At 35.7% G+C, this 72,089-nt stretch overlaps 2 protein-coding genes and 2 long non-coding RNA genes across 4 annotated transcripts; 3 read left to right on the top strand and 1 right to left on the bottom strand.

Moving 5' to 3' along the window:
* Positions 1-38,788: 38,788 nt before the first annotated feature.
* On the bottom strand, positions 38,789-39,169 carry LOC148788275 (uncharacterized). Its single transcript, XM_088879659.1, has one exon. It carries the CDS (start codon positions 39,167-39,169, stop codon positions 38,789-38,791), a length of 381 nt encoding a protein of 126 aa, XP_088735785.1.
* An 8,868-nt stretch (positions 39,170-48,037) lies between these two features.
* On the top strand, positions 48,038-50,812 carry LOC148788274 (uncharacterized). Its single transcript, XR_016065118.1, has 2 exons — positions 48,038-48,358; positions 50,605-50,812. It is a non-coding gene; the product is annotated as an uncharacterized LOC148788274 (long non-coding RNA).
* Positions 50,813-52,616: 1,804 nt separating this feature from the next.
* LOC148788273 (uncharacterized) lies at positions 52,617-53,730 on the top strand. The gene is made up of 2 exons (XR_016065334.1): positions 52,617-52,775; positions 53,496-53,730. It is a non-coding gene; the product is annotated as an uncharacterized LOC148788273 (long non-coding RNA).
* Positions 53,731-66,511: 12,781 nt separating this feature from the next.
* On the top strand, positions 66,512-67,285 carry LOC148788272 (uncharacterized). Its single transcript, XM_088879658.1, has one exon. It carries the CDS (start codon positions 66,512-66,514, stop codon positions 67,283-67,285), a length of 774 nt encoding a protein of 257 aa, XP_088735784.1.
* The last annotated feature ends 4,804 nt before the right edge of the window (positions 67,286-72,089 follow it).

Raw genomic sequence — 72,089 nt, 5'->3', positions numbered from 1 at the left:
TAGTTTTGGAATATTCCTTGATGAATCGCCTGTAATAATTCATGAGTCCCAAAAACGAACGCAATTCAGTCATCTTCGATGGAATTAGCCAGTCCATCATAGACTGCACCTTCTTGCTATCCATCTGAAACCTTCCTTGGCTAATCATGTGCCCAAGGAAAGTAATTTGTTCACGATAAAACTCACAATTATCCATTTTAGCATACATCTCATATTCCCACAACTTTTGTATTAGAGCTCTCAAAAACTACAAATGATGAGTCAACGATCCAAAATAAATCACAGTCATCAAGATAGACGACAACAAAGTGGTCCAAGAATTCAAAAAGATGTCGTTCCTCAGGATAAAATATGTAGTCAAAGCATTTGTCAAACCAAACGGCATCACCAAGAATTCAAAAGAACCATACCACATTACACATTTGGTTTTGGTTCATCCCCCACAGCCACACAAACTTGCCAATAGCATAACCTTAAGTAAATTTTCTTGTAGTATTTAGCTCTTGCTAGTTTGTCAAACAAATCTAGTGCATTAGAAATAGGGTACTAATTTTTTTTATAGTCACTTTATTCAATGCCCTGTAATCCACAAACATTCTCATTGACCTATCCTACTTTCTTTGGAATAGAATCGAAAAACCATATTAAGCCTTGGACGGCTAGATTAACCTTGTCTCCAATAAACCATCTAATTGCTTCTGCAATTCAACCAGCTCTATTAGACACACACTGTAAGGGGGCTTGTGCTAACGGCCGTGAACCTGGCTCCATCAATGCCGTGATCAATGGCCATTCATAGGGATAATTTCTTAGGTAGTTCGAGAGGGAACACATCCCCAAACTCCTCCAACACCTGAACTACTTCATTTGGCACCTCTCAAACCACATTTAGCTTAATTTCGATCAATGTAGCAAGTTAATTCTTCAGAGCACACCTTAACCCGTTCTTCAGCTGCATGGCCGATAACAAGCCATCTCTCTTTTCTATTGGCTTAATGGAATCCTACAAATATACAACACTATACAAAAGAAGGGCAACCAACATCAACAATAAACAACCGACTCAAGTAAGGTATTATCGTTGCTTTCAACAATAATAAGAAATCCATCCCAAGTATCACATCAAAGTCGTCTAGGAGACAAACATCATGCTACACTTCCCTTGCCAAGTGCTAACCCTCAATTCCACACTAGCAACACCCTAAATCGACTTTTCTTCAAAATGCACAGCCTTGATACAACTGGAATGTTCTGTTAGAGGCAGTCCCAACTTCTGAATCTCACGATTAGCCACAAAGTTGCTAGTGGCACTCGTGTCAATCATCACCTCACCTCTTTTCTATTTACCTGCACCCGAACGTACACCAAACCTTTTCTCATTTTGGGGGCCTCTGTTGCATTGCACTAAGCAACTGCAAAATGTTGACCCTAGAGGATCCACCCTCCTCATCGTCATTCGCCTCAGCCACCAGAGAGTTTAACTTCCCACGCTTGGGACAATCTCGCATGCAATAGTCACCATTACAAAGATAACATCCTTTACTCGTTGTATAGACAATTGATTGGGAGGTGTCCTTCTTATCCGTGTCTGTCGCATCCTTATTTTTCTTTAATTTGAACTTACCATTCTTACTCGCTTTGCCAACCTTTCCTTTGTCCCTTCCAAACTCTTTCTTCATCTTTTCTGGATTAGCACCGCTAGTGATTTTGATGTCCACTAGTCGCTCTGCTTTAGCAATCACAGAAGCCAGGTCCTTGACACCTTGATGCTTTAATCGAGCCCAAGTCTGCAACCCTATTAGGTATTGAATAGTTTGTCCTCCTCAGACATATCTCGCATATCAAGCATCAATGAACTGAATTCTTTCACATAATCTCTCACCGTACCCAACTGTCTTTTGAAGGGACTCCCTTCCAAGCCAAGATGTATTACAAGGTAGGAATTGATCTTTTAATTCCTTCTTCATGACCTCCCATATCTCAATCTTGTCACGGTTCGCTCTGGTGTCGTTAGATAGATGTGTACACCACCAGAGTTTCGCATGATCCTTCAAATACATATTGGTGATCAAAACTTTCTCAACATCACAAGAAAATTCTCAAAATCTTTGGTACCATGAGCACCACAAAAGGACTTCGAATCTGGAACATTCATCTTGGATAAGTGAGCACGGTCCTCCTCCCTAACCATAACACGCTTCAATAGATTCACCTCAATCTTCATGCCATCAAATTTTAAGTCAATAGCATCAGTGAGGTTGCTCACAGCCTCCACCATAAAAGTTACCTAACCTTCAACAAAGCCTGGCAAATAATCAATTGATTTCTACTGTGTCTCAACCTACAAGCATATGGTCTGAACCCACGGAGAAAGTGCCACTGGTAGGGAATTTGGGTTCAACAACACGATTTCGCAAAGAAGTTTGTTCTGCCATAGCCCAAATTTCACGAACCCCAATGCAACCTAGCTCTAATATCAACAATCATAAGGGTCCTATATCTAGTAAATTTCCCCCCACTATGTGGCCTAGTTTCGCCTAAAGCTAGTCAGCCTTCACTCAATCTCACAAGCACTCGTGTTTGATATAGTTCCAAATTAGATTAGCAAGTTAACAATCACACATGCACAATTAGCAACTAACGTAACCAATGCACAATTGGTTATAAGAATTAACCCAACCTTATATTAATCACAAAGCAAGAATACAAGGAATGCCTTAGGCTTACATACACAACTCACTGCACATCTCTGATGCCAAAATAATACAAAAATGTGCAGGGAACAACCCTCAACTACTCAATTAGAATAAGCCAACTAAGCATCCAGTGGACGGTGGTTGACAAGGCTATGGACAATACCAACTACCTCCCACTATTCCAGCCACGTTCTTCACAATTACCTGGAAGTTCTCAGCAACCACCCACGTCAACTACTAAGCATAACTGTCAATGTCGGTTCGCCTATCCACAGCTGTAGAGCCCTACACGAACTTCTACCTGGCATTGCACACAATTCTCAAGTGTTGTGTGCTACATTTATATCAATCTGCCGCACACAAGGGCATCCTGTCTGCACAGCATCTTATTGTTCGCATGTCCCGTGCTTCCTGCGCTCGTAGCATCAAACCAACTCCTCAACCACCCTGCTTGTGCATGCAGCATCCCATAAAAGTATGCATGGGGCACTACCTGAGTGCATAACACATCGTCCATCCACACAAAGTTCGTCCAACGCTCGTAACCATCTGCACAATGCCCACAGGCTTGTCACGCACGTTGCAACCTAGCAACACTGACTAACCTGCCGACACATGCTGCCTACCTGATTGCCAACCGTGGCGCCCTACCATTTCGACACCATTAGGCACATTGATTGCTTATGGATATCGTACTATCAACTAACGTTGGACAATGGGGTTTACGCTATACAATATGCAACATAAAATCCAATTCCCCAATTCCATTAGCCTTCTCTATGGAAGGTGAAAGCTACGCCTAAGGTAATCTTTATCATTTGGTTGCTTAGCCATTTTTGCCTGTGTACTTCGGTCTTTTTCTATGATAGGAGAGAAATTCCTTCAGCCATCTGTAATTTCGCAAAGTGACACAAGAAGAAATTGAGCATATGGTTGTTGACTACAGTTATTTTCATCTATTTCAAATAATGTAGTACCAAACGTTGCTGAACTTAAAACTACATAGATCATTCTCATTATGCATAAATCGATACACAACCCCTATAGACAAACTTTGTTAGTTAATACATTATGGCAGATTCGGAGTCGTCGAAACTCATTCATATTCAATAATACAACTATTAATACTTATGTAAATCTGAAGGTTGCCTACTGTTATCTAATTAAATAAACCTAGCCCAACAACCTAACAACAAAAAAAAAATATTTGCAATCGTTTGCAAATGGTTACCTCGTCCAACACAATAGTAAAAGTTCAGTATTGATGGATCTTATTCTGGAAACCCTGGTCGTTTAAGTTGTGGGGGAATTATCAGGGATGCATATTGTAAGTTTGTTGTGGCTTTATTTTCTTTCATTGGTTTCACAACTAATAACATGCTTAACTGAATGTTGGGAACTACAAGATGGGTTATATATTGCTTAAAAACATAACATACAAAAACTTATTGCCGAGTCGCATTCTCAAACTTTGCTCCAACTTATTTGCAGGGAGGAACATTCAAAGAAGGATTAATCCTTTTGCTCAAGGATTCCAGACATATTTCAACTGATTTTATTAAGATTTCTATGATTTTTTGCTATCGGGAGGGAAATAGAGCAGCTAATCTTTTGGCACGCACTGCAACCAATTTTGAATCACCGATGCAATTTTTTTTTTATTTGCAAACTTTTGTATCATATATTGTAAAATCAAATTAATATCGGGTCTGCCCTCATTTGGCTCAAATGAAATACTGAGCCCAATTCAATTGTGTAGGAATGTGGGCTTAAGTCAGCTGAAGGAGTAAAGCAGCCCACTAACCCATCTTCAAGCCTGCCCAATCGTGTCACTAAGAAGCCTACCTGCTGTAATGACTTTTACTTATAGAAATAAAAGACAACAAGTCTTTTTAGAGTTACTTAAGATGGCTGGAACACTTGCTATCAAAAACATTAATTTTTTAGCTTGTATTTAGCATGAGAAAAGTAAGACCAATGACATGAGAAATCTTGTCACAAAATTCTTCTGTGTTTTTCCTCCAAACTTCCTAGAGCCTTTTTCTCGTTTTTAAGTGAGATATCTCAACATAACCTTAACATTAGTGCTTTTATTCTATCTACCATGCCACCAAATCCATACAAGCTCTCGAAGAAGCCATCTTGAATCTTACCGAATGACTGTCGAAGCTTTACACCTCCATGGAACAACACCATGAAACTTTAGCAGCATCAGTGGCGGACCTCCAACACAAAATCTCCAATATTCCGTCATCCTCAGTTATGTTCCTATCCTTACCTTTCTTCTGCCTCCCTTGCCACCTCCACCTTCATTGCCTCTATAACATTCCAAGTTCAACTTTCAGCTGCTGCACCCATTAGCCCCCTAAGTTACAAATGTAACCATTCGACGAGAACGACCTACTCTACTAGGTTTTTCAGGCATGGAAGTTCTTTGCTAATTACCAAATCTATTGGAACACGCCTAGTTTTGATCTACTACTACATGACAGGTGATGCCTTGAAACTGGTACAAATGGATGTACACCAACCAAACTATCTTCATAGGATGCCTTCATTTGCTTCATTGAACTTTGCTTTGGCCCATCATCGTACGAAAACCATGAGGAAGCCTTTTTTAAACTCATGGTTTTCAAGTTGAATTCGAGCAACTTTGTAATCGAGTTGTGGGGTTACCTCCGGAGTCTATTCTCAATTTTTTTTCCGGCATTCATCACAATATTCAAAGGGAAATTTCAATGTTGAGTCCCTCTACTACCAATAAGGCTATCGGCTTCGCTAAGCCTGTAACACTTCCTACAACTTTATACCTAATTATCATTAATTATCATACACTTTCCTTATTACAACTCCTCTTGTAAGATTATTTCAGTTGTCAATATAATATATAAACATCTCATGAGATAATAGGCATATTTAAAAGATAATATTTACTCTGCCCAGACGTCCTCGTTTATAAAATCTTAAAGAAAAATAATGCAACAACCAATTGTACAAGATTTAAAATTCAAAGTGGGCTAGATACTAGCATTTTTAATATTCTCATCAAAAGATTGGCTTCAAATGTTACGGTTGACCCATCTATACACAATAACCGCATGGCTCAAACTCCAATGACCACTCAATATGATATATCTCCTAAAAAGTACGTAATGTGAGTTGTCTACTCAATACGTATAGCCAAACAATCTATACATACATATATACATTGCAAGTCAAACATAATACAATCATATCAACCACCGAATATTTGTCAAATAATACAAGCTAATATAAAAAATCACAAATGCTCATAATCACATATCAGTTTCCGACATGATGGTGACATTTTAGTTTATTTTCTAAGGGCCCTACTTAACAAAATTGGAGTGCATCAATCAATGGCTTTATCGGTTATCATCATTATCTCAATTACACAGCACACAGCTCGTATGATACCCCATCCACACTGATACTACACAGCTCGTATGACATCCCCATCATCAATCGTTTCACACAACACACAACTCGTATGATATATCTCTTAGTTTATGACACCGTAAGATTAAATTTTAAAATACCAATTGTTACGTTAAATATTTACACTAGTATATTTATTTAAATGGTCCTTTCGTATAACGTTTTAACTGTTGATATATTATCATATTTATCCTCCACTTTCACTTATATTAATCACTTGATTCATTTTAATCATACATTGATTTTGTTTTTAAAATGTGTGTTGTGCTTAACCGATTATATGTTTGTAAGCATTGTATGAAAAACTCTTATTCAAATCAAGTTTGATTGAATCAAATTAATTATAGAGCAGTGTGATACATTGACCATGTGATTGGTCAGTTTTTTCTAAATTATATACTAATTACAATGTAAATATAATATATTTGTCATATAATCCGATCAAATTTGATGACAGTTAGAATTCTCAGAGTATTGCATGTTGTTAATTAAAATATGTTTCGGATCCAGATAAGCCCAAATCATGCAATGTATATACATTGTAACTTATTCATAATATCCGCATCTTTTTTATCCTTTCCTTCTTCCCTAAATACTCTGTTATCTTTCTTGTTAAAAAAGAAAATCTATTATAAGTATTTAATGTCAAATATTTCCTTCACGAACCAAATTAATTTGTTATATTTATAATCAATGAGTTATAATAATTGATATATTTACTAATTTATAAAAATTAATCAATAATTTGTTAATTTAGAAAATAAATAATGAACACATGTGTTCAACTATTTTTGAATTATTATTATTATTCTTCCATTATTTTCTTATGCTTTGGAACGGGTGCCCTGGCCGTGCCAAATCCCACCTTTTTTGTAGTTTTGGCATCAGTGTGTGTGATGGTGTGTGTGTGCATAATCGGGCAGTGTGGGTTTTAACAAGAAAAAAATTGAGGCGGTGGGTGACCCATATGTTGCCTACCCCTTTTCATACATATATATTTTTTTATTTATTTAATCTTTTTGATAATTACTATTGCATCCTACCTAATTTCTTAGTTAATATAATTTGCTCCAAAATATTATAACTAACTCCAATTTAGTCCGTTCAAGTTTTATTATATTGAAATTGTGATCTATAATTTATTGATAATTAAATTTAAATTTTCTTAACAGTTACGAATTAGTCTCTCGATTATGTGTAAAATGCTATGGACGTCACTCCTCTCCTAATAAAAATTTCGTTCTTGAAAGTTAACTAGCTTACCCTTTCAATGGAATAAATAAGGATACTTCTCTCTCTTATATTCCTCACCCTCCCATGTCACCTCTCTGGGAGAATGATGGCTCGATCGTACTTTTACCATTGATATCTCCTTATTTTACAATTTTCTTATGCTTTTGTCCAAAATCTCTATTGGCTTTTCCACATATGTCAACTTCTAAAAAATCTCTATCTCCGGTTGATGGATAGTGTGGTAACGATCAAATAGGGATCGTCGTAGCATCAAAACATGGAAAACATAATGTATCTGTGACAACTCTACTGTTAACGCTAGTCGATACGCTAGTGCTCCGATTCTTTCAAATAATTTCATATGGCCCAATATATCTCGGACTCAGCTTCCCTTGCTTGCCAAATATCAAGATTCCCCTCCATGGAGATACTTTTAGGAAAATCTTATTACCTACTTTATATTCCATCTCTATATGGTGTTTATCAACAGAACGTTTCTATGGATCTTCGTCTGCTTTCAAACACTTCTTAACTACCTGTATCTTGTCTACTATTTTCTACACTAATTTAGGACCTTCTAGTTGTCATAATCTCTCAATATCCCAATAGATTAGACTGCGACATCTCCTTCCATATAATGCTTCATATGAGGCCATACCGGTACTAGAATGAAAACTATTATTTTATGCAAACTCCATCAAAAGTAGGTGATTATCCCAGTTGCCCTTAAGCTCCACTATACAAGCTCTCATCATATCTTCCAAGGTCTGGTTCGTTCTTTCTGACTGCCCGTCTATTTGAGGATGAAATGTAGTACTCAAATGTAACCTTGTGCCTAATGCCCTTTATAAACTTACCAAAAAATGTGAGGTGAATCGAGGATCTCTATTTGACACAATAGATACAGGCACTCGATGTATTCTCACAAGTTTGGAAATGTACAACTCAGCTAACTTGTCCAGAGAATCGCCCAGTTGTATTGGCAAGAAATGAGCATATTTCGTCAATCTATCCACAATTACCCAAATAATATCATGCTCCCTGAGTGTACATGGCAATCCTTGGTGCCTGATGTTCTACCTTTGCTTGCTGACATGTTATATATTTAGCCACATCCTTCTTCATTCTTTGTCACCAGTAGTGAGGTTTTAAATTCTGATACATCGTTACTATATCAATATGCATCGCATATGGTGCATTATGAGCTTCTCGCAAAATTTCTCTTTGTAACCCATCGATGTCAAACACACAAACTTGTTTCCTATTTACCATCATTTAATCACCTCTTATTAACTCATTTGGTTTCTTACCCTATTTCATTCTTTCCATCATCCATAACAAGAAAGAATCTGGAGCCTGTGCTTCTCTGATTTGATTTACAAAGTCTAAATTAAGTTGCAAGGCTGCCAACAGACCTTCCAATCTCCAATTTCGTATTCATAGATTTCATCTCCAGTAGCAATATCTGACTGTGACTCCCCAAATTGGCTAATGTAATTAAACTCTTTCTACTGAAAGCCTCAATACTGCCATGGTTCAATGTGGAGCCTAGCACGGCCAAGCCAGTAGTTACCTGGAGGATAACAACTAGGAAATGGCATAAGACAAAGGGTCGAGATCTCATCATAGATCCAATGAATATTTTTAGACACCACCATCAGTTTGGAACGATGGTAAGAAGAGGTGACATGTGGTTGGAACGCGTCATTTTGGCAGAAAATATGGTAGACCCATGAGACCGAGCAAGTATCGCAGATTGCTCACTCAGATAGGTCTGAGGGATATGGGCGATTGGCTTTAGCTCAAGTGGGAGATTGTTAGAAATGGTGACCAGAACCAATTGGATTGGCGGTTTTGAGAACCATTTAGCAATTTTTATGAATATTTTTATTATCTTGATGAATGTAGTAAGCATTCATCTTTAGCATCATGTGTTTGTTGTTCTTACTATTGAAATTGAACGGCATTTTAACGTTACAATAAATACCCACAAACCAATTGAATAACCCATGTGGTTGGGTTGTGCATTGGATGGCAGCTATGAAACCAACTTCTGAGGGTTGGTCTGAAAAGCTCCAAGTCGAGGACCTCGAGATTGCGCATCGAAAGTCCTATAGAGACTTGCACTAAGTATTGGATTCATTGAATGAGTGTCGTATTTCATCGGCGAAAAACATGGGATATCTATGCAATTTTAGTGGATTAGATGACAAGGTTGTTAACTGATTGAACTGACTTGCGGTAATCATCATATGGAATTCTTGGAGGCTTGGTCAGTATGACTTGAATTCCCAACTCCGATAGTATAGGATTAGTCCTTGGACTTGAGGAATCATGACAGTCGCATGCATATGATGGTTGTATCTTAGATTTGGCAAGAGATGATTGTGTCTTCAATGTGTTCATTGTAAGCTTTTTCTAGTGTAGTCAAATTGTGTATTGAGGACGATGGTTTTCAACATAGAATCCGTCCCCTATTAGTATATGATGAATATATCTCCTATGCGCTTTGAGATGGTTTAAACTCTCTAAGTCTATGGTCATAGAGATTGGTCGAATAGAAAGTGGTTTCCTTTGTCGATCAATAGAGTAAACGTATCTCAAGTAGGTGAGTCGTTGCCCTGAATCCTTGGTGCAGAAGGGGCACTGTTCTTGCAATACTTGTTTAGTGTGTCGAGGGCCCAAAGTGAGTTATTCAATTTGAGTCTCCACCAAAGTTTGGCTAGAATGCCTCAACAACGTCTCTCAAGTTTCTGACGCCAAGGCTTCCCTTAGCAGTGGGGTACCAAGTATTAATTCATTTGGTCTAGTGAATTTTTTTCTGAGAAGCAGTAGTACCCCAAAAGTATCTAGCGAAGAGTTTGACTCTCAATTTAAAACCTTCAAATAAATTAATTAAACTTAGTTAACACTCAATTTAAAATCTTTAAGTGAACCAATTTAACTTGGTACACTCTTAACTTTAAACCTTCAAGTAAACTAATTTAACTTAGTTAAGTCTCAATTTAAAAGTTTAAGTAAACTACTTTAACTTAGCTAACTTTCAATTTAAAACCTTTAACTAAACTAATTTAACTAAGTCAACTTCCGATTTAAAATTTTTAAATATTGTATCATATTTGTTACTAATTATTTACTTGTTATTTTGTAGGGATTCAGAAGAAGATACTAGCGAATCAGAAGATAGCTTCGATGATAATAATTCGTCATCCCATTCCAATCAGTCACCTTCAGAAGATGAATTTGATCCCCTTTTGTAATTATGAATACTTTAGAATATATCACATTTATTTTGTGGATTGTATTGAATTATCTTTATTTAGTAGATTGTATTGAGTCTTTGTTATATGTATTTTGCTTAAATATTTTGTTATTATAGATTATTAGAGTAAAATTAAATATAATTTTATTATTAAATATTAAATTTAAAAATTTTAAAAAATTTACAATGATTACGTTGCAAATGTCGCTGCAAAGAAAAAAGATTGCCAACAGATTGTCTTTATAAAAATGCATTACGACTTTGTGATAACTTCTGTTGCAAATAAAAATGATTTTGCAACGGATTTCAAAAAAATATTTGTTGCAAAATTTGTACGGAATGTTGCTGCAAAAAATGTATTTCAATATTGCAATGACATTCGTTCTAAATAAAAATTCTTTTGCAATGGCTAATATTAAAATATTAAAATATTACAGTGACTTTTCTGTTGTAAATAAAAATTATTTTGCAACTGCTCATATTAAAATATTTGCAATGGATTATTGATGGGAAAATGCATTGCAATATTACAACGATTTTTCTGTTGCAAATATCATTGCTAATAAAAATTAATTTATGCAACGAAATGGTCATCAACATTACCACTGATATACCATTGCAAAATATGAAAAGTCAAACTTTAAAACAACGTTTTGCAATGGAAATTTACAACGAATAAAAAATCATTGCTAAATTTTCAACTGCTGAAAAATTGGTTTCTATATAGCAGTGTACCTATAGCAACGGATGATATTCCGTTGCAACAGTCCGTGACTAATCTATTTTTCCATGAATTTTTCGTGAAATTCGTTTGCTGTAGGTTTATTTTTTTGTACTGTACATATATATATATTTATTTTCTTATATTGTTAAAATTTATTTATTTTGGTAAGTACTATGAACTCTACTGAAGGCTTTGGTTTAATAATTATCGATTAGTTATTGTAGTTTTTCTGTGTAAATGTGAGCAGGAAACTAATTTATATCAATTTAAAAAACTTTTTGGTAAATCTATTATGTCACACTAGATATAAAAACACAAAGAATGGTGCATATTCTTTTCCTTTTCTACTTTAATAATGCTAAAATTTATAAATAACTATGATATTTTGGCTAATAGCTTATAAATAATTTAGTAATAACTATTTTTGTATACCTGTTATAATCTTATAACAATATGCTAATATATTTAGTGAATGAAATAATAACAATATATGCTAATATTCAAACTATTTTTTTATCATTCCGTATATTTATAATAGTCAAACTAATTAATTCATTTTTTTTTAAAATAAAAAATTAATAGTTCTAAGTATTTTCATTCCAATAAAAACTCTCTCAATTGGTGAGGACGTCTTGAGAAACTAGCAATCTCATATGGAATAAGACTACTTTTTTGTGGAATAAGTACCAAATACCTCTTTGTGATATAAAATAAAGTTCAAAAAATTCCTTCTGTACATAAATTGCGTCACACGCGCTTTGACTGCAAATTTACTATGAAAGTACCTAGTGTTTGATATTTTTGTCCTTCTCTCACATCTAATATATAATATTATATATATATTTATTAATAATAAAATATTATTTTATATAATAAAATATTATTTTCATTAAATTTAATTAAAAATTAATTTATATGTTAAAAAAAAAAGCAGTGGCGTCGGCAACGGCCGTGAGGGGTGGGGAGTGGGGGTGGAGGGGGGTGGGGGCAAAGTGGGCGGGGGTGGGGGTTATAATTAATATTTTGAAATTTTTTTATAAATCGTATTTATATATATTATTAAAATATTTCAATAGTTATAAATTATATATATTATAAATTAAAATAATTATATATTAATAGGCCTAGTTTGATCGGTTGATTAGAAAGAGTATTTTAGTCATTGTTTCTAAAAAATAGGCTCAAGTTGACTAGGGGGCGCTGTGATTATTTATTAAGAATATAGGTGATTTTTTATATTAAAAATTTTATAGAAATTTTCTTTTTAAATTTTGATATATCAAGGGGGTCAAAATGAATTTAACCGAATAAGTAAATAAAATTTCTCCAATCTTGAATGGAAAATTCCATCTCCTTGTATTCATTGTCCTAAAATCTGGCAAATAGAGCTAATATATTTAATTTAAATTCGACTCCCCAAAAAAAAATGAATTAACAAAACTATATTATTTATCATAATTAAAAAGAAAGAACAGAAAAAATATAGTACAAAGTTATCTTAAGAAAGTATCGAACCCGATCCCGATTGAGAGCCTGCGGATCCTCAGACTGACCTTGTAGTAAATGCCCATTTTAAGGGCATTTGTGTCATTTCATTGATAATTTTCTTAATCCCCATCGACATCCACAAGCTTTCAGCTTAGCATGTACTCTCTAACGTGAAATTTAGCTCAAATTTGCGTACTCCTAATGTAACAGCCCAATATATCCAGTAACAAACTAGGCATATATCACCAGTTACATTACCATACAATTAAAATAATAGAAAAAAATTATGTTAACCATGTGCTTGTAACCATGCTTCTAACAATGTGCGTATATGGTATATTATTATAGGCGTACGCCGATTGATTTACTCTTTAAATTTCTTTTTTTTTTTTTTGACTAGTTCAGAGAATAGCAGTAATTTGTTACTGAATACATAGGGCTGTACTTTAGGAATAAGCAAAATTCTCCTATTATAATTTTTAAATCAAAATAAAAATTATGGTGAAGACTAATATCATGGTAACATATAAATATGTGTACAAATAATTAAAAAAAATGCTTAAGAAACAAAATCAGGTCAATTGACATTTAAAATTTACACACCAAACCCTATAAATTGAGATATAGAATAATAACATTCGATCATAAATAATTAAGACTTCCTTATTCTTTTTTCAAAGAAAAAAAAAATTACCATCAGAATTTCCTCCTTAATCCTTAAGATTAATCAAAGAAATTATTCAGAGGTATGAAAAAATACCAAGAAAAATAAAAATAAAATCCAATTTTTTTTTTGAAAAAAATCAAATATTGTCATCATTTATGAAGCACTCAAATTTTGACCATCAAGAAAAATTTAAAATAAAAAAGAGATAAAGTGAATAATATTAGTATAAAATTACAGAGAAAGAGAGAAATATAAGTGAGCAAGTTGATGAAAAAGAGATCAAAGGAGAAATTGCACGAGAAAAGAGTGAGGCAACGTTGGGGGTTTTATAGTAGAAATTTTGTTTGGTAGATGGTATGTAAGAATTAAAAATGATAATTTCTCCAAGATTTCGATTATCTTTGAAGGAAACTACGCAATGAACATAAATAAAAAATATCAACACGTTTCAATTTAGAAAATTCCAACGTAAAATCTAATGATTCGATGCAAAATACAGAAATATCAACACATTTTAATGTAAAAAATCTCAACATAGAATCTAATGATTCAATATAAAGTACAGTGCATAAAATATTAAATGCAAAAGCATATTCACACCGAATACAAGTACTCATGACAATCTCTCTAAAATATTTAAATACATAAAATATAGATATGTTCTAATTAAAATACCATTATACTAGTCAAAGGTTTAACCTTTTCAATTGTACAATAAACATAATAATTTCTCAAGAATTTGGATATATTATTTTTGGTGATGGCTAATTACTATGGTTAAATATGAAAAGATATGGCACTTAAGACAAAAATAATAACTACGATTAAAAATCAAATATTTTTACTACAATTAAAACCATAACAAATGTTTACTTACTATGGACAAATCATATATTTTTTCTATGAATTTCATGGAATTGTGGTGGATATTATTAATTTATAAAAATTCATAAACCATGATTATTTACAATATTGGGATTGTAATTCCTTCATCAGACCCTGCAATATCCAGATCAAGGAAGAACCTTGCTAGTCCTATGTCTTTAATAGTGAAAAGCCTGTGAAGGTATTGTTTAATTTTTGGAAGTAGTTGCTTTGATAGACCTGCAATCAAGACATCATCCACATATACAAGCAAGCGAAAAATCCTGCAGGTGTTAATTTAGTAAATAAACAATGATCATGTTTTGACTGAATGAAGCCAATTTTTTTCCAATTTTCTTGTAAATTCTAAGTTCCATTATCTTGAGGCTTGTTTTAAGCCATAAAGTGATCTTTTTAGTTTGCAAAGATGCCCTTCAGGGACATTATATCCTTCAGTTGGCTTCATATATATTTCTTCATCTAAGGTTCCATGCAAGAATGCATTATTTATATCTAATTAGTGTAAATGCCATTTTAATTTAGCAGCAACAACGATAAGAACTCTCACTATTACAGCCTTGGCCATAGGTGAGAAACTATCAATGTAATCTATACATTCTATTTGGTTATAACCCTTAGCCACTAATCTAGTTTTATATTTTTCTATGGATCCATCTAGTTTGACCTTGATCTTAAAAATCCATTTGCTGCCTATAGTTATTTTGTTGGGAGGAAGTTTAGTTATTTCCCATGTTTGATTTCCTTCAAGTGCCTTAAGTTCTGCAGTCATTGCTTCTCTCCATTCTCTTTTGTTGGTTGCTTGAGCATAAGTTCTAGGCTCTTGTGGAAGCTGGAAAGCTGTGAGTAAGCAAGTATGCATTGAGTGGCTGTGGATGATTGTAGGCAAGTCTGAAGAATTAAGGCTGTTAGAACATATAAAGTCTTGGAATTTTATTGGTCTAACTTTCAATCTGGAAGATCTTCTTAGTATTTCATTAGGTCTATGGTTTACATCTTCATTTCCTTCAAGTAAATTGTCTACAGAATCCCTATTTTCATTGTTCTGATCAGTTTCTGAGGCATGCTCAGAGTTGACAGATTTATTTCTGTTCAGATCGTCAAGCATTTGAGGTATGGGACAAGTGACAGGATGAGGCTGTTGTCCCATATAAGGAAAAACATCCTCTTTAAATGTTACATCTCTAGAGATTAAATTAATCCTTCTATTCAAGTCATATAGCTGGTTTGGAAGCATATCCTAAGAATATATACTTATGTGCTCTAAGATCAAATGGATTTATTGGGTAGTACATTTGTTGCAAAACACAAACACCCAAAAGTGTTGAAATGATTGTAATTCACTGGTTTATTATATAGCACTTCATATGGTGTTTTCCATTCTAAAACATGTCAAGGTATTCTATCAATTATATAGGTTGCTGCAAGAATTGCATCTGTCCAAAACATTTTAGGCCCATTAGATTGAAACATCAATGCTCTAGCTATTTGTAAAAGTTGTTTGTGCTTTCTTTCTACAACACCATTTTATTGGGGAGTATAAATGCAAGATGTTTGATGTATTATTCCTTCTCTTTTAAAGAAATTCTGACACTGTTCACCAAGAAATTCGGATCCATTTACACTTCTTGTGACCTTAATTCTTTTATCAAATTGATTGAGTATCATTTATAAAAGTCAATTAGCAAATTAATAGCTTGAGATTTAAATTGCATTAAAAAGGTCCAGCTAGCTCTGCTGTAATCATCAACTAAGGCCAGTAAGAATATACATTCTAAAATTAATACTCTTTATATGGTCTCCATATATCTATGTGAACTAGATCAAAATAATTCTGGGAAGTAGTTGTACTAGTGGGAAAAGGCTGCCTTTGCTATTAAGATTAAGGACAGACTTCACAAAGTATAGGTTATGTTACATTGCCTTTTATCATTCCTGCAAGAAGCATTACATTGTGTGATGCATGCCCTAGTCTTCTATGCCAAATTTCTGCAGAAATATAAGGTGGACTAAGTCGACATTCTCTGCTGGAAGATATAACAGTCTCTATATGATCTTTGTCAAAGGAGTGTTCTTGAGGATATATAGTTTTCCTATTAAGCATGCTACTGAAACCACATCCTTAGTCTTGTGGTCCTGCATCACACAATAAGATTTGGAAAATTTGAATCTGATAGATGAACCATTGCATAATTTACTAATGGACAACAAGTTAAATTTCAAGTCAGGTATCAATAGAACATTGTCCAAACTGATTTTATCAGATAAACTTACTTTTCTTGTGCATTTTATAGTGTGTTTGGTGCCATCTGCTAAGTGAATATAAGTATTAAGAACACTAGTTTTAACTTCATCAAGGAGTGAAGAATCATTGCATATGTGAGTGGTTGCTCCACCGTCTAAAATCCAGGCATCAACAAAAAAATTATCTAAAACTGTGTTTCTAGAATATTTACCTAAAAATTCTATGTTGTCCTCGTTTGAAGAGGCTGGTATTTGTGATTCCATCCCTCCAAAGTATCTATGAAGCTCAGACCTTATAATCTTTGTCATGGATCTTCCATCAACCACACTATGCACTAATTCCTCAAGTGCAATGGCTGTTGCAACGTTATTTGCTGCAGGCCCTGTTTTCTTTCTTTTCTCAATTAGTGTCTTTTATCAATTCGGATACCCATGAATTTCGAAGCAGAACTCCTTTAGATGTCCAGATTTACCACATTCTTTGCATATTTGATTTCTCTTGTATGTAAAATTCCTCTTCCTCTGAAAATTTCTTTGAATTTTTGGTCTCTTAGAGACTTGTATAACAATGCCCTGAGTTATTTCCTTTTGTGTTTAATTCTCAAAACCATAGAATAGGCCCTGCTAGTGTTAGGAAGTGGATCCATCATAAGTATTTGATTCCTTACATGATCATAGTCATTATGTAAGCCCATTAAAAATTGCATCAATTGATCCCCCATTTCAGTATTTGCTGCTTCCTTAGATTCACCACAAGTACATTGAGTTGTCGATGTAATACATGCCAAATGATCCCAAAACCGTTTTAATTTCAAGTTCAATTCAAAATTCTCTAGCTGTAGATGTATATAGAAAACTTTCTACAATGTTCTTGGATATATATAAAGAATCCAAGAGGTTACCATATAGTCTACTCTAATCCACTGCTCCAGTTCTTTTCCATTCTCTGTTGGTTTAATACCTTCTCCATTGATGAAACTTAGTTTCATCTTGGCACCTAGTGCTATTTTAACTGATCTGCTCTAGGACAGGTAGTTGGAGCTGTCTAGTTGGTTTGTCACAAGGCTCTGACCAGGATTATCACTAGGATGAAGCTTTAGAACTTCTTGATCTTCAACTATTCAAATGCTGTAAAGATTGTTTAACACAGACCAGAGACCATCATTAATGGCTCTGATATCATGTAAAAATGGCGAAAGCATGCACAAAGAAAGTCAAGACTTCCATTGATGAATTCACAATTATAGAGAGAGTGTTTGCAAGAGAGAATTGTTACAAAGTGATTCTTGTTTCATTCACAACGAAGAAGACAATTGTTCTTGTCTATATGTACATATCACTTAGCTGAATTACTACCATAACTAATTCTTTAGAAGTGCGATGTAAAAATAAGTAAAGACGCGTTCGTGTTTCTATTTAAACATTGAAGGTCACTTATAGAGTCGTGTCTGCACTTCTTAGAGTGGGGGGGGGCGGACTGAATTATGTGCATAGCCCAAATAAAGCTCAGCCTAAGAAGTATAAAAAGGATCAAGGATGACCAGTACCTGAACGGCAAAGGCCCAGAAGGCTTAATGGCCCATGAAGGAGGGTAGGAGTTTAAGGTGTCCGTGAATTCAGCCTAGAAGTATGGCCCAATAAGGATGATTGGCCCAAGGTCCACACCCAGCCATCCCCACATGACATACACTTGGCTTTCCAGGTGCGCTTCCCCACAAGCTCGAAAGACATATTTCAGGGGAGGTCTCCCTAGAGCCTTGGACTCCTTGGCAGTTAAGAGTCCTCACTGGAGGTCTCCCCCAACCTGAAGATAAGTAGTGAAAAATGACTCTAACAGAAGATTAAGGCATGATTGGTTTATCTAAACAACACTTATCCTCTTCCTCCGAAAATCAAGGAAGATCTACAGACCGCCATTGTGTGGGGGCATCCCTCTTTAATTACAGGTTTGATCCCCAGGTAGGGACCACCTTCCAGACGTTCAAGCATTCCTATTAACACTCACTTGAGCATTCTTTTGTAGGATAAACATATTTTCTAGCATGATTTGATCTTTATATTTCAATCTCTTATTTTGTTTTATTTTCTCGATTATCTCTTCTTAAATCTAGTACAAACTTGGGCATCAGAGTGTTGACATGTTGTTTTGGAGGTCTCGTTTGTTAAGATTTAGCGTGCATCAGCCCAAGTTCGAAACAACAATCCATGCTCATTGTGTTGGAATAGGTAACCAAAAAAACCAATTAGATTGGCGGTTTTCAGAACCATTCAAGAAATTTTTATTTAAGCAATATTATCCTGAGGGATATGGTAAGTATTCGTTTTCGGCGCATGTATCTGTTGTGCTTATCAAATTACGTCAAGCACTGCTTTGACGTCACAAAAGATGCCCACAGACCACTTAATAACCCATGTAGTTGGGATACGCATTGAATGGCGGCTATGAAACCAACGTCTAAGGGTTGGTTTGAAATGTTCAAAGTCGAGTACCTCAAGACTGGGTATCGAGAGTCTTACTTAGAGTTGCACTGAGTATTCATTCATTCAATGAGTGCTGCGATTAATCAGTGACAGACGTTGGATGAGTGAATTTGTTGACAAAGTGGTCAACTGACTAAACTGACTCGTGGGGATCGTTGTATGGAAGCCTAGAGGCTTGGTCGGTATGACTTGAGTCCCAACTCCGATAGTACGGGAGTAGTCCTCCGATTTAAGGAATCATGACAGTCACATGCATACGATGACTGGCTTAGGTCTATGTGAGAGGTGAATGTGTCACAAACATAATCATCTTAAGCTTTATCTAGTGCAGTCAGAGTATGTAGCGAGGACTATGAGTTACAAAAAGAGGATCCATCCCCTTTCAATACACGACAGAGGTATCTCCTACACACTTAAAGATGCATTAGTGCTCTATAAAACTGTGCCCACAATTGTTGATCAAATAGGAAAAGCAGGTTCCTGTGTCGAGAAATTTGGCGTAACGCGATCTCAAGTATGAATCATAGACGCCTAGTCTAGGATGGGACCCGACAACTAATTCCATGCCCTAGACTAAGACCAGAAGACGATAGAAGGAAGGACCATACCCATATGGACTCGAGGGCCTAAATGTTCACACGGTAATCTTTAATGCCATGAAACGTTGCTAGACGGCCACCCATGGTGACGGGCTTTCTTGATTAAGGGATAATCAATATTTATGAATTAAATAGAATTTAATTAATAATAGTGTTAGATACTAGCCCAAGTCTAGCTGAAAGATGTATCTAAAAAGTCACACATAAATCATCGGAAAGGAACAAGGAATTTATTTAGAATTAATTCCACAAGTAATTGAATTACTGAAAAAGAGAGAGAGAGATCCATTGGATGGAAAATGGCCTAAGAATAAATTAATAAAATTAATTTATATTTGCGCTTGTCCTTATAATTTAATAAGTTTGATCTTATTAAATATTAAGGATAATTTTGGTTTTTGTATTTAATTAGATTAAATACAAATTGAGCTCAATAAAACTGAATTTAGATAAAAATTCATTGGGCTCGTGATTTTTAAAGGTAAAAATCGGCAAAGCCCATGAATTTTGAGCCCATGGAAAAATTCATGGAAGGAAATAAATGGCTACCAAATTATATTTTGGGAAGGTGCAATTCTAGCCATTTTGGGGAACTCTTTATTTGGAATAAAGATAAATATACCTTGTAGATAAGAGAATGTATTTAGAAATATTCTTAATTATCAAACAAGGTATATAATTGTGTAATATAATTATTTATGAAATAATTATAATTACAATTACACAACACAAAAAAAATCCCTCCTCTCTTCCTAGCCATTCGGTCGCCCCTCTCTCTCAATGCACTTGGTGCATTTTTTCTCTCATTCTTTTCTAACAAAGAGAACGTAGAGATTCCGACTCTGGTATAGTATGGACAAATTAGAGGGTTACTAGATTGGAGCCTCAAGTGAAGGATACTTCAAACGACCGTGAAAACCGAAAGGTATCATTTTTTTCACCCTTGTGTTTTTCGATTTTGATGCTTTTTATATCAGCCCATGTATGTTTTTATTTTAGTACATTGAATGCTCGTGTACTCCAAGGGTATACCCCTTGGATTCGTTCAATTCTCGCATATATTTTTTGTTATTGTGCGTTATGTTTTATCAGTTCCGCTAGCGCGTTCCCGAACTGTACCACGCGATCCTTCAGCGTGCACAGCCGGGCGCGCGCAGAGGCAGGGAAGCTAGCGCGTAGCTTGGGTTGCGCAGTAGGCAGGCTGTGCGCGCAGGTATGAAGGAAGCAGGCGTTGCAAGGCCGACGGTCGACGGTTGGGCCGTTTTTCACTGTTTTTCGAAAATTTAATTTTCTCAAATTTTTTTCCATAATAATTGTGCTGATTTTAATTTATTTTGGATAAAATTGAATTTTGTTAAAAATTGATTGCATAATTAATTGGATTTATTATGTGCATTGGATGCACATATTTTTTTATCATCCTTTAATTACAAATTGAGAACTTGTATTTTTTTTGTACAGTTTATTTTGTGATATTGGATATCATGGCTTGTAATACGCTACGTGGGATGTATATTATGAAATATATGGATGGAGGATCACGAAACCCACGACCTCTTGTATGTTTATGTTTATGGTTGGAATGCTATCTTCTCTCTCCCTCTCGTTTTTAGCCTTGGAATAATAAGGTTTTACTATCTCCCTCCTTTTGTACTCACCCCGACTACTAATCAAAGTTTTTTTTCAAATATAATGAGCGAAGTATAGGAATTTTGGTGAGGTTTTTTATTTTAAAGCAAGCCTATGGAGAAGAAGGTCCACGTAGGAGGTGGCCTATAGAGAAGTTACAAAGCTCATCTACATATTAATGGGTACATTACTTTTGTAATAGCATAGGGCCACCTTAGACTGACCACAAACTCATTGTGGGCTCAGTGGGTTGCATAGGTTGGGTTCGTAATCATCCCACAAGACTATGTTTAATTATTTTGCATGCTATGCATTTAATACTTTTTTTTAAATGCATTTAAATATTTCATATTTGTGCATGCAAACAATAAAGTGTTAGGGCCCAAGATATGGGTCAGAATGGTTTGATCTGTCCAAAGTTTTCCATCGACAATAATGTGGTGAGGAAGCTACCACTACCTAAGTGTGGTCTCACGAGTCAAGCACATTTGGACTAAAGGCAAGCTGCACCATTATTATGAACAAAGGAACACGCTCACTATTTCCCTATCTCACGAGTCATGGGGGGCAACATTTCAGGTGAGATTTGGTTAATGGATTGAGCCCAACACTAATTAAATGTTAAGCCCATAGTGGACTTGGATTGAAATGGCATTTCGATCTGTTCAGGCCTTCCATCCATAAAAATATCATGAGGATGCTACCGCTATCCAAATGTGGTCTCTGGAGTCGTGGCACATTTGAAATAGAAGGAAAACTATATTATTGTTATAAACAAAGGAACACACTCATTGTTTTCCTGTTGCACGAGTCATGGGGGGTGACAATTGAGGTGTGATTTGGTTAATGGTTTGGGCTTACAACCAAGTTACATGATTCGGTTGGAGTCCTCGAGATCATACAAAGAAGTGAGGCAAAATATCTTGGTAATCTCATGGAATGAGAATGGCATCAGTTGCCTCCCACGAGGCCTTTTCCATGTGAATCGTAAAAGTAGGGCATGGTAAATTGTTCTTTTGGATTTCAAGCCCACTATAAAAGGATTTCTCAAAAGCCCACTTGAGAGTGGAGGGATTTTGTAGAAATAGGGGAGCGGTTAACGACTAAAAGACCAAATCTTAACTCAAACTCAATATTACTATGATCTACTTATTGTTTCAGCTCTGTGTTTAGAATGTATGTCTTAGATCCGTTTTTCAGTTTTATCTTTGAGATTTATTTGATGGAACACAATTAATTAAATTGGCTGGGAAAATCGAACGATTGCCCTCAATTTTCGAACCTAGCTTATGTCATGAAAAAGCCAATTCCATCAGATTTGCGAAAGGAGTCGTTACTTGAAGAACGTTTGACATTCGGGATTAAGACATAAGGACATCGCAAGGTCCGCAGCGTCATACATGCTTCTATCATCCATGAGCGGTATGACAGGTTGGACGTTATTGGCTCAATAATGCTCCACATAAATCAAATTTATGAGGCACCGAACCAGCATATTGGATATGCCACGACGGAAGCATTTCTTGAAGCCAAGATAACCGAAGGTCATCTGTACACAAATATTGGGTTAAGATGCAATCCCTTATGGAGAAGCTCTAAGTCCTCAATGTTGAACTTAAATGGAGATGTACATTGACGTAATCCTTCAGATCTCTTCATCCCTTCCTTCAATCTATTTATCATGAACTTTAAATGAGATTAAGAAGACTATTCATGAGATGATAAAAATGGTTGGACCAATATGAGGCAACGATTGTAAAATCTGCACTGTTAGTATTGAATTTGGAGGCTTCAACCTCAAGAGCAAAAGGCAAGCATGCCGAACGCCGAATGAGAAAGAAAGATGAAGCAAAGTCAGCCACTGCAAGCGCTTTGAGCGGTCCTGTGGCCACGATGGGTGAGGGTAAAAGGAAAAATGGAATAATGGTTCAACAGTCAAAATTCACGTATGATGCTTGCATGAATTGCAAAGGGAATTAATTTAGAATTAATTCGAAAAAAATAAATTAATTTAATTGGATTAATTTAATTTAAGGAGAATATATAAATGATTGGATCATTTATTTAATAATCTATTTGATGGATGGCTCAAGAATTAATTAATTGGGTTAATTAATTTTGGGCTTAACACCTTTAAAATTAATTGGATTAATTTATTTGGTTTGACTAAATTAATTTATTGGATTAATTAAATAGAGTTCTGCCTTAGTTGGATTAAATGAATCTTTAGACATAGTTGGGCTAAACTTAATTTAATTAATTATTGTCTAATGGATTTTGGTTGGGCTTAATTTAATTTTATCAAATCAAGCCCGATCCTTACTTGAAGTCCAAGCACATTTGAGGGAGGTTGAAGCATGTTAAGAAGGAGTTGAAACTCCACACCATGATGAAGATAATGGAGTGGTTATTTCATCATGGTTTAAGGTTATATGCATGTGTGTGTATAGGTTGCCTTGGAGGACAAACTTGATAGTTATTGAATTTTGAATTCAATTGTATGTAATATACAAAACTACACACATATCATGTATGACCAATGCCTAAGCCACGCAATTTGCTCTCTTTTCTCTCCAAAAATGTTCTTCTGTTTGTTCTACATTGAATTGAATTCAAGCCAGAACATAAAACATTTGGTAAATAATAGTTCTAGTTTGGAGTTGTTTTTCTTCTTGTTTTTTGTTCTATCTAGCAATAGAAAAAGAACTATATATCTTCCTTAATGTGGAGTGGAAAATTAAGTGGTCCTAATTTTGATGCTAAAGTGAACGGAATGGAAGGACATAAAGGGAACTAATGCACGTTGCTGCTCAAGTATAGAACCAAAAAAAGGTAAAGTTTCATTTTTGTTTCTATGCTTTTTGTTTCATCCTCTAGCCACTTGTCTAGCATGTTTATATGTTGATCATTTTGCTTTTGACAAATACCGAATGCCCGGGAATCTCAAAGGGAACACCCCTTTGAACCGTTTTAATTATTTTTTTACTTCACACTTCCGCAACGTTCCAGGGACATACCGATTCTTTCAGTGGTATCAGATCCCAATTCGGTGTTGTGGCTTTAGGATTAACATGTTATTACATGTTGAGCATGAAGAACGTATTTTATTTGCTTTTGGAAAGCATGTTTAATGCCTTTGAAGCATGGTTATGTGTTTAGAAAATATGTATTAATTTTGCTTTTAAATTACGGATATCACTATATTTTTTTAAAATTGGATTTTCTGTAAATGCATGGTTATATTTCTATTTTTAATCGCAGATATTCAATAAAAATAAAAAATAAAAAACGGAGCTGTACGGTCATCGCTGCTTTGCCGGCTGGTAATTGGCCAGCAGGGGGCGCGGCCGGGTACATACAGGCAGTGGGCTGCGCGCTGATTCGCGCGCGCCCACTGGCATGCATGCCGGCAGGGGAGCGTACGGGCGCCCGCTCGCACGCCCAGCACGTGGCCGGCAGCAGCCGACCGTCTGTTGTTCCGAACTGCTAGGCCATTTTGTACCATTTTTTTTAGAAAATTAGATTTTTCTTATTTTTGTAATTTTTCTAAAATTATTAATCTTGGCTAAGTTTAAATTAATTTAAATTGAATTTTTCTAAAATCAAATTGTGCGTTTAGTTAATTTGGAAATGGTTTCCAAACAAACAAAAAAAAATTGTACATTGTATGTATGGTTGATATTCATTTTTAAATTACATTATTAGTATGTTATTTTCTATATTTAATTATGTTTTTGGTACTAGATATTGAATATCTATGTTAAATACATGGATTATATTTATTTGTATAATATATTTATACTTGATATAAATGTGTTAATTATTATTTATTGGATAAATAATGGGGATGATCACAAAGCCCATTGGCCAAATGCATGGTTTAATATTTTGTTGGGTGAGGCATGCATGCCTCTTTGTTTTAATTCCTTGCATTTTTAACCTTGAAATAATAAGGCTTGCTTTCTCCATCCGTACACCCCACAATTTATGATTGGGGTTTTCAATTTCAGCTGTAATGGGTGTTGTAAGTATTGTGACGTTCATTTATTTTTAATAAATGTAAGCTTCGAAGGAGAGGAAGGCCTAGGCCTGTTGGATGGAGCTCACGATGGAAGAAGAACAAAGAGGAAGGCCCATTAGAATGATAATGGGATACTATTTTATAATAGTCAGGGCCACACCCTAGATTGACCATAAACTCACTACGGGCTTAGTGGGTCACTTAGGATTAGGCTTGTGACTATCCAACAGGGGTGTGCAAGGCTTATTTTTGCATGTGGTGTATGTTTTAATATTTGGAATATGATGTGTTTGTAATGCATCTGTTTATACTCAATGATTAAAACTGATGCATGCAAAATCTTCCAATGATGAGGTCTCGATTACAACAAACTTAACTCTCAATTGGATGGTCCAAGTTAAACATAAGCCGATAATAGATTAAAATTCAAATAGTTTGATTAAATCCAAACCTTCCATCCACAATAATATGGTGTGGATGCTGCTTTCACCCGTTCGTGGTCTCACGAGTCGTGGCACGTTTGGAATGGAAGAAAGCTACACTATGTTGGGAACGAATGGAATATACTCCTATTTCCCTGTCTCATGAGTCGTGGGGGGTGGCAATTGAGATATTCGTTTGGTTGATGGACCGGGCCTAAGGCTAAGTAGTGTAATTCGCTTGGAGTCCTCGGGATCACGAGAAGAGGTGAAGCAAAATAACTTGGGGATCTCATTGGATGAAAATAGTATAAGTTACCTCCCATAAAGCCTTTTTCCGTGTGAATCATAAATGCGGGGCATGGACATTTGCGTTTGTGGACTCCAAGCCCACTAGAAAATGATTTTTCGAAAATCCCACTTGAGAGTGGTGGGCTTTTTGAAGAAATAGTGGGACGGGTTAATGACTAAAGACCAAGTCTTAAACTTGATATATAATATTAGAATAATCTACTAAATTTTTGTTTACATTTGATGCAGATGTCTAAGAATCCACTCACTGCAATTCTTGAGACTAATAAATTTAACAAACAAACTACAATGATTGGCTGTGAAATGTTAGGATTGTCCTAGATTTTGAGAAGCAGAGTAGTTACCTGGAGGATTAACTAGGCAATGGCACAAGGAAAAGGGTTGGATCTCATCACAGATTCAAGGAATATTCTTTGACGCCACCATCAGTTTGGAGCAATGGTAGGAAGAGGTGACGTGCGATTGGACCGCACCATATCGGCAAAAAATATGGTGGACCCGTGAGACCAAGCAAGTATCGCAGATTGTTCACTCAGATAGGTTTGAGGGATATGGGCAATTGGCTTTAGGTCAAGTGGGCTATTGTTATAAATGGTGACCATAAAGTCAATTGTTGGTGGTTTTGGGAACCATGAATGTGATTATCTTGATAAATATAGTAAGCATTCATCTGCGGCACCATTTATTTGTTGTGCTTACTATTTACATTAAACGGTATCTTAACGTTACAAAAAGTACCCACAGACCAATTGAATAACCCATGTGGTTAGGTTGCGAATTGGATGACAGTTATGAAACCAACTTCTGAAGGTTGGTTTGAAAAGTTTCAAGTCGAGGACTTCGAGACTGGGCATTGAGAGTCCTATAGAGACTTGCACTAAGTATTGCATTCATTGGATGAGTGTGGTGTTTCATCGGCGACAAACATGGGATGTCAATGCAATTTTAGTAAATTAGTTGACAAGGTTGTTAACAGATTGAACTGACTCGTGGGAATCGTTATATGAAAGTCTTGGAGGCTTAGTCGTTATTACTTGAACTCCCGGTTCCGATAGTACATGATTAGTCCTTGGGCTTGAGGAATCATGGCAGTTGCATGCATATGATGGTTGTATCTTGGATCTGGCGAAAGATGATTGTGTCTTTGATGTGGTCGTTATAAGCCTTTTCCACTGTAGTCGTATTATGTATTGAGGATAGTGGTTTTCAACATAGAATCCGTCCCGTATCAGTATAAGATGGATATATCTCCTATGAGCTTTGAGATGCTTTAGACTCTGTAAGTCTATGGTCATAGCGATTTGTCGAATAGAAAATGGTTTCTTTTATCGATTAATAGAGTAAACGCATTTCAAGTACTTTACAAAGCCTTCTGCAAGTAGGTGAGTCGTCCCTTGAAACCGTGGTGCAGAAGGGGCATTGTTCTTGCAATACTTGTTTAGTGTGTCGATGGCCCAAAGTGAGTTAGTCAATCTAAGCCTCCACCAAAGTTTGGCTAGAATGCTTCAACAACGTTTCTTAGGTTTCTGACGCCAAGGGTTCCCTTAGCAATGGGGTACCAAGTATTGATCCATTTGGTCTAGTGAATTTTTTCTGAGAAGCGGTAGTACCCCAGAAGTATCTAGCGAAGAGTTTGACTCTTAATTTAAAATCTTTAAATAAACTAATTAAACTTAGTTAACGCTCAATTTAAAATCTTTAAGTAAATCAATTTAACTTGGTTAACTCTTAACTTTAAACCTTCAAGTAAACTAATTTAACTTAGTTAAGTTTCAATTTAAAACTTTCAGTAAACTACTTTGACTTAGTTAACTTTCAATTTAAAACCTTTAAGTAAACTAATTTAACTAAGTTAACTTCCAATTTAAATTGTTCAAGTAAAACTTGAAGTTCATGTAGATATGGTATGAGGAGGTAATGGTCAAAGGGTTACATTATCATCCACCCCACAGCTTGTTCCACCTTCACCTGTAGCTTGAGAGACGCCATCCTTATCTCCATTTGTAGCTCCATTGCCATCACCTGGATATACTCTCTACACCACCACCACCACCATATGTATCCGTGCCTGAAGTTGCCTCAAATCATGACCTTTTTGTAACAACTCTATTGAATGTCATTACTTCGGAGGATATCATGTAAGAAAATTTATATTATTGAATTGTTAATAAAATATTTTTAAATATTATATCATACTTGTTACTAGTTATTTACTTGTTAGAAGAAGATACTAGCAAATCAATATGTAGTTTCGGTGATAATAATTCGTCATCCCATTCCAACCAGTCACCTTGAGAAGATTGTCAAAATGAATTTGATCCCCTTTTGTAATTATGAATACTTTAAAATATATCATATTTATTTTGTGGATTGTATTGAATTATCTTTATTTTGTGGATTGTATTGAGTTATCTTTATTATATGTATTTTTGCTTAAATATTTTATTATATTTGAATTTATAGATTATTAGAGTCTAAGAAAATATAATTTTATTATTAAATATTAAATTTTAAAATTTTGAAAAAAATTACAATGATTACCTTGCAAATGCCGCTGCAAAGAAAAAGATTTGCAACAGATTGTCTTTATAAAAATGAATTATGATTTTGTGATAACTTCCGTTGCAAATGAAAATGATTTGGCAACAGATTTTAGAAAAATATTTTGTTGCAAAATTTGTAAGGATTGTCAATGCAAAAAAAATGTATTTCAATATTGCAAAGACTTCCGTTCTAATGTCATTGTAAATAAAAATTATTTTGCAACGGCTCATATTAAAATATTTGCAATGGACTATTGATAGGAAAATGCATTGCAGTATTACAACGACTTTTCTGTTGCAAATAAAAATTAATTTTGCAACGAAATGGTCATCAACATTACCACTGATATACCATTGCGAAATATGAAAAGTCAAACTTTAAAACAACGTTTTGCAACGGAAATTTACAACGAATAAAAAATCGTTGCAAAAATTTTCAATGGCTGAAAAATTCGTTGCTATATAGCAGTGTACCTATAGAATATTCCGTTGCAAAAGTCCATGACAAAAATCTATTTTGCCACGAATTTTTCATGAAATCCGTTTGCTGTAGGTCTATTTTTTTGTATTGTACATACATATATATATATATATATATATTTATTGTTTTTTCTGTTTTCGTATATTGTTAAAATTTATTTATTTTGGTAAGTACTATGAACTCTACTTAAGGCTTTGGTTTAATAATTATCGATTAGTTATTGTAATTTTTCTGTGTAAATGTGTTTGTGAGGAGGAAACTAATTTATATCAGTTTAAAAAACTTTTTGGTAAATTTACTATGTCAGAATAGATATAAAAAAACAAACAATGGTGCATATTCTTTTCTTTTCTACTTTAATAATGTTAAAATTTATAAATAACTATGATATTTTAGCTAATAGCTTATAAATAATTTAGTAATAACTATTTTTGTATACCTGTTATAATCTTATAACAATATGCTAATATATTTAGTGAATGATACAAATATTCAAACTATTTTTTATCATTCCTATGTTTATAATAGTCAAATTAATTAATTCATTTTTTTAGAAAAAAAGAATTAATAGTTCTAAGTATTTACATTCCAATAAAAACTCTCTCAATGGGTGAGGACGTCTTGAGAAACTCACAATCTCATATGGAATAAGACTACTTTTTGGTGGAATAAGTAAGGGGAAGAATTCAGAGACCTCCTTAAATAATAAGAATGCTTAAAATTTTTTTTATGAAAATTAAAGTGTCAAATACCTCTCTGTGATATAAAATAAAGTTAAAAAAACTCCTTCCCTATAAAAATTGGGCCACACGCGCTTTGACTGTAGATTTGTTATGAAAATGCCTATTTTTTAACATTTTTGTCCTTCTCTCCCATCTAATATATAACATTATATATATTTATTAATAATAAAATATTATTTTATATAATAATTATTTATATAATAAAATATTATTTTAATTAAATTTAATTAAAGATTAATTTATATGTTAAAAAGAAAAAGCAGCGGTGTCGGTGATGGTCGTCGCCCATCTCCAGCGAGGGCGATTGCGTCGCCTAAACAGGCGGTGAGGGGTGGGGAGTGGGGTGGAGGGGGTGTGTCAAAGTGGGAGGGGGTGGGGGTTATAATTATTATTATAAAAAAATTTTATAAATTATGATTATATATATTATTAATATATTTTAATAGATACAAATTATATATATTATAAATTAAAATAATTATATATTAATAGGCCTAATTTGGTCGGTTGATTATAAGGAGTATTTTGGTCATTGTTTCTAAAAATTATGCTCAAATTGACGAGGGGGCGGTGTGATTATTTATTAAAAATATAGGGGTGATTTTTTATATTAAAAATTTTATAGGGGATTTTTTTATATATATATCAAGGGGGTCAAAATGATTTAAACTAATAATTAAGTGAAATTTCTCCAATCTTGACATGAAAAACTCCATCTCCTAGTATTCATTGTCCTAAATCTCGCAAATGGTCCTCATATATTTAATTTAAATTCGACTCCCCCCAAAAAAAAGAATTAACAAAACTATATTACTTATCATAACTGAAAAGAAAGAACGGAAAAAATATAGTACAAAGTTATCTTAAGAAAGTATCGGTTACAATGAAGATTCTAACAAAGGCAAGACTACTAATCTTATACTGTCAGTTAAAAAGCAAAAGAAACCCCTTTGAGGTGCGCAATCTCAGGCTTGAATCGCCACGGGTTGTGCCCTCACCCACTCGAATGTGAGTTCTTTGTGATAGCGCAACCCATTTGAGGCGAATGGCAAGTGAAACTTGCAGTTGATGCTCCTCATAATTTTTATAGTTTTGGCATCTGATCCCTGTTGCTCAACTACCTCGCGTTCTCGAAATGGTTTTCAGACCTGAGAAAAGAGCAAATCATTAGGCTTGAGAGGTTTACAATTAAAACCCTCTAATGTTTAAGTTAGTGAAAGGGTTTGAGATAGAATCCCAATGTATTTAATGTAGATTTTAGTGTAATAAATATCTTACCATAAATGAACTGTACATGATGCATTTATAATGCTGGAATAGATCCCCTTGCCTATCTGAAGGTGTTCACTTGCATTGTGCCACGTATTGTGATCTTACTTTGTAGGATATCAGGCAAATCAACGGCCCTCAGTAATGGATCCTTTGAGTCGAATCGCAGATCGGACCCGATCTCGATTGAAAGTGTGTGGATCTTCTGCCTGACCATGTAGTAAATGCCCATTTTAAGGGCATTTGTCTGATTTCATTGATAATTTCCTTAATCCCCATCGACATCCACAAGCTTGCAGCTTAGCATGTACTTTCTAGTCGATGCGGTGAAGTTTAGCTCAAATTTGTGTACTCCTAACGTAACAACCCAATGTATCCAGTAACAAACTAGGCATACATCACCAGCTACATCACCATACAATTAAAATAATAGAAGAAAATTTTGTTAACCATGTGCGTATATGGTATATTATTATAGGCTACATGGATTAATTTACTCTTTAAATTTTCCTTTTTTTTTTTTTGACTAGCTCAGAGAATTACAGTAATTTGTTACTGGATACATAGGGTTGTACTTTAGGAATAAGCAACATTCTCCTACTGTAATTTTTAAATCAAAATAAAAATTATGGTCAAGACTAATATCATGGTAACATATAAATATGTTTACAAATAATTAAAAAAATGCTTAAGAAAAAAAATCAAGTCAATTGACATTTAAAATTTACAACACCAGCCCCTAAAAATTGAGATATAGAATAATAACATTCGATCATAGATAATTAAGACTTCCTTATTCTTTTTTCAAACAAAAAAAAGTTACCATCAAAATCTATAGTTGCATAAAAAAATTTATAACAATAATTTTACCATCAAGAAGAGAGATAGGCGTCTGATTTGGTGCAATTCTATTCCATCTTGGACCTTAAGTTACCCATTATATTAACAATTAATTTATTTTGATTAATCAACATAGAATTGTCCTCCTTTATCCTTAAGATTAATCAAGAAATTATTTGGGGGTATGAAAAAATACCAAGAAAAATAAAAATAAAATCCAAAAATTTTTCAAAAAAATCAAATATTGTCATCATTTATGAAGCACTCAAATTTTGTCGACCATCAAGAAAAACTTAAAATAAAAAAGAGATAAGATGAACAATATTAATATAGAATAACAGAGCAAGAAAGAAATATAAGTGAGCAAGATGATGAAAAAGAGATCAAAGAAGAATTGCACGAGAAAAGAGTGAGGCAACATTAGGGGTTTTATAGTAGAAATTTTGTTTGGTAGATGGTGTGTAAGAATTCAAAATGATAATTTCTCCAAGATTTCGATTATCTTTGAAGGAAACTACGCAATGAATATAAATGAAAAATATCAACACGTTTCAATATAGAAAATCTCAACATAAACTCTAATGATTCGAAGCAAAATACAGAAATATCAACACATTTTAATGTAAAAAATCTCAACGTAAAATCTAATGATTCAATACAAAATACACTGCATAAAATATTAAATACAAAAGCATATCCACACCGAATACAAGTACTCATGACAATCTCTATAAAATATTTAGATACACAAAATATAGACATGTTCTAATTAAAATACCATTATACTAGTCAAAAATTTTAACTTTTTCAATTGTACAATAAACATAACAATTTCTTAAGAATTGTACAATAAAGATTTGGTAAAAACATAAGAAGGTTGATGTTTGGTTGGAATGTGTTTAAGTGCAAAGAATCCTTCTTTGTACTTATCTCGTACTAAATGGCAATCTATTTCAAGGTATTTTGTTCTCTCATAGAAGACAAGACTAGCTACAATGTAAAGGGCTGCTTGGTTGTCGCAAAAGAATGGAATTGGAGTAAGTACTGTAATCTGTAAGTCTGCAAGACGGTTGTATATCCATATAAGCTCACAAGTAGTTGATCCCATACTTCGATATTCTGCTTCAGCACTAGAGCGAGCCACGGTGGTCTGATTCTTCGTCTTCCATGATATCAAACTTTGTCCAAGGAACACACAATAATCTCTCAAGGACCTTCTAGTGTCCTTGCATGTAGCCCATTCTGCATGAAAAAATGCAGTGATATTGAAATATGCTTCTAAAGGAAAATACAATCCTCTGTTCATAGTCTCTTTAAGGATCTCACAAGAAAAAGTGTTGTGTTCCAATGTGCCTTGCAAGAGTGTTGCATGAACTGGCTAAGTTGTTGAGTGCTATAGCAAATATAAGGCCTAGTGAACCCTAAGTACAATAGTCTGCCAGAAGCCTTCTATAGGATTCAGGATTTGACATTTGTTCTTCTTCAAAAACTGTGAGTTTAAAACCTATTGGCAGAGGGGTTGAAGTGGCTTTAGCCTGCATAAATCCTGCATTTGTCATAATTTTTCTTATATATTTTGTTTGAGTGATTGTAATTCCTTGATTAGACCTTGCAATTTCCTGACCAAGGAAAAACCTTGCTGATACAAGGTCTGTAATAGTGAAAAGCTTGTCTAGGTATTGCTTAATTTATGTAAGTACTTGCTTTGATGGACCTACAATTAAGACATCATCCACATATACAAGAAAACAAAAAAATCCTGTAGGTGTTAGGTTAGTAAATAAACAATGATCATGTTTTGACTGAATGAAGCCAAATTTTTCCAATTTTGTTATAAATTCTAAGTTCCATTGTATTGAGGCTTGTTTTAAGCCATAAAGACATCTTTTTAGTTTGCAAACATGCCCTTCAGGGACATTGTATCCTTCAGGTGACTTCATATATATTTCTTCATCTAAGGTTCCATGCAAGAATGTATTATTTATATCTAATTAGTGTAAATGCCATTTTAATTTAGCAGCAACAACGATAAGAACTCTCACTGGTACAGCCTTGGCCACAGGTGAGAAACTATCTATATAATATATACATTCTATTTGGTTATAACCCTTAGCCACTAATCTAGTTTTATATCTTTCAATGGATCCATCTGGTTTGACCTTGATCGTAAAAATCCATTTGCTGCCTATAGTTCTTTTGTTGTGAGGAAGTTTAGTTATTTTCCATGTTTCATTTCCTTCAAGTGCCTTAAGTTCTACAACCATTGCATCTCTCCATTCTCTTTTGTTGGCTGCTTGAGCATAAGTTCTAGGCTCTTGTGGAAGCTGGGAAGCTGTGAGTAAGCAAGTATGCATTGAGTGGCTATGGATGATTGTAGGCAAGTCTGAAGAATTAAGGCTGCTAGAACATATAAAGTCTTGAAATTTTATTGGTCTAACCTTTAATCTGGAAGATCTTCTTAGTGTTTCATTAGGTCTATGATTTACATCTTCATTTCCTTCTTTAAGTGAAATGTCTGTAGAATCCCTATTTTCATTGTTCTGATTAGTTTCTTAGGCATGCTCAAAGTTACCAGTTTCCTTCTAGTCTAGATCATCAAGCATTTGAGGTATGGGACAAGTGACAGGATCAGGCTGTTGTCCCATATAAGGAAAAACATCCTCTTTAAATGTTACATCTCTAGAGATTAAACTAATCCTTCTATTCAAGTAATATAGTTGGTTTGGAGCATATCCTAAGAATATAAACTTATGTGCTCTAAGATCAAATGGATTTATGGGGTAGTACATTTGTTGCAAAACACAAACACCTAAAAGTTTTGAAATGATTGTAATTCACTGGTTTATTATAGAATACTTCATATGGTGTTTTCCATTCTAAAACATGTGAAGGTATCCTATTAACTATATAGGTTGCTGCAAGAATTGCATCTGTCCAAAACATTTTAGGCACATTAGATTGAAACATGTTGAAATTCAAGAAAGAACTATCAAGAAAATTTATCAGGGAACAACTGAATTCACTGAAAAATTTGAGAGAGTTGCAGCGTGGGTTTCTGTTCTGTATATATTATAACAGAGGAGGGGGAAAGCTTTTAATACATAGAAGGCCAACTAACTTAACTAACTGATAAAGTGCCTAATCACTTAAACGTATAGTACAAAGCGTGTTTTAATAAACACGATTTCTATCTCTGTAAAGACTAGACTAATGCTCAGTAAAGTCAACTGCTACTGTTCATCTTTTTCCTTTGTCTGCGACTGTTGTTGCTGTTGTACAGAATCCATGGATACTGATCCTTGAATTTTATTACCCCCTCGCAAGTTAAACTTGGGTTGAGGGTAACCAAGGATAACGTGGAACGTAAATGAAGAAATGAACTGCAGGAGAGTGGTTTAGTGAATATATCTGCAACTTGTTGTTTGGAAACCAAGTATGTTGGTTAAATAAGTCCTGCTTTAAATTTATTCCTCACCACACGATAGTCAATTTCGAGGTGCTTTGTTCTTTCATGGAAGAGGGGATTCGCTGTTATATGTTATGCTGCCTTATTGTCACAATAGAAGGGAATTTGTGTCCTAACTTTGATTCCCGAATTCTTCAACAGATAAACTAACCAGGTAACCTCACAAGTAGTTGTGGCCATACTTCTATATTCAGCTTCGGCTGACGACCTTGCCACTATTGTCTGCTTCTTGATCTTCCAAGATACAGGCGTTTCTCCCACAAATATGCAAAATCCAGTCAAGGATTTCCATGTTAATTGGCACGTTCCCCAATCTGCATCACAAAAAACTCAAAGTGAGAAATCTATTTTTGCAGAGAAAAACAAACCTGAAGTTATGCTGCCTTTTAGGTATCTGACAACATGGATAGCAGCATTCCAATGTCCCTCACATGGTTGCTGTAGATGTTGACTTAATTGCTGCACTGCATAACATAAGTCAGGTCTTGTAAATGCTAAATGCAATAACCTTCCAACAAGCCTCCTATATCTTGAAGGATCAGTGAGTGCAGCCCTGTTTCTTTAGTGAGTTTCAAGCTTGGAGGTAGTGGGGTAGTGGCATGCTTGCCATTACCAAGTCCAACATCTTTTATAATGTCTTGAGCATACTTATGTTGAGTAACAACCAATCCTTCTTCAGAACGAGCCATTTCAAGGCCTAGAAAGTACTTAGCATTGCCCAAATGTTTGACAGAAAAATGTTTGTCCAAATAATTCTTAACATTCATTATGGAATTTTTGGAAGTAGATGTGACAAGTATATCATCAACATATACAAGTAGAGCTACTAAATTCATACCTGATCCCTTCACAAATAAGCAGTGATCATGGCTGCATTGTACAAAACCAAATTCACTAATCTTATTTGTGAATTCCTCATTCCACTTCCTAGAAGCTTGTTTTAATCCATACAATGATATTTCCAATTTGCATACCTTACCTTTTGGAATATCATAGCCTTGTGGACCTTCCTTGTAAATATCCTCATCGAGAGTGCCATGCAAGAATGCATTAGTAACACCAAGGTGGTTACAGGCCATCCTTTTCCCACAGCCATAGCCAAGAAGAGTCTCACAGTGACTACTTTGGCTACAGGAGCAAAGCAATCATTGTGTCTTCCCCCTCAATTTGGCTACAACCCTTTGCCACCAACCATGGTTTATATCTTTCTACAGTGCCATTAGGATTAAGTTAAATCTTATATAGCCATTTGCATCCAATGGCTTTCTTATTAGCGGGCAAATCAGCAATCTTCCAATTTCTGTTTCTTTCTAAAGCATTGTGTTCTTCTTGCATAGCTTTTCTCCATTCTGCTTTATCTTGAGCTTCCTTGAAGTCTTTGGATTCCTGCAAGTTAGAGAGACTTTCCACAAAGCAAGAATGTGCATGTGACATATGAAAGTTAACATGAGTGTCAATGTTATAGCATTCATAATCTCTCATCCAGATGGGCTTATTAGTAATTCTGCTAGATCTCCTAGGTTGTTCAGTGTTTTCCTCATGCACTTGATCAGTTTCTGTGGGAGTCTATGTAGGTTCATTACTATCTTTAACATCATTACACTCATCCACAGCAGGAAGTGGGCAAATTATATCACCTTCATCATCTTTAGAATCTGAAAAGGGAAATGAATTTTCATAAAAGACTGTATCCCTAGTTATATGTATGTTGCCTGTTCCTAGTTCCACGACTCTGTATCCTTTGACACCATGTACATATCCTACGAACACACATTTCAATGCCCTTTGTTCAAATTTCCCTTTAAAAGGTGCAGTGTTGGTGATAAAACAAAGGCAGCCAAACACTTTAATGTGTTCATATGTAGGTTTTGTCTTGTATAGGAGTTCATAAGGGGTTTTCCATTTTAACCTTTGACTAGGCAATCTGTTTACAAGATAAGTAGCCATCAATGAGGCTTCAGTCCAAAATTTGGAGGGCATATTAGCTTGAAACATTAGAGACCTGGCAATTTGTAGAAGATGATGATGTTTCCTCTCAACAACTCCATTTTGTTGAGGGATATAAACGCAGGTTCTTTGATGTATTATGCCTTTATTTTGAAAGAAGTTTTGGCATTCTTTATTGACAAACTCAGTTCCATTATCAGTTCTGATTTGTTATATTTGAACATCAAATTATTTCAGCACCATGTTGTAAAACAGTTCCAATTTTGATTGTCTTTGTGTGTGCTACATTACATAGGTCCATGTACTCCTACTAAAGTCATCTACAATAGTAAGCATATACTCATAATTGTTGATGGAATATTTTCTGTAGGGTCCCCATACATCTACATGGATGAGTTCAAAAACAAATATAGTATTGGAATCACTCAACGAAAAAGGCATTCTGTATTGTTTTGCCAAAGGGAAAATCTCACATTTCATTTGTTCAGTAGTACTATTGCTACAAATTTTCATGTGCTTCATAACATCTAGGCTTGTGTGACCTAGTCTATTGTGCCACAAAGTTTTGTTGCCTTCAGCTCTACATTTATTCACATAATAGGCATCAGTACGTAGATTTTCTTCAAGGTTCAGTCTAAGTGCTTGTGGTTCTCTTTCTAACACATAGATTCTTCTTTGTTGCCTACCTACAACAATCACCTTCTTTGTCCGAGGGTCCTACACAACACAAGTTTTGTCTGTGAATTGAACACTAAGATTATCATCTTTACATAGTCTACTAACAGAGAGCAAATTATGCTTAAATGCAGGTACATACAAAACATTCTTTAATATGATATTTCTTGTAATATGAACATCACCTATTATCTTGACCATTTGGTTAGTTCCATCAGGGAGTCTAACAGGTATTTTATTGTCAAGTTTATGAGGATTCATTAAAAATTTCATTAAAGCACACATGTGGGCTGAAGCTCCACTGTCAATAACCCATACCTTTGTAAAGTTAGAGTTATTACCTTATCCTTCAAAGTGTGAGAAATTGGAGCTTATTTGACTGTTGTTTTGATCCTGAATGATTCTGAGCCTTTCTTGTCTAATGATTTCTATGATTTTTGCATCTGAATCATTATCCAAAGCTGTCTGTAGGCTGTTGACTTGATGATGAATTTTGGAATTTGAAGTTCTTGGATTCATTGGTCTTCCAGCAGCTTTTCTTTGATCTAACATGTTCTTATACCACTCAGGATATCCCACTAATTCAAAACACCCTTCCTTTAGATGTGCCTTCTTTTTGCAATGATCACATTGCATTTGTCTTTTATCAACTGTTGTTCCTATCTTGTAATTGGTCTTCACGTTTTCCTGTTTTCTTGTCTCTGGTAACTACACAGCCATAGCACCTTCCCTTTCTACATCAGCAATTCCAGAATTGACTTGACTTTGTTTTTCAACTGTGCGAACCATGGAATAAACCTTTGCAGCTGTAAGTAGAGGATCCATGAGCAATATCTGGTTCTTGACATGATCATATATGTCACTAAGCCCCATAAGGAACTGGATTAATTGGTATGATGTTGATTTTTCAGACATCTTATGGCTTGCCCCACACGAACACACAGGTAAGGGATCTAAAGACCCCAACTCATCCCAGAGTTTCTTGAGCTTTGTAAAATACACTGCCACAATTGAGCTATTCTGAGAAATGGAGGCGGTTTCTCTTTGAATTTTGTAGAGAAGAGGGCCATTGCTCTGACCAAACAGCATCTCAAGATCCACCCACAAGTCCCTGGCTGATGCACTTTGTGCATTTTTTCTCTGATTCTCTTTTAAAAAAGAGGTTGTAGAGATTCCGAATTTGGTATGGTGTAAACAAATTAGAGGATTGCTACATTGGAGCCTCAAGTGAAGGATATTCCAAGCGACCGTGAAAAATGAAAGGTAACATTTTTTTCACCCTTGTGACTTTCGGTTTTGATGCTTTTACATTAGCCCCATGTATGTTTTTATTTTAGAATATTGAATGCTCGTGTACTCCAAGGGTACACCCCTTGCATTCGTTTAATTCTCGCGTATATTTTTCGTTATTGTGCGTTATATTTTATTGCTTCCGCTAGCGCATTCCCGGGTTGTACCATGCGATCCTTCAGCACGCACGGCCAGGCGTGCGCGCAGGCAGGGAAGCTAGCGTGTAGCCTGGACCGCACAGGCAAGCTGTGATTCCAAGTACGACGGAAGCTCACACTGCAAGGCCGACGGTCGACGGTTGGGCCGTTTCACTGTTTTTTGAAAATTTAATTTTTTGGAATTTTTTTTCATTATTAATTGTGCTAATTTAATTTATTTTGGATAAAATTTAATTTTTTGAAAAAATGATTGCATAATTAATTGGATTTATTATGTGCATTGGATGCACATAGTTTTTATCATCCTTTAATTGCAAATTGCGAACTTGTATTTCCTTTGTATAGTTTATTTTGTGAAATTGGATATCATGGATTGCAATATTATGTGGGATGTATATTATGAAATGTATGGATGGAGGATCACGAACTCCACGAACTCTTGTATGTTTATGTTTATGGTTGGAATGCTATCTTCTCTCTCCGTCTCGTTTTTAGCCTTGGAATAATAAGGTTTGCTATCTCCCTCCTTTTGTACTCACCCTGACTTCTGATCAGGGTTTCTTTTTAAATGTAATGAGAGTAGTATAGGAATTTTGGTTTGGTTTTTTACTTTAAAGCAAGCCCATGGATAAGAAGGTCCACGGAGGAGGAGGCCCTTGGAGAAGTTAGGGCCCAAATATTTGATATTTTTGCATGCAAACAATAAAGTGTTAGGGCCCAAAATGGACTTGGATTAAAATGGTTTGATCTGTCCAAAGGTCTCCATCCACAATAATGTGGTAGGAAGCTGCCACTACCCAAGTGTGGTCTCACGAGTCGTGGCATATTTGGACTAGAGGCAAGCTGCACCATTATTGTGAAAAGAAACACGCTCACTATTTTCTTATATCAGGAGTCGTGGGGGGCGACAGTTGAGGTGAGACTTGGTTGATGGAATGAGCCCAACACTAATTAAATATTAAGCCCGTAATGGACTTGGATCTAAATGGCATTTCGATCTGTCCAGGCCTTCCATCCATAAAAGTATCATGAGGATGCTACCGCTATCCAAATGTGGTCTCCAGAGTCGTGGAACGTTTGGAATAGAAGGAAAGTTCTATAATTGTTATGAACAAAGGAATCACTAATTGTTTTTTTGTCGCACAAGTCGTGGGGGGCGAAAATTGAGGTGTGATTTGGTTGATTGGTTGGGCTTAACACCAAGTTACATGATTCGGTTGGAGTCGTCGAGATCATATGAAGAAGTGAGGAAAAATATCTTGGGAATGTCATGGGATGAGAATGGCATCAATTGCCTCCCACGAGGCCTTTTCCATGTGAATCATAAAAGTGGGGCATGGTAAATTATTCTTTTAGATTTCAAGCCCACTAGGAAAGGATTTATCAAAACCCCACTTGAGAGTGGTGGGATTTTGTGAAGTAGGAGGGGTTAATGACTAAAAGACCAAGTCTTCACTCAAACTCAATATTACTATGATCTACTTATTGTTTCTGCTCAATGTTTAGAATGCATGTTTTAGATCTGTTTTTCAGTTTTATTTTTGAGATTTATTTGATGGAACACCATCAATTAATTTAGCTGGAAAAATCGAAGGATTGCCCTCGATTTTCGAACCTAGCTTATGTCATGAAAAAGCCACTTATCGAACTTGCAAAAGGAGTCCTTACTTAAAGAACGTTTGGCGTTTAGGATTAATAGATAAGGACAATCGCAAGGTCCGCACGTCATACATGCTACTATCATCCACGAGCGATATGACAGGCTCGACGTTATTGGCTCAATAATGCTCCACATAAATCAAATTTATGAGGCACCGAACCGGCATATTGGATATACCGCGACAGAACCAGTTCTTGAAGCCAAGATGACTTAAGGTCGTCTGTACACAAATATTGGGTTAAGATGCAATCCCTTATGGAGAAGCTCTAAGCCCTCAATGTTGATCTTAAAATGAGATGTACATTTACGTAATCCTTCAGATCTCTTCATCCCTTCCGTCAATATATTTATCATGAACTCTAAATGGGCTTAAGAAAATCATTCATGAGACGATAAAAATGGTTAGACCAATACGAGGCAACGATTGAAAAATCTGCGCTGTCAGTATTGAATTTGAAGGCTTCGACCTCAAGAGCGAAAAGCAAGCATGCCAAACGCCGAATGAGAAAGAAAGATGAAGCAAAGTCAGCCGCTGCAAGCTTTTTTAGTGGACTTGTGGCCACGATGGGCAAGGGTAAAAGGAAAAATGGAATAATAGTTTGATAGTCAAAATTCACGTATTATGCTTGCATAAATTGCCAAAGGGAATTAATTTAAAATTAATTCGAGAAAAATAAATTAATTTAATTAGATTAAATTAATTTAAGGAGAATATAAAAATGATTGGATCATTTATTTAATAATGCATTTGATGGATGGCTCAAGAATTAATTAATTGGATTAATTAATTTTAGGCTTAACACCTTTAAAATTAATTAGATTATTTTGTTTTTGATAAACACCGAATGCCCGAGAATCTCAAAGGGAACACCCCTTTAAACTGTTTTACTTATTTTTTTATTTCACACTTCCACCACGTTTTCAGGCCATATCGATTAGCATAATTAGGAGAACAAAACCTTTGGAAAATTAGGAGAATTAGACTTGAAGTGGAGAACAAAACTGGTTGAAAAATTAAATCCTTCGGTTAGATCGAGGTAGTGTATATTTAGTGGGAGTTCTTGAAAAATCTGACCAGAATGGAATTCTCACTCATTGGAGTTCTTCCTCAGATAGCAACAATTGAACGATGTCTCTCATAAAGGAGGGATCGAACCTTGTTGGACTTGGTTCGATTGATCTTTCACTAACGTGAGGAGTATCTCCTTGAGGAATCAAGTGAAGAAACACCTCAGTCAAATGTAGCAAATATCGTTTATAATCGGATTCTTCCACTAACTCACTATATTTCAGCCTCCTGAGGGATGACTAGAATACCTTAGTTACCTAATAGGTACTGGTTTCTGAGTTTGACTAGTCAATTGGATTATGATCCGAAGACATAAGGAGAAGCGATGTAGGACATTGGGTTGGATGAATGGCTTGGAGCCATGAGATTCGACAAGGAGTACAAACTAAGTTTGAAACTTCCTGTATCTAGAATATTCGTGTAGATAAGGTCATGAAGGGTATGACTCAGGTGGAGAATAAGTTAGAAGTGGGAGCTTAGTTGTGCTCCTAGTGTTTTAGGTATGAACGTCTTACTCATTCGGAATGATGTGAAGATGTTGGGAGACACTGAAGCACAAACATTATTCAAATAATTCTCCATGAAGGAATTGGATTCCTTTCCTTATCCTAGGGTTAAGCCATCCAAGACTCAGTCTTCGAGGATTGATGAGGAGCTTAGAAAGATGTTTGACATCCTTTATGTCTTTTGCTGTTCACAACATGGGTATGTGGTTTGATGCACTAGGCCGAATGTTGTGTGTGCTTTGACCACAACCATGGATATCGGGAGTCTATCGATAAGGCACTGCATAGGAGTCAAGATTACTCTTTAGTACCTCAATAAGGATTAAAGAAATGTTCTTCATGCAAGTCAATAGAGGGTTGATTTTGGAAGGTATGGCAACACTAGTTTCCAGTTATATGTGACTGGTCGGCTAGTCTCAATTTGAGTGTACATTCAAACTTAATGGTGATGTGGTGGCTTGGAATGGTTTCAAGCGGGATGCCACAATGGTTTACACCATAGAAGTCAAATGTATAGTGACTTTAAAAGTTGCTCAAGAAGTTTTTTGAATGAAAATCCACATCTAATGGTTGAGTGAGCCTAGCACGGCCAAGCCAGTAGTTAACTGGAGGATAACAACTCGGTAATGGCACAAGGAAAGGGCCGAGATCTCATCAAAGATTCAAAGATTATTCTTAGACGCCACCATCAGTTTGGAACAATGGTAGGAAGAGGTGATGTGCAGTTGGACCGCGTCATTTCGGCAGAAAATATGGTGGACCCATGAGATCGAGCAAGTATCGTAGATTGCTCACTCAGATAGGTTTGAGGGATATGGGCGATTGGCTTTAGGTCAAATGGGAGATTGTTATAAATGGTGACCAGAAAGCCAATTGTTGGCGATTTTGGGAACCATGAATATGATATTATCTTGATGAATATAATAAGCATTCATCTACGGCACCATATGTTTGTTGTGCTTAGTATTTACATTGAACGGTGTCTTAACGTTACAAAAAATACCCATAGACCAATTGAATAACCCATGTGGTTGGGTTGCGCATTGGATGGTAGCTATGAGACCAACTTTTGCAGGTTGGTCTGAAAAGTTCCAAGTCAAGGACTTCAAGACTGGGCATCGAGAGTCCTATAGAGTATTGCATTCATTGGATGAGTGTCGTATTTCATCAGCGTAAAAAATCGGACGTCTATGCAATTTTAGTGAATTAATTGACAAGGTGGTTAACTGATTGAACTGACTCGTGGGAATCGTCATATGAAAGTCTTGGAGGCTTAATCGGTATGACTTGAATTCCAGGCTCCGATAGTACAGGATTACTCCTTAGACTTGAGGAATCATTATGATGGCTGTATCTTGGATCTGGCGAGAGATGATTGTATCTTCGATGTGGTCGTTATAAGTCTTGTCAAGTGTAGCCTGAGTATGTAGTGAGGATGGTGGAATTTAAGATAGAATTCGTCCCCTATCAGTATATGATGGATATATCTCCTATATGCTTTGAGATGATTTAGACTCTCTAAGTTTATGGTTATAGCGATTGGTCGAATAGGAAATGGTTTTCTTTATCGATCAAATAGAGTAAATGCAACTCAAGTTTCAGTATAATTGTCTAGTCCAGGATGGGAACCGACCCCAATTTCATGGGCTAGGCTAAGGGTAGGAGATGGTTGATGGACGGAACGTATCTGTATGGAACTTGAGAACCTAAATGTTCAAACCAACATTCACCTAGTCTCTAGTGCCATGGACCGTTGCTAGATAGCCACCTATAGTGACAGGCGCTTTCGATTAATGGTTAGTTGAAAATAATAAATTAATTTAGATTCAATTATTTGTGTTGGACACAATGCCCAAGTCTAGTTGATGGTGAACCTAAAGAGTCACACACAAATCACTATGTAATCAGTGGAATTAATTTGGAATTAATTCTAGAAGAAACAAATTAATTTTATTGAATTAAATTAATTCAAGGAGAATATATAAATGATTGGATCGTTTATTTAATAATTTATTTGATAGATGGCTCTAGAATTAATTAATTGGATTAATTAATTTTGGGCGTAACACCTTTAAATTAATTGAATTAATTTATTTGGTTTGCCTTAATTCATTGATTGGATCAATTAATTAGAGTTTGGGCTTAAATTTATTTTATTAGATTAAATGAATCTTCGAACATAGATGGGCTAAAAGTAATTAAATTAATTATTGTAATGGACTTTGGTTGGGCTCGATTTGATTTGATTATATCAAACCCGGTGCATACTTGAAGTATAGGCCCATTTGAGGGTTATTGGAGCAAGCTAAGAAGGAGTTAAAACTCCTCACCATGATGAACACTATGGATTGGTTATTTCATCATTGTTAAAGATTATATGCATGTGTGTGTATAGGTTGCCTTGGAGGGCAAACTTGATAGTAATTGAATTTTGAATTCAATTACATGTAAAATGTAAAACTACACACATCATGTATGACCAGTGCCTAAGCCACGAAATTTGCTCTCTTTTATCTCCAAAAATGTTCTCCTTTTTGTTCTACATTGAATTGGATTCAAGTTAGATAAAACATTCCAAAAGCACTAAAAAATAGTGTTAGTATGGAGTTATTTTTCTTCTTGTTCTTTGTTCTGTCTAGCAATAGAAAAAGAACTATAACTCTGCGTTAGTGTGCTGTGGACAAATTAGAGGAGTTCTAATTTGGATCCTTAAGTGAACGAAATGGGAGAGCGTAAAAGGGAACCAATGCACGTTGCTGCTCAACTATAGAAACAAAAAGCAGGTAAAGTTTCATTTTTGTTTCTATGTTTTTTGTTTCATCCTCTAGCCACTTGTCTAGCATGTTTATATATTGATTATTATACTTTTGATAAACACCGAATGTCTGCAAATCTCAAAGGGAAAACCTTTTTGAACCGTTTTAATTATTTTTTATTTCATGCTTCCGACACGTTCCCTAGCCATACCGATTCTTTCAGGTATATATATGTGTATTAGTTATTTGGAATAACTAATGAATAAATACAGAATACACAAAAATAATTTCTTACATCCTAACTCCACCTTTCGGCCGCCCCTCTTGAATACACACTTAGTGTGTATTTTTCTCCCTAATTTTCTTCTAGCAAAGAGAGTTGAGGGATCCCGATTCCGATGTGGTGTGGGCGCAACTTTAGAGAGTTTCTACGTTAAAACCTTAGGTGAACGAATGAAGAAAGTGTGATATAAATCAAAGAGATAATTTTTATTTATAATTTTTGAAACTCGTTTTCATTCAACCAATAGCCCCGTTAATTCTTTTATTGTTATTGTTTATTATTATTAACTACATCGAACGTCCGGGAACTCCAAGAATACACCCCTTGGAACTATTGTTTTATTATATTTTCATTTTATTTTATGCATTTTAATCACCGCTTTCGCTTGCGCGTTCCCAAGTCGATCCACTCGCACTTCGAGGTGCCTTTCAATTGTGTCACAAACATGATCGTCATAAGCTTTGTCTAGTATAAACGGAGTATGTAGCAATAACGGTGAGTTTCAAGAAGAGGATCCATGCCCTGTCTGTATGTGACAAAGGTATCTCCTATGCACTTGGAGATGCATTCATGCTTTTTGAATCCATGGCTACAGTCATTCATCAAATAGGAAAAGGAGGTTCCTATATCGAGAAACTTTGGCGTAACGCGATCTCAAGTATCAAGTATAGATGTCTAGTCCAGGATGAAAACCAACACCTAACTCCATGCCCTAGACTAAGGTCGGGAGGCGGCAGATAGGAGGCCCTTACCCATATTGACTCGGAACCCTAACTGTTCACACAGTAATTCACCTAGTCTCTAGTGCCATGGACCGTTGCTAGACGGCCCCCGTGGATGGGCTTTCTTGAATAAGGGTTCATCAAGAATTATTAATTAAATTGGATCTAATTAATAAAAGTGTTAGACACTAGCCAGAGTCTAGCTGAAATGTGAACCTAAAGAGTCATACACAAATTATCGAAAAGAAACAAGGAATTAATTTGAAATTAATTCCACAAGTAATTGGATTACTTACAAAGAGAGATCCATTGGTTGAAAAAAGGCTCCAAAATAGTATTAATTTGTATTGGACTTGTCCTTATAGTTTAATAAGTTGGATCATATTAAATAATAATGATAATTTGGGCTTACGAATTTAATTGGATTAATTATAAGTTGAGCTGAATTAAATAAAATTTTTATTAAATTGGATTTAAATAAAAATTCATTGGACTTGTATTTTTAAGAAAAAAAAAATCAGCCAAGCCTAATTGTTTTGAGCACATGAAAAATTTCATGGAAGGAAATAAATTGCTAGCAAATTGAAATTTTGGAAAGTTCAATTCTAGCCATTCTGGGAATCTCTTTATTTGGAAAAGAGAAATATGCCTTATAGATAATAAGATGTACTTAGAAATATTCTTAATTATAAAACAAGGTATATATATATAAAATATAATTATTTGAAAAATAATTATGATCATTGTTACACAATCAAAAAAAAAAAAAAATCCCCTCTTCCATCAAGAGAATTCAGCCGCCACTCTCTTTGTGCACTAAGGTGCAATTTTCTTCTTTTCTAGCAAAGAGGAAGTAGAGATCCCATCCCGACTTCGGTATGGTGTGAACGAATTAGAGGACTTCTATGTTGGAGCCTTAAGTGAAGATCAAGCGATCGTGAAAAACGTAGGTATCATTGTTCACCCTTTTTATATTCGGTTTTATAGTTTTGCATCAATCCCATGTTCGTGTATTTTATATTACATCGAGCGTTTGGGAACTTCAAGGCTACACCCATTGGATTCGTTTTTTCTATGCACTTTACTTTTTGTTATTACACCCCTTGGATTCGTTTTCTATGCACTTTACTTTTTGTTATTACACCCCTTGTATTCATTTTTCGGCTATACCATGCGATCCTTCACATTGGACCCGTGCTATTTTCTCACACATCACTCCTATTCATAATTTCTACTATTTTTGTTGATTAATACTAATAATCTTAAAATTAATTAAAAAAATTAAGATTCAAACACAAAATTAACTCTATAACTAATATTACTTTTTGAACTTTTTTATCACAAACATTAATAAATATCTTTTAATATAAATAATATTATTTATTTATTATAAAATTAATTCAAAATTAACTCTAAAATTTCCTCCCAATTTTTAATAACACAATTTTTCATTTCCCCCTTTTCTTTCCCCCCTCTCTCTCTCTCTTCCCTCTTCCCTCCCCCCCCCCCCACATTTTCACGGCCTTTCTCTTCAACTCTCTTCTTTTTTCTTTCTTCCCCTTTACTATTCAGCACCGCCTGGGCCACCCTCCTTCCTCTACTCTTTTTCTTTTTCTTCTCTTCCCTTTTCTTTTTTCTTTCTCTTCTCCTCTTTTCAGTTTGTTTCTTCCGCAACCGTTGACCAACCACTGCCGTCGACCATTCGCCGCCTCAGTCAGCTTCCTTCCTCTTCTCTTTTTCTTTTTCTTCTCTTCTCTTTTTCTTTTTTCTTTCTCTTCTCCTCTTCTTCTCTTCTCTCTTTCTTTCCGTCGCCGCTGTCTCTCTGCCGCCCCAGGTATTTATTTTATAATTTTTTGTAATATTCATTATTTTTACAGATTTTAAAAATTTATTATGAACTTTTAGATTTTTTACACGTTTTAGGTTTTTACAGTTAATATGTACTGATTTAATTAACCTTTTAAAAATTTTATTTGTCATTACAAATTCTTTTCTCTGACTCCGTCATTGTCCAGGTATTTATTTTAATTTTACAAATCTTTATAGCTTATGAGTTGTTAGATATATTCATTTGTTGGTATATTGAGTTGTTTGGAAAATTGATTTGTTGGTACATTGATTTTTAGGTATATTAAGTTGTTTGTATATTATGAATTGTTTGTTATATTGAGTTGTTTGATATTTTTGTTTTTAAAAACCACCCGAAGTTGGGGGAAGCTTTTTGGAGTCCCCTTCCCTTCTATATTAAATCAGATGATGCTCCAAATTTACAACAGGGAGAACTAACTCCCTAGAGATGCCTAGAAAGTCATAAATACGGAGTACTACTCATTACAAACAAGAATTGTCAAAATGTGAACAAGGAGTACTACTCCTTTCCAATGATAAATTAAGAAAGCGTAACTAAGAGTACTACCCCTTATAAAAAATGTAGTTAAGCCAGAGACAAAAGTTAGTGACCTAAGCTCGAAGATAAACCTTCAAAGTGCCAAAAGAAATTAACCATGTCACTAAATGAGCATCAGTCAGGAGCCCCTTGCAACAAGAGATCAACCCAAGCAAGCTAAAAAAGAGGATACCTCTAACAGACATGTTTCAATTACAACTAATCAAAAGAGGTGAAAATAAATGACACCTTGGCAAGCAGTAGGAGGGAGAGCAACTCCTTTACGATTGTAAGCAAATGACCCAAAGAATGGACTAGTGAGAATCAATTTGCAAGAGTGAATCACATGCTTCCACGAAACAAATGAAGGACATGGTTTCATAGTACTTTTAGTTTCAGCTAGCAGGTAACTGAAACTAGAAGTACTATGAAAACCAAAAACATGGGCAATTAAGATGATCAAGTTTAACAATCCTTGTAATCTTACTATGGAGTTGGTCCCTAGTGATGATGGAGTCCATATATTCCTAAAGATGGGAGTGATAATTTTATGATCTCTGATTTCCTCTCAGACCGATAAAGTTGTGGCCTACCATCTTGGATGATTTCCAAAAGGGCTGATCCTATTGGCCATGTACAATAAGAGCTGCAACAATGAGGTTGGCGATGTCATGTAGAACAGTTCTATTCAGTTCATTCAAATTCCACATTCCATCTTCTCAGAGCCAATTGATAGGAATATTTATGGATCTTCATGATTACAAGGATTTTGAAGTGAGCCGTCTGCAAGCTCAAGAAAATGTGGCTTTGAGCAACCTGATGGACTTTACAAAGCCTTCTGCAAGTAGGTGAGTCGTCCCTTGAAACCTTGGTGCAGAAGGGGCATTGTTCTTGCAATACTTGTTTAGTGTGTTGAGGGCCCAAAGTGAGTTATTCAATCTGAGTCTCCACCAAAGTTTGGCTAGAATGCCTCAACGTCTCTCAGGTTTCTGACGCCAAGGCTTCCCTCAGCAATGGGGTACCAAGTATTGGTCCATTTGGTCTAGTGAATATTTTTCTGAGAAGCGGTAGTACCCCAGAAGTATCTAGCAAAGAGTTGCTGTCAATTTAAAACTTTTAAATAAACTAATTAAACTTAGTTAACCCACAATTTAAAATCTTTAAGTAAACCAATTTAACTTGGTTAAGTCTTAACTTTAAACCTTCAAGTAAACTAATTTAGCTTAGTTAAGTCTCAATTTAAAACTTTAAGTAAACTACTTTGACTTAGTTAACTTTCAATTTAAAACCTTTAAGTAAACTAATTTAACTAAGTTAACTTCCAATTTAAATTCTTCAAGTAAAACTTGAAGTTCATGTAGATAATGGTACGAGGAGGTAAAGGTCATAGGGTTACATTATCATCCACTCCACCGCTTGTTCCACCTTCACCTGTAGCTTGAGAGACGTCATCCTCATCTCCATTTGTAGCTCCATTCGCATCACCTACATATATCCTCAACACCACCACCACCACCACCATATGTATCAGTTCCTAAAGTTGCCTGTAATGATGACCTTTCTGTAACAACTCTATTGAATGTCCTTACTCCAGAGGATATCATGTAAGATAGTTTATATTATTGAATTGTTAATAAAATATTTTTAAATATTATATCATATTTGTTAGTAATTATTTACTTGTTATTTTGTAGGGATTCAGAAGAAGATATTAGTGAATCAGAGGATACTTTCAGTGATAATAATTCGTCATCCCATTCCAACCAGTCACCTTCAGCAGATTGTGAAAATGAATTTGATCCCCTTTTGTAATTATGAATACTTTAAAATATATCATATTTATTTTGTGGATTGTATTGAATTTATCTTTATTTTTTGGATTGTATTGAGTTATCTTTCTTATATGTATTTTTGCTTAAATATTTTATTATATTTGAATTTATAGATTATTAGAGTCAAATGAAATATAATTTTATTATTAAATATTAAATTTAAAAATTTTGAAAAAAATTACAATGATTACGTTGCAAATGTCGCTGCAAAGAAAAAAGATTTGCAACGGATTGTCTTTATAAAAATGCATTACGATTTTGCGATAACCTCCGTTGCAAATGAAAATGTTTTAAAAAGAATATTTTATTGCAAAATTTGTACGGAATGTCAATGCAAAAAATGTATTTCAATATTGCAAGCACTTCTGTTCTAATGTCCTTGTAAATAAAAATTATTTTGCAACAGCTCATATTAAAATATTTGCAATGGACTATTGATGGGAAAATGCATTGCAATCTTACGACTTTTCTGTTGCAAATATGGTTGCAAATAAAAATTAATTTTGGAAGGAAATGATCATCAACATTACCACTAATATACCATTGTAAAATATGAAAAGTCAAACTTTAAAACAACGTTTTGCAACGAAAATTTACAATAAATAAAAAATCGTTGCAAAAACTTTCAACGGCTGAAAAATTCGTTGCTATATAGTAGTGTATCTATAGCAATGGACAATATTCCATTGCAAAAGTCCATGATAGATCTATTTTGCCACGAATTTTTCAAGAAATTCATTTGCTATAGGTCTATTTTTTTGTATTGTACATATATATATATATTTTGTTTTCGTATATTGTTAAAATTTATTTATTTTGGTAAGTACTATGAACTCTACTTAAGGCTTTGGTTTAATAATTATCGATTAGTTATTGTAATTTTTCTGTGTAAATGTGTTTGTGAGGAGGAAACTAGTTTATATTAATTTAAAAAACTTTTTGGTAAATTTATTATGTCAAACTAGATATAAAAACACAAGGCATGGTGCATATTCTTTTTTTTTCTACTTTAATTGTGACGCCCCAAAGATTATATTATATAATTGGGGGATTAATTGGTAAATTTTTATGAAACTTAGTTAGTTGGTAAATAAATTATAGGTCATAATTGGAATATAATAAAACCTGAACGGATTAAATTGGAGCTCGTTATAATATTTTAGAACAACTTATATTAATTAAGGAAATTTAGGAGGGACGTGATGGCTATTTTAAGAAAATTTAATTAAATAAATAAAATAATAATAATAATAATATATATATAAACATATATATAATAATATATATAGATATATAAATATTAAATTATAAGAAAAGAGAGAGTGGATGAGAGTGGCGGCCAAGCCCACCTCACTTCTCTCTCCTCTCTCTCATTGCACATATATATAATATACACATGTATATTTCAACTTCAAAAATTTGCAATTTCTAACTGCGGTCCAAGAAGAAACAGAAAGTTAAGAATTTATGTTTTAATTTATATTAATTTATATAATTATATTATTTAATTAGTTCTTTTACTAAATATAATTTATATTGAGCGATGTATTATTTAACCGGAATATTTTACGAGTTTGACAATTTAAAATAGTGTCGAATTAAATATCAAATTGGATATAAAAATGATATCGTTGGTCAATTAGATTGTTAAATTTATTAGATTTGAATATTACTATAGCTAATTTATATAATTCCATCGGAATTATTAACCAAATACGCAATTCTACATATTGTTATTTAATTAAATTGTATAGTAGCGAGAAATTTATAGAAAATTCATAGAAATATTCCGAGAATTATATTTAATAAATGTTATGTTAAAAGAGGAAAAATGAAGATTTGTATTTCGATAGAAATGGAATATTAAAGAATTATTAGAAATTGTACAAATGATAGTCAATATTATATTTAAAAGAAATTACGATATTCTCGATATATTAATTGTATGTGGTATAACTCATTATAGGATACGGGGTAGAGTGAAAAGACCGAACCACTACCTATTGAATAGATAAAGGCGTTGTAAGATCGAGGTAAGTAAATAATTAGTATTATCTATATATATGTATCTTTATTTGTAATTTTACTGTTATCTGAATTTGTGGTTAATGCTGGCATGGATTTATCTGAAAATATATGAGTTGTGAATGATTTGATTTGACTGACGATATTGTGTACGTGGAATGAGGAAATACGTTGAAATATCATGTCTGTTGTATGTTGTGTTGTGGGTGTCTGAAAATGAGAATGTATTGAATATATGGTTTTACGTTACTAGTTGCTTACAAGAATGGTGATATGTGGAAATGAGGGAGTGGTGGAAATTGAATATAATTGTGGTGTGAATACCCCTTGATGTGTTGAAAAGCCTATAAGGCGATATGAAAAGTGCTATGTGCGAAAAGAAAATGCTATGTGCGAAATGAAACAGCTATGTGCGAAAAGAAAATGCTATGTGCGAAATGAGATTGATGAGCCGGCTGTCAAGGGGATTCACTTGAATTTATATAATGGTGAGATTGAGTTGATGGGTAAAATACAATATCACCTTCTGGTAAGCAAATTAGAAAAAAATGGAGTTTGATTGATTGTCTTATTATGAGATAGTCATATGGTGTAATAAAGCTGATTATGCTAGAATTTGTATTCCATGCGTGTTGCCTGTTTATCTTGTTTGGGCTGCATATATAGATAGGACTAGTTATTTACTTACTGAGTGGCAGGCTCATTCCCCTACTGACATTTTCTTTCAGGAATAGACTTTGAGGTATCTGACTGTTGAAGAATAGGTCCACGCGCTATACTCAGGCAGGTCGGGCCAGTATGCAGTTTTCTCCTCTTTATCAGTTAGAGTACAAATCACATTTTATCTGTACAGAGAGAATATAAGTGTATAGATTACTTGTGATGAATCACATTGTGGTGTTTGATATGTATATATAATGTTGTAGGTTGATAATACCTGCTATGACATGTTGGAGTTACGTATGCAAATTGATTAGATGATTATGTGCATTTATATATATAAACACAGGGATTACTATAAGTATGACGTTTAGGGTAGATATAACCCTTGTAGCGAAGGGGATGCTACATTAATAATGTAAAATTTATAAATAACTATGATATTTTAGCTAATAGCTTATAAATAATTTAGTTAAAAAAAATTTAGTTTAGTTGTTACGATCTTATAACAATATGCTAATATATTTAGTGCATGATACAAATATTCAAACTATTTTTTATCATTTCGTATATTCATAAAATTAAAGTATCAAATACCTCTCTGCGATATAAAATAAAGTTAAAAAAACTCCTTCTGTACAGAATTTGGGCCACACGAGCTTTAACTGCAAATTTGCTATGAAAGTACCTGTTTTTTGATATTTTTATCCTTCTCTGCATCTAAAATATATAATATTATATATATTTATATATAATAAAATATTATTTTAATTAAATTTAATTAAAGATTAATTTATATGTTAAAAAGAAAAAGCAGCGGCGTCGGCGACGGTCATCACCCATCTCCAGCGAGGGCAATTGCATCGCCCAGACGGGTAGTGAGGGGTGGGGAGTGGCAGTGGAGGGGGTTGGGGGCAAATTGGACGGTGGTGGGGGTTATAATTAATATTTTCAAATTTTTTTATATATTATATTATATATATTATTAATATATTTTAATAGTTATAAATTATATATATTATAAATTAAAATAATTATTTATTAATAGGCCTAGTTTGATCGGTTAATTAGAAGGAGTATTTTAGTCATTGTTTCTAAAAAAATAGGCTCAAGTTGACTAGGAGGCGGTGTGATTATTTATTAAAAATATAGGGGTAATTTTTTTTATTGAAAATTTTATAGGAGAATTTTTTATATTTTGATATATCAAGGGGGTCAAAATGAATTTAACCTAATAAGTAAGTGAAATTTCTCCAATCTTGACATGAAAAACTCCATCTCCTATTATTCATTGTCCTAAATCTTGCAAATAGTCCTCATATATTTAATTTAAAATCGACTCCCCCAAAAAAAAGAATTAACAAAACTGTACTACTTATCATAACTGCAAAGGAAGAATGGAAAAAATATAGTGCAAAGTTATCTTAAAAAAGTATCGGTAACAATGAAGATTCTAACAAAGGCAAGACTAACAATCTTATACTGTCAGTTGAAAAGCAAAAGAAACCCCTTTCAAGTGCGCAATCTCAAGCTTGAATCGCCACAGGCCATGCCCTCACCCTCTCGAACGTGAGTTCCTCGTGATAGCGCAACTCATTTGAGGCAAATGGCAAGTGAAGCTTGCAGTTGATGCTCTTCATAATTTTTATAGTTTTGGCATCTGATCCCGGTCGCTCAGCTACTTCGCGTTCTCAAAATGGTTTTCAAATCTGAGAAAAGAGCAAATCATTAGGCTTGGGTGGTTTCCAAGTAAAACCCTCCAATATTTAAGTAAGTAAAAAGATTTGAGATAGAATCTCAATGTATTTAATGTAGATTTTAGTGTAATAAATGTCTTACCATAAATGAACTGTACATGATGCATTTATAATATTTGAATAGATACCCTTGCCTATTTGAAGGGGTTCACTTGCATTGTGCCACGTATTGTGATCTTACTCTGTAGGATATCAGGCAAATCAACATCCCTCAGCAATGGATCCTTTAAGCCGAGTTGCAGGTCGGACCCGATCTCGATTGAGAGTGCGCGAATCTTCGGCCTGACCGTGTAGTAAATGCCCATTTTAAGGGCATTTGTGTGATTTCATTGATAATTTCCTTAATCCCCATCGACATCCACAAGCTTGCAGCTTAGCATGTACTTTCCAGTCGATGTGGTGAAATTTAGCCCAAATTTGCGTACTTAACGTAACAACCCAATGTATCCAGTAACAAACTAGGCATATATCACCGGCTACTTCACCATACAATTAAAATAATTGAAGAAAATTTTGTTAACCATGTGCGTATAGGGTATATTGGGATTAATTATTTTTTTCCAAGTGCACACATAAGTAAAGGCGCGTTCACGTTTCTATTTAAATGTTGGAGGTCACTTATAGAGTCATACCTGCACTTCTTTGTTAATAAAGGCGCTATTTGTTGTTATGCGATTTCACTGCTGGCCTTCTTCATCTTCCTTATACTAACTTCTAGTACTTGTATTTCTTCTTCTCACGATGGAGATGGCAAGTTGGCAGGAATTAGTGTCATACTACTTCTTTACACCCCCCCTTCAAGTGGGACTTATCAAGGATGTTGATGTGTCCTAACTTGGAGACGAGAGACATAAATTGAGGTCTTGGTAAAGCTTTGGTAAAAACATAAGTAGGTTGATGTTTGGTAGGAATGTGTTTAGGTGCAAGGAATCGTTCTTTGTACTTATCTCATACTAAATGGCAATCTATTTCAAGGTATTTTGTTCTCTCAAGGAAGACAAGACTAGCTACAATGTAAAGGGCTGCTTGACTATCGCAAAAGAATGGAATTAGAGTAAGCCTGTCATCTGTAAGTCTGCAAGAAGGTTGTATATCCATATAAACTCACAAGTAGTTGATCCCATACTTCGATATTCTGCTTCAGCACTAGAGTGAGCCACGGTGGTCTGTTTCTTCGTCTTCCATGATATCAAACTTTCTCCAAGGAACACACAATATCCTCTCAAGGACCTTCTAGTGTCCTTGCATGTAGCCCAATCTGCATGACAAAGTGCAGTGATATTGAAATCTGCTTCTGAAGGAAAATACAATCCCCTGTTCATAGTACCTTTAAGATATCTCACAAGATAAAGTGTTGTGTTCCAATGTGCCTTGCAAGGGTGTTGCATGAACTGGCTAAGTTGTTGAGTGTTATAGCAAATATCAGGCAGAGGGAACCCTAAGTATAATAGTCTGCCCAGAAGCCTTCTATAGGATTCAGGATTTGACATTTGTTCTTCTTAAAAAACTGTGAGTTTAAAACCTGTTGGCAGAGGGGTTGAAGTGGCTTTAGCCTGCATAAGTCCTTCATGTGTCACAATTTCTCTTATATATTTTGTTTGAGTGATTGTAATTCCTTCACTAGACCTTGCAATTTCCAGACCAAGGAAGAACCTTGCTGGTCCAAGGTCTTTACTAGTGAAAAGCCTGTCTAGGTATTGCTTAATTTCTTTAAGTACTTGCTTTGATGTACCTTCAATCAAGACATCATCCATATATACAAGCAAACAAAAAAATCCTACAGGTTTTAGTTTAGTAAATAAAGAATGATCATGTTTTGACTGAATGAAACCAATTTTTTTCAATTTTATTGTAAATTCTAAGTTTCATTGTCTTGAGGCTTGTTTTAAGCCATACAGAGATCTTTTTAGTTTGCAAACATGCCCTTCAGGGACATTATATCCTTCAGGTGGCTTCATATATATTTCTTCATCTAAGGTTACATGCAAGAATGCATTATTTATATCTAATTGGTGTAAATGCCATTTTAATTTAGCAGCAACAACGATAAGAACTTTCGTTGTTACAGCCATTCGGTTTGACCTTGATCTTAAAAATTCATTTGCTGCCTAGAGTTCTTTTGTTGTGAGGAAGTTTAGTTATTTCCCATGTTTGATTTCCTTCAAGTGCCTTAAGTTCTCAGCCATTGCTTCTCTACATTCTCTTTTGTTGGCTGCTTGAGCATAAGTTCTAGGCTTTTGGGGAAGCTGGGAAGCTGTGAGTAAGCATGTATGCATTGAGTGGCTATGGATGATTGTAGGCAAGTCTGAAGAATTAAGACTACTAGAACATATAAAGTCTTGGAACTTTACTGGTCTAACCTTTAAGCTGAAAGATCTTCTTAGTATTTCGTTAGGTCTATTAGTCTTGTGGTCCTGCATCACACAATAAGATTTGGAAAATTTGAATCTGATAGATGAGCCATTGCATAATTTACTAATGGACAACAACTTAAAATTTCAAGTCAGGTAGCAACAGAACATTGTCCAAACTGATTTAATCAGATAAAGTTACTTGTGCATTTTATAGTGTGTTTGGTGCCATCTGCTAAGTGAATATAAGTATTAGGAATACTAGTTTTAACTTCATCAAGGAGTGAAGAATCATTGCATATGTGAGTGGTTGCTCCACTGTCTAAAATCCAGGCATCAACAAATAAATTATCTAAGACTGTGTTTCTAGAATACTTACCTAAAAATTCTGTATTGTCCTCGTTTGAAGAGGTTGGTATATTTTATTCCATCCCTCCAAAGTATCTATGAAGCTCAGACCTTATAATCTCTGTCATGGATCTTCCATCAACCACACTATGCACTGATTCCTCAAGTGTAGTGGCTGCTGCAACTTTATTTGTTGCAGGCCCTGTTTTCTTTCTTTGCTCAATTAGTGTCGTTTACCAATTCGGATACCCAGAATTTCGAAGCATGCCTCCTTCAGATGTGCAAATTTACCACATTCATTGCATATTTGATTTCTCTTGTAATTTCTTTGAATTTCTGGTCTCATAGAGACTTGTATAACAATGTCGTGAGTTTACTTCCTTTTGTTTTTCAATCCTCAAAACCATAGAATAGGCCCTGCTAGTGTTAGGAAGTGGATCCATCATAAGTATTTGATTCCTTACATGATCATAGCCATCATGTAAGCCCATTAAAAACTGCATCAATTGATCCCCCATTTTAGTATTTGTTGTTTTCTTAGATTCACCACAAGTACATTGAGTTGTGGGTGTAATACATGCCAATTCATCCCACAACCGTTTTAATTTCATGTTCAATCCACAATTCTCTAGATGTAGATGTGTATAGAAAACTTTCTACAATGTCCTTGGATATAGATTAAGAATCCAAGAGGTTACCATATAGTCTGCTCTAATCCACTGCTCTAATTATTTTCCATTCTCTGTTGGTTCAATGCCTTCTCCATTGATGAAACTTAGTTTCATCTTGGCACCTAGTGCTATTTTTAACTGATATGCTCCAGGACAGGTAGTTGGACCATCATTGATGGCTCTGATATCATGTAAAAATGACGACAACGTGCACAAAGAAAGTCAAGACTTCCATTGATGAATTCACAATTACAGAGAGATGTTTGCAAAGAGAATTGTTACAAAGTGATTCTTGTTTTCTTCACAGCGAAGAAGACAACTGTTCTTGTCTATATGTACATATCACTTAGCTGAATAACTACCATAACTAATTCTTTACAAGTGCGATGTAAAAATAAGTAAAGACGCATTCCCGTTTCTATTTAAAAGTTGGAGGTGACTTATAGAGTGGGGGGGAATGACTTATGTGTACAGTCCAAATAAATCTCAGCCCAAGAAGTATAAAAAGGAATCAAGGATGACCAGTACCTGAATGCCAACGGCCTAGAAGGCTTAACGGCCTATGAAGGAGGGTAGGAGTCTAAGGTGTCCTTGAATTCAGCCTAGAAGTATGGTCCAATAAGGATGATTAACCCATGGTCCACACCCAGCCATCCCCACGTCGCATACACTTGGCTTTCCAAGTGCGCTTCCCTATCAGTTGGGAAGACACATTTCAGGAAAGGTCTCCCTAGAGCCTTAGACTCCTTAGCAGTTAAGAGTCCTTACTGATGGAGGGTCTCCCCCAACCTGAAGATAAGCAGTGAAAAACGACCCTAATAGAAGATTAAGGCAGGATTAGTTTATTTAAACCACCCTTATCCTCTTTCTCCGAAAGTGAAGGAAGATCTACAGACCGCAATCGCATGGGCGCATCACTCTATAATTACAGGTTTGGTCCCCAGGTAGGGAAAACCTTCCAAACGTTCAAGTAGTCTTATTAACCCTCGCTTGAGCATTCTTTTGCAGGATAAACATATTTTCTAGCATGATTCGATCTTTATATTTCAATCTCTTTTTTGTTTTATTTTCTCGATTATCTCTTCTTAAATCTAGTACAAACTTGGGCATCGGAGTGCTAACGTGTTGTTTTGTAGGTCTCGTTTCTTAAGATTTAGCGTGCATCAGCCCAAGTTCGAAACAACAATCCAAGCTCATTGTGTTGTAATAGGTAAACAAAAAAATCAATTAGATTGACGGTTTTGAGAACCATTCAAAAATATTTTATTTAGGAAATATCATCCCGAGGAACATGGTAATATTCGTTTTCGGTGCATGTATCTATTTTTGACGTCACAATAGATGCCCACAAACCACTTAATAACCCATGTAGTTGGTTAGCATAAAATTACACATAGCAGTCACAAAACGGAAAAATTATGGTTTGATACAAAATCAATACACCGTTAATTCTTTTCAGAAGTTTCCTCAAATGCTACATTCACTTCTTCTTTATTTTTATTATATCTTTTTGGCATTTTACAATTTTTTATAAAATGACCCTTTTTACCACAATTGTAGTACCTCCTATCTTTATATTTTTTATCCCTAGTTCCCTTCTCATCATCACGTGATTCAGAACCACTGTGGCTTTTATTATTTTTCTTTACTATGTCTTTTATGAAAAGAATTTTTATATTTTGTTCTTCCTTTAACAAAATTAATTATATATTGGTCCTGACTAGGTTTGTTAGTATTCAAATCTATTTCTTTGCTCTTTAAACCACTATCACAGTTTCTAAATTTCTATTGTCCCTTCCATATTTAATTGCATATTTAACTTCACTATGTGCTTATGAAATTGCATTTAATAAAACTATTAGAGAATAGTCATGAATATTTTTATCTCCAATCAACTTAATTTCCTGAATTAGTTTTGTAAAATCATCAAGATTTTTCTCAATATTTTTAGATAAATCCAATTTGTTTCTAAAAACTTTCTCAAGATAAAAACAATTTACTAGGCAATGATGTTTCAGTATACAATTCTTCCAATTTATTCCATAAATCTTTTGTATTATTTTATTTTCCAACTTTTCTCAAAACAGTGTCAAAAAGATTTAATATTATTGAAGAATAAGCATACTCATCATTTTCAATTTTCTTCTCTTCTGAAATATTTTCTACATATTTCCCGTCTATTGCTTTAAAAACTTTTGTTGTGTTAAAATTCCCTTCATTTTTTATTGCCAAATTGAAAAATCAATTTTACCATTGAAAGATTGTAAATTATAACAAGCCATTTTACATAGATAGAAATATACAGCAAAAATATTATATTAACAGAAAAATCAACCATTCACAAAAAAATCAATGAATCATAATTTATGATTTTACATTGAATAACCAAGGATTCTTAGGCCAAATCTCGATTAGATACCAGACGACCTCAAGGGTCCGGTCAGGTGAGGAATTAGCGGGGAATTAAGCCTCAGTTTTTATAATAAAATTTTAAAAGTATGTAATCAATTAACAGATGCACTTAGTAGAATACTATTTTGCAAAGATATTTTGCACCAAACAAAATAATGATAATGTTATCAACAATACTCTTCAACAGTCAACTAAATCCTCAAGGATATATTTGAACAAAACAGGAATCTTGCACTGAGAAAAATTATTAACAATTTTTTTATACTAAGCAAAAAACAATTTCAAAAATATTTCTCACAATTTTCGGAGATAATGATTTTCAGAAATTTCACACAAATTAGAAAATAGAAATTTCAGTAGATTTCAATAGAAAAATAATCAGAGAGATATAGCAATTTCAACAGATATAAGCACAAAGTATCAACAGTAAAAAATTACAAAAAATTAAAGAGGAGGGGTTTAGAGGTTACCACCACCAAGGCTAGAGATTAGAGACCAAGCTCTGATACAACCGTCAGAAATTTATCCCCAAAGTTGATGAGCACTAAAAAACTATTACAGAGATAATGATTGATTTTCAAACCCTTATACAATAATTTCATAAACAAATTACGGAATAAATATACAAAGATAGAAATGATAATAATATGCCAGAAAACTGAAGAATCCAATAGATCGCTTCAGTGAGCCAATAAATAGGAGAGCAAGACCTCAGCCATCAAAGGCCGACAGCTCTCACGGTTGCTCGGAAACCCAACAATAGTCACAAAGAACTTCAGTCACCAAGACCTACACAAGAACTACTAAGGTTTATTTTGCAGAAACAGTTCACTAAAAACTGAGAACGATTATAGAGTGAGAGAGGGATATTTTGTTCGGTTAATCAGAGATCAAAAGCCATGGATGGCTTTATAGATGAGAGATATGGAAGAGGGAGTGAGAATCAAGAGGCGGTGGCATATTTCTAATGTCATCGGAATAAGGTGGCGAAGAACGAGAGAGAGAGAGAGAGGGAGAAGCAATCCTCACAACGGTGCAAGAGGAAATGGGGGGAAAAGGGCTAGGGTTTTAGAATAAGTATAGGTAGCCGGGTCAGGGTCATCTATATATATATATATATATATATATATGCAATTTCTGAAAAATCTCGATATGATCATAATAATTTTACTAATTTGAATTATTAAAATTTTTTGGTTACGTACTTTAATTAATTGAATATTGATAGTTGTTTACTTTTTAAAAATGAATTAATTATGTACATTTCTGAAGCCATATATTTTTATTAAGAACTTAAATATAAGATATATTTATTTTATGTTTTATTTTAATGTTAGATTTTAATCTTTTTTTCATGGTGTTATATATTTTAATATTTGTTATATTGCATATTTTATTTTATAAAAATAATATATCTATTATAAGCCGTGTCAGTACAATGCATGTCGTATATATCCTAAAATTTTGAAATTTTTTGTGCCCGTATCGCTTACCCATGTCCATGTATTATAGCTATCAGACCTTGCTTATATAGGCCTCAGTTTTGGAGAAATTCTTTGTACATGCAATAAAAAGAATTAAAAGAAACAAATAGTAATTAATTGAGGACTAATGAGTACTATTATGTATATATATATATATGATATACATTAGTAAAAAAATATATTAAATTATACGGATAAAAAAGTAATTAGATATGTAGGAGACACACCTTAAACATATACAACCCATCAAACCATATAATTTTCAATACCACTATAAATACCAAATATTAGTTTTTTATGCAAGTTACTATTCATTGACTGAGACACCATTCTCTTGAAAACTGCACCTCTTACGGAAATTGCATTTCACCTGGTGTGCAATTGCGTCGTGGTAAAAATTTCGATTTTATCCTTTAGCAAATTAACCTCGACCACATCATTAAGGCCGTCTATGGAAAAATTTACCTCGACGCTGAGCATGCAGACCAGGTCTCGAGCCCGTGACGTCCACGATCTAGACGTAATCCGCGAAGCCCAAGTAAACGGAGTGGAACAGAGCTCGCCTGGCGCATAGTCAATTCCTCAGGAGGTAACCCCCCTGATGCATGAGCAGGCACCCCTCAATGGGGAAGTCCCCTCATCACATCAACAATCTCCGATCGTGCCCCCAACTGGAGTACTCCTCCCGGATGCTCCACCCCAAAAACCAATGATTCAGCTGACATAGGAGGCCTTGCTAGCCTTGATAAGCGACGCATCTTCTTGAGCTGCGGCTCAAGCCATGGCCCAATTTGTGGCACAACAACCAGCGAACCCGCCCCTTCCTTCCCCTTGCAGAAATCGAGAACTATCCTCGGCTCCCAAGAAGGAGGAGCAGAGGCGAGAAGAAGTAAACAGTCGGATCTTTAGACCCAAAGTTGCACAAACTCAAGATCGGAATCTCCATAATCAAGAATCTTCCGCCCTCTTACCACCTCGGGGAGCCGAGGATTCCTACTTGATGTTGGCTATGGCACCTCCAAGACGATGCCCATTTGCCCCCAATATTCTAGCCGAGGCGCTCCTAACTGGTCTCAAGGTGTCGAATCTATCGTAATATGATGGGACAGGAGACCCACAGGAACACCTAGACAAGTTCTATGCCAAGATTGATTGGTATGATTTGAGTGACGCCGTGTACTATAAGGTTTTCCGCACTACACTCTCAAAACGCGCGTTGGCCTGGTTTAACCAACTGCCCGCTGGAACTATTTCCAGCCTCGAGCAGTTGGTTCAACATTTTTTGCACCACTTCTCTATGAACAAAAAGGTCCCGAAAACGGCGGTATATCTATTTACTATTCGCCAGAGGGAAGCCGAGACCCTGAGAGACTTCATGCAAAGGTTCGTAGATGCAATGCATGAGGTTCTCCATGTTAATCAAGTGTTGTTAGCTAGTATTGTCCAATAGAATCTACAACCGGGAAGATTCAAGGAGTCTATAGCCGGCAAACCCCCTAGCACTATGGAGGATTTACTTGTGCGCTCCCAAAAATACATCCGTATTGAGGAGTCGAACGCGATGGATCCTTCCTTCAACAACAAATAGAAGGGTCGGGAAGAAGAGAAAGAGCCGAAGAAGGAGGAGGAACGCAAGCATGTACCTCCAGCTAGTTTTGCCCACTATACCCCTTTGAATGCTCCCAGAGGGGAAATACTAGTTGTAGCTAAGCAGAAGGGACTAATCAATCAATGGCCAAGAAAAATGAAAGACAACCCTAAGAGGCTCAAGTCCGACAAATACTATCGTTTCCACTGAGACAGAGGGCACACGACGGAGGAGTGCCACCACTTGAAAAATGAGATAGAAAAGTTGATTAAGAGATTATACTTAAAAGAATACGTCAATCAGGGATCGAAGCCCCAACCTCGGGACTCAACATCCAATCAAACTGGGAACGGCGACAACCTCCCCACGGTAGGGGTTATCGCCGTGATTTCGGGTGGCCCCGCTGGGGGTGACTCGATCAATGCGAGAAGGGCCCTCGCTCGAGCAGCTAGGGGGAGTCATGCGCAAACCCCTATCCAAGTTCATAACATTGGATCGCAGCAAGAGGACGAGATTTCATTCGGCCAGCAATACTTCGACCCAATGAGGAATCAAAACAACGACACCCTGGTCATCTCCGCCACGATATCTAACTTTTGGGTCAAGAAAATTTTGGTGGATAGTGGGAGTTCTGCTGATATTATATTCCACGAGGCATATGTCCAATTAGGGATTGATAACGCACAACTTCGGAAGGTGAACACCCCTCTCACGGGTTTTAGCGGAGACATGATCCAACCAGTGGGGGAGGTGACGCTACCATTATCCCTCGGTTCTTATCCAAAGAGATCCACGAAATTAGTGAAGTTCCTCGTAGTGAAGGCCCCATCCTCCTACAACGTCATCTTGGGGAGACCAAGCCTAAACCTCTTCCGAGCAATAGCATCTACTTTCCACTTGAAGCTGAAATTCCCCACTCCTGACGGTGTGGGGGAAGTAGTAGGGGACGAGAGAATGGTAAGAGAATGCTACGCGAATGCACTTAAAAGATCACGCGAGAAGATGAATGAAGCGACCGATGAAAAAATGAAGAGAAATATGACTGATGGGAGACGAGAGACAACAGATCCCCCGGAAGAGTACGTACGAGCACCCAGTGGGGAGAAAATAGTTGAAGCCGTGGAAGAGCTGAAGCCGATCCATCTCTCTATAGATGGCGAGAAGACATTAAAGATAGGCACGACGATGTGTCAGTCCACCGAAGAGAGTTTAACCCGATTTTTAACTGAAAATGAGGAAGTGTTTGCATGGAGCATGATGGATTTCTATGGGATCCCACCCGGCATCATCACTCACCAGCTCAACGTAAATCCCGAAGCAAAACCAGTATAGCAAAAGAAAAGGATATTCGGGCTGAAGAGAAGTCAAGCGATAAAAATGGAGGTGGATAAGCCAAGCACATACGCCCGGTGGAATATCCAGAGTGGTTGGCTAACGTCGTCTTGGTTCCGAAGCCAAACGGAAAATGGCGCCTTTGCATCGACTTCACAAATCTGAACAAGGCGTGTCCAATGGATCCCTTCCCCCTCCCACGGATCGACCTGTTGGTTGACTCCACCTCTGGATGTGAAATGTTGAGTTTTCTCGACACGTATCAAGGATACAATCAAATTTCGTTGGCCCCTGAAGATCAAGAGAAAACAAGTTTTGTCATAGACCAAGGGATCTTCTGTTACAATGCCATGCCATTCGGCCTGAAAAATACAGGAGCAGCATATCAACGGCTTGTTAACGACATGTTCAAAAACTAAATTGTTCGAAACTGGGAAATATACATAAACGATATGCTGGTTAAGAGTGTTAAAGAACAGAATCATGTCAAGGATCTAGAAGAATGCTTCCAAATCCTGAAAGCTTTTGGCATGAAGTTGAATCTCGCTAAGTGTACCTTTGGGGTGCGGGGGGGGGGGGGGGGAATTTTTCTCGGGTACATGATCTCCGAAAGAGGGATAGAAGCAAACCCCAAAAAAATCAGTGCTATCATGAACATGCCCCCACCCAAGTCAATCAAAGAGGTACAAAAGCTCGCGGGAAAATTGGCTTCCCTGAATAGATTCATTTCGCGGTCTGCAGATAAGGCCTTCATTTCTTCAAGAAACTTCGTGGTGTAGAAAAGTTTGAATGGAACAAATCTAGCCAAGAAGCATTTGACGAGCTGAAGAGGTATTTGTTTTCACCGCCTCTATTGACAAAACCAAAAACAGGAGAAACCCTCTACCTTTACTTGGCAATTTCTAAAGATGCTGTTAGCTCAGTTTTGGTACGACAGGAAAATAGAGAACACCACCCGTTGTACTATATTAGTAGGATACTGCAGGGGGCCGAATCCAGGTACTCCCAAATCGAAAAATTAGCCCTCTCTTTAATCACCGCAGCCAGAAAGTTGAGGCTGTATTTTCAGTCGCACCAAGTGGTGGTGTTGACGAATCACCCCTTGAAACAAATACTGTCGAGTCTAGAGCTCTCTGGGAGAATGGTCAAGTGGGTTGTAGAGTTGAGTGAATTTGGCGAATTTCACCCCAGGCCAGCCATTAAAGCACAGGTGCTAGCCAACTTCATCGTAGAGCTGGCACACGATGAAGCAAGTATTTCTACTCCTTCCTGGACTTTACACGTCGATGGATCGTCAACGTTAACGGAAAGTGGGGCTGGAATAGTTCTAGAGAGCCCTGAAGGTGACAAATTCGAGTATGCTATAAAACTGGAATACCCCTCGTCGAACAATGAAGCAGAATACGAGGCATTCTTAGCAGGAGGTGAGTTAGCTTTAGCCGCCGGGGCAATGAAGATTATCATTTATAGCGACTCACAATTGGTGGTTAACCAGATCCAGGGATCATTTGAGACTCAAGATGAAAAAATGGCTAAGCATTCGTTGAAAGCAAAAGATCTACTTGAAAAGTTTGAAGAAGCCTCTATTGTCCAGGTGTCGAGGACGAAAAATGCCGTGGCTGACCAACTGGCTAAACTAGCAAGTTCGATGGCAGCCATCCGAAGCAGGAGAATCACTTTTCTCTCTTCAGAAAGAGCCGCGATAGAGGAGCAAGAGGAGATCATGTGCGCAGACCTAACACCTCCGACCTGGAAAGAAGAGATCGTCAGATTCCTAACAAGTGGAGCCGTACTAGAGAACCAAAAGGAAGCGAAGGCCTTGAGAGGAAAAGCATCCCACTTCGTCATGATAGATGGAGAATTCTACAAACGCGATTTCTTGCTGCCCCTCTTAAAATGCCTAACTCCTGAATAGGGAAATTATGTCCTACGAGAGATACACGAGGGAATTTGCGAAAACCACCTCGGAGGAAAAGCCTTAGCAGGAAAAGCCCTCAGGCAGGGTTTCTTTTGGCCAACGATGCTCTCTGATGCGCACGGGTTAGTAAGGCAATGCCGGGTGTGCCAAGAACATGCAAACATTAGTCAACAACCAGTAGCGCTGATGCATCCCCTGGAAAGCCCCTGCCCTTTTGATCAGTGGGGTATGGACCTAGTTGGGCCATTTCCGCAAGCTGTAGGGCAAACAAAGTTCCTGATCGTAGCAGTGGACTATTTTACAAAGTGGGTAGAGGCCGAACCATTAGCGAAAATATTAGAAAAAGATGTGAGTGCAGGGGCTTACAAGTTGCAACAACTCGATGGAAAGAACATCCCTCGCACGTGGAACATCGCAAATCTCAAGAAGTATTATTGTTAAGTTCTCTGGATAGAGTGGAACATACTTTTTGAACATTTTGTAATAGAGGGCGAAGTAGAAGTGTAATGTTTTTGTCCCTCCTCGGTGACCCCTTGTGAATCCTCTGTAATTCACGCTCAAGTAATGAAGTTAATTTTTCTGTTGTAGTTAAACTCTCCAACAAGGGGACTATGGATCTTCGTGAGGCCCCCTTGAGGCATCAATTACCCTGGGACCCCTAAACGAAAGTCCATCAAAGATCACCCTCTAGCGACATTGTCCCAGAAAATTTTGCCCTCCCTAAATGAAGTTGGTAGAGATCCAACTGTGGGACTCGAGCAAAACCATCCCTTAAGACAACACCCAATCAAAATACTTTGCGTAAAAGAAGGCAAACTCATCAAAGAAACGTATAATGCAAACAAAATAAAAGTCGATTATGTAAATTACTACAATCAAATCAAAGTCGATTACAGGCTGGGAATCAAAGTCATAGTAAATAATAAATCCAATTACATGCCAATAATAAATCCTAGAAAACACATGGAAAACTACGAAACTTCTAGACTTGGGGCGCTCAACCGTTGGCAACTTCCACCACCTTCTCTTCACCCCTCGACACCTCGGGATCGAGGAGTCCAATGTCCTCCTCAACAATTCGGCCTTTCTCGCGAAGGGTCTGACGAAGGACTCGATGGCACCTTCGAATTGCGTCATCATAATTAGGAGCTTCCTTGTCAGTTATGATTGTCTCGAACTCCTCCGATTCCTGGAACTTCTAAACCGCCTCCCCTTGAGTCTTAGCAATAAAAGCAACACCGGAGGGCGAGGATAAAAATTTCTTCCCACTGTAGACCTCGCGCTCAAATTGACGCTCCCAAGATGCAATATTCCCCAAGCGTCATCCCTCTCTTTTTTGAGCCAGGAAAAGTCGCCTTCCCGCTGCTCTAAAGCAGCCTCCAAATGCTTCATTTCCGCCATTCGGGCGGCTTTTTGATTTTTAGTGGCCGTTGTCACAACCACAGCCTGAAAAAATAAAATAAACTACTCAAAACCAACAAAATCACACAAAGTAGATAGGTAAAAACACAACACAAACCCGAGCCATGTTCTCAGCCAGCAACTCATCCATCTGCTCCTCTGAGAGGTCCGCAACCTGACTCAAGTCTTCTTCACTCATGATACCTCTGGTGCGGCTCCAGTAGGACGAAGCACCTCCCACGTGGCTCGCCCCCGCATCACAAGCATCGCCATCTGCCAAGGAAAAGGCGCCTCTCTGCATCTTCGGAGGAGGGGATGGACCAACTAGGGGAGTTGGAAGTGAACCAGAATGGCGGCTCCCAGTGGAGACCCCATGAGGCGCGATAGAAACGGAGCTCCCCACCTGTGGCGGTGCCGACTCTTGGTCGCGTCTCTTCTGCTCCCTAACCGCCGCCTTTTGGGCGCGCGCAGCGTTGATCTCAAGCTTCTTACCTGAAACAGAATCAATTTAGCGCAAGAAAACCCAAACCAAGTTCATGAAAAAATAAAAATATAAATAAATGTAGCGGAACAACTTAATTGTCGTATGACAATTGCAAGGAAATACCAGAAGGAAAGTAGTGAGCGACATCCACCATTCGGCTAAACAACCCTGCTGCCATACACCCCTGACGCAATTTTTCAAACTCCTTACGGTGAGTAATCGTGATAGCCGAGCTACTCCACTCTGAGGCCAAACCCCAACCATTATCTCTAACGTAAAAAAATTTTTCCTTCCAAGGACCCTTAGAAGAAACAAACACTTTCAAAAACCTACAAGCTTTCTGAGGAGTGAAGTAAAAATACCGTCCGTCATAAGAAGAAACAGACACTTCCGCCACGCAGCGGACAATCCATAAAGCGTGAAAGTTTTCTAGAGTCAACGGAAGCTTTAATTCTAAAAGACGACGTTGCCAACCCTCAAAACACATAAACGCATTTGGCGTAAGTTGGCTAACACAAATACCATAACTCTGAATCACCTTGACAAGTAAAGGATGAGGAGGAATAGAAAATTAGTTACAAAATAGGTAGTATAAATAGTGAAACACCCAGCTGAAGGATCCCTAATCCTCCGACCCCGAGAGGAAAGAATAAACTTGTTTGCGGAGGGTACCCTATAAGTCACCCGAATGCCGACAAGCTGCTCTCTAGTCAAAACGTTGTCGCAAGTACCAATATCCACCGTGCGACAATGTGGGACGCGATAACCAGGAATGTCTGGACGTCTCCCATCAACCCCCAACGCCACAACTACACTCGGCCGGGCGGACACTTCGGTAATTAATGTCTCACTATCATTTTCAACCTCCTCCCCTTCAATTTTGTCTCCTCGTCCTCGCTGACGACCTCATCGTCAGTCTTACTTCGCCCAGAGGCAGCCTCCCCATCTGATGCCATATCATCACATTGTTCGCTACGCCTAAACCCCATCGAGTCCAACTCAAAATCAGACAAATCCTCTAAATTCTCACCTAAGTCAAAAGAAGAACACTTAGGCAAACTCATAATCGCGGCAATATGGTTGGGTGAATAGCCTTCTAGGTACGGAGGAAGATTATCCCAAACTTTTTCAGCAGGCGGAATAAAGTTCGAAAATTATCCTCTACCGAATCCCAGTACCGAACCACCCGAGGGAGGGGCCTCCGCCCCCCAGCCCGAAGCGCCGCCTCGAGCTGGAGGGGGGGCCTCGCCCCCCAGCCCGAGGAGCTGCCTCGAGCTCGGAGGGGGGGCCGCGCCTCGAGCCGACGGCGGGGCGTCCACCCTCCGGCTCGAAGTCTCACCCCGTGCCTCCCCCCACCTTCGCCGTGCCCTCCCGTTCGTCGGACATGCCGTCACCTGTTGGCTATTTTCACATTCACCCTCTCCACCCCACATTTTTTATTAAAGTAAAATACGAAGCAAGTGCACCAAATGAAAAGCGAAGCAAAATTTAACTAAGGGAGTTACCTTTGCTAGCCATTGTGGAGAGAAGTTTGGAAGTTAGAGATGCAAATCGAAGGAAGGCAAATGTGAAAAAAAAAAAAAGTATAACTAAGTAGGTGGAAGGCAATTAATAGCTCCCACCCACCCAACCACTCCCATTTATTATATTCAATCAGTTTTCTTTAACATTTACTCTCGTACAAAATATTACACCGGCAAGTGCATATTCATCCGAGAGTGGGGGGTTGTATGATATACATTAGTAAAAAAAATATATTAAATTGTAAGGGTAAAAAAGTAATTTGATATGTAGGAGACACCACCTTAAACATATATAACCCACCACACCATATAATTTTCATCTCCACTATAAATACCAAAATATTAATTTTTTATGCAAGTTACTATTCATTGACTAAGACTCCATTCTCTTCAAAACTGCACCTCTTACGAAAATTGCATTTCACCTGGTGTGCAATTGCGTCATGGTAAAAATTCTGATTTTATCCTTTAGCAAAACACCTCCACCACCTCAATACATAACTTTTTGACTAATTGTTTTAGCATTAGTTATTTGTAGTATTTAATTTTATGAAACAAGCATCAATATTTTGTAATCATTTTTTGCAAAACAAGTTGATGTCAGTTAAAAGAAGTGATTTAATAATTTTAAAAAATAATCTAAGGTACAAATATAATTAATATTAGTAATACGTAATTTACTAATATATAAAATTATTTATGTTAAACAGGACTTCATATTAAAATTACTAAATTAATAACTTAGTTGCTAATACATGCTAAGAGATTATTTATTCATTATCAATGCACCAACTTTGTAAATTCAAAGCTTCAAAACAATTTTATGCACAGTTTACATACATATACAGAATATATATATATATATACTATAATATATTTATAGTATTTTTTCTAAATAAAACACACTATATTCTTCATAATCTAACCTATGAATTACCATTTAAATTGAAATCCAATTTTAAGATTAACATATTATTTCAAGTTAGCAATTTAATCATGGCAATTACAAAATTTTAACACACTGCCAATAGTATTTTGGTGAAAACAAGAGTTGTAATTGAAAGTTCACTTAATTCTTTTTCTAGTGATGTTTGTTCAAAATACTTTGGAGTGAAATAATTTTTTTTTTGGCTAAATTATCTTCTTATATGCTAAATGTATGATGTAAAATAGTAGTTTGATAAAAAAAGAATTGTTTGACCAACAATAAGATAGTAATAAGTCAATTGACGATAAATATGAATTTTCATTCAACTTAATTTTTATGCTAATATCAACAAATTAGGTGAATTTTGATTAGCGGATGCATTTATTTATTAAACAAAAATAAATATAAAAAATTTCTAAATATAATTTTTTAAATAATATAATTTTTATATAATTATACCAAATC

This window comes from Sesamum indicum, linkage group LG4 (genome assembly GCF_026168435.1).
Source record: "Sesamum indicum cultivar Baizhima isolate 11 linkage group LG4, ASM2616843v1, whole genome shotgun sequence".
NCBI lineage: Eukaryota > Viridiplantae > Streptophyta > Magnoliopsida > Lamiales > Pedaliaceae > Sesamum > Sesamum indicum.
The sequence above is the reverse complement of the archived record's forward strand: the minus strand, read 5'-3'. Positions and strand labels throughout refer to the sequence as shown.

Excerpts from the sequence above, each read along its gene's own strand:
- LOC148788275 (XM_088879659.1), bottom strand. The coding sequence starts at position 39,169 with ATGCTGTTTGGTCAGAGCAATGGCCCTCTTCTCTACAAAATTCAAAGA.
- LOC148788272 (XM_088879658.1), top strand. The coding sequence starts at position 66,512 with ATGGTCAAGTGGGTTGTAGAGTTGAGTGAATTTGGCGAATTTCACCCC.